This window comes from Dipteris shenzhenensis, chromosome 7 (assembly GCF_047967505.1).
Source record: "Dipteris shenzhenensis isolate YYH24624 ecotype China chromosome 7, Dip_SZ_1.0, whole genome shotgun sequence".
Taxonomy (NCBI): domain Eukaryota; kingdom Viridiplantae; phylum Streptophyta; class Polypodiopsida; order Gleicheniales; family Dipteridaceae; genus Dipteris; species Dipteris shenzhenensis.
This window is the reverse complement of record NC_141602.1, coordinates 6,015,759-6,087,847: the sequence shown is the minus strand read 5'-3', so window position 1 is coordinate 6,087,847 and position 72,089 is coordinate 6,015,759. Positions and strand designations below refer to the sequence as shown.

Here is a 72,089-nt window from a genome sequence, read left to right as displayed (position 1 = left end):
TTCAAATTTGCCACCTGCAGGTACACATTCTCCGGCTCCTCTTCTTTGCCGAAATACTCAATCATTGCTGCTGTCAACCTTGGCCAGCTTTGGCGAACAGCTTCGGTTTGCTTCTCATACCAAACTTGTGCCAAACCTTCTAGAAATGTGGGGAGAACCAATAGCCATCTGTCTTCAGTAAGAAAGTTGAGAGAAACACAACGGGGCTTGAAAGCCACAAGATACTCATTTGGATTTTCTTCTACCCGTCCACAAAACACGGGAATGTCAGCCATGCTTGGAAGATGGAAAAGAGTGGCTTATCTATGGACGAACAATAGTAAGAGGAAGCTTGAACTGAAAATCGGGTGAAGATACATCCAAAAAGCATACATAGGCAGGGTAGGGTGTGACTGGAGTAGTGTGAAATATTACACGAGAAGAATCTTCAGCATAGAATAGCACATAGACAATCTTAAAAGGACCAATCCTCATGATATCACTTTGATCATTACACGCGAGGGTTAGAGGTGCGGCGTCGCATGAGGTTGTTCATCAAGGCAAACAAGAATGCCATGACAAATGTCAACAGTTGGAGAGCTTGCACATCACCTTCAGCTTCTTCCAGTTCTTGTAGTCGCCATTCTATTTCTTCAAGGGGTGTGCGGTCTGGCATCCTTCTTTTGAGCAATGTCCTTGAGAACCCTCCTGATGGTCTGCCGAAGTCGGTGAACTCGTATCAAGTAGGCCCAACACTTAGTTTCATGATGACCACAACCTTTGCATTCCTTACAAACGATCACCCTCCTTCGTGGCTTGCGGCTTTGTTGGGGAGGCGCTTCCACTCGCGTCATGCGTGATTGAAATACAAGCTTCACGTGCCAAGAAATCAGCAACAAGATTTCGAGCTCGAGGGATATGCTGAATTTTTACCTCTTCAAACTGGTTGCAGAGTTCCAAGGCCTGTTGATGTCGTGGAACCAATCCGTTGCTCCGCACCTTCCACCTTCCACTAACTTGTTCACACACTAGTTGAGAATCTCCTTGCACCTCCAAATGCTTGGGCTGATGTTCTTGTGCCTTTTGTAGCCCAAAAATGAGCGCTGAGTACTCAGCTTGATTGCAAGTACTTGCGGGCGAAGACTTGCTGTAACAAAACTCCTCACCACCCGATGAAGTGAGCTTCACACCCACGCCAGCCGCCTTGGTCGAAGGTTTGTAAGCTCCATCAAATTGAAGAATCCAAGATGTCATCACACCAAGACGAGAATTCGGACATCCCAAGTTTCTCGGTAGTCCAAAATAGGTAGGAGGAGAGGGTGGGGAGAATTCAACACTTGAGCCAAACGTTCAGCACCAAATAAACTTGCAATTCTTTGTTGATAGTTTATCCTTAGCCCAAAAAGAATTACAATTTGAAGCTCGAAATGAGGCACAAAAGGCTGATTAGGTACAAATGGATTCCTTGGTCGAAACATTACCAACCATAGCCAAGGCCTAGAAACCTTTGTAATGAGATTGTGAATAAACCATTCAGGACGAGCTTTTCCACAGGAATCAACAAGCAGATGCGCTAAATCTCCCCCCAAGCTTGGGGAGCATCCCACCCTTCGAAGAAGGAAACCGTTTTGATTACCTCTGAAGCAGCAAGTAGTTCGATCACCGCACAATGAGTAGAAGTAAAGTCAAAATCCTCCCAGCGTATCAGTAGTTCGTCACCCTGAATTATCCACGGTGTGTCATTCCACCCATCATCACCATCAATAATGCACTGGACAATCAGCCATTGAAGGTCGACATGAAGATCAAGGAATACATCTCGTGCATTGGTAGCCGTAAGGTGCGGAGGAACAGGCACCAATTCCTTAAACGCGTCGAGAAGTGACATAAATGTCCACCCTTCTCGTGAGGCGTGCGTCCGTGAAGTGGCCTTGGAGAAGTTCTGAATTGGCGATCTAGCAAGAGAAGTGGATAGAGAACATAAAATGAAATATTTTTGCTTTTTACAACAAGAGCAAACTCCTTATGGTTAGAGAGTTAGAGCTCCCGCAATTTCAATATATGAACAAAAATCATTACATTTTTACCACTTCCAACTTGTTGGCCCAATGATAAGACTTTCTTTTGTGAAGGGGGAGGTCTTGGGTTCCAATCCTACTCTTTAATAAAAAGAGAGGAGAGGAGAGGAGAAGAGGAAGAGAAAGAGAAGAGATAGGGGGGCGTGGGATCTGCTGTTACTCTTTTGCAGGGGCTTAGGAAACAGTCCGCGACCAGAGCAGTCCAGAGAACTGTCGCGCGGGAAAACTGTCCGCGACCACCGCAACCAGAAGTCGCAGCAGTCCAGAGAACTGTCGCGCAGAAAACTGTCCGCAACCAGAAATCACAGCAGTCTAGAGAACTGAAGCGCAGAAAACTGTCCCCAACCAGAAATCGCAGTAGTCTAGAGAACTGAAGCGTCTAGAGAACTGAAGCGCAGAAAACTGTCCGCAACCAGAAATCGCAGCAGTCTAGAGAACTGAAGCGCAAAAAACTGTCCGCAACCAGAAGTCGTAGCAGTCCAGAGAAATAAAGCGCAGGAGACGCACGAAGCGAATGCACGCGCAGTAGCTTAGAAAGAGCACAGATGGTATAGTTTTGTTGATGTAACCCGTACGAATAGAAGATTCGCCACCAGCCATAGAGATTCGTATCCCAGCAGCCACACCAAATCTTTTAGTCAGAAAAGAAACCGAGACCAAAGGCTAGAGACTAAGTATGGCGACGCTCAAAGGCCATAGAGAAAAGGAGATCACGAGGGCGAAGGGATGTCATAGGTGTGAATAAGGAATTAGAAGTGGAGGGAAGGAAAAGGGAGACAATGACACAAGGGAAAAGGGAGAGTGGGAAGAGAAGCAAGTACATGATAGGAAGAGGAATGTTGAGATGTAGACATCAAGGGAAGTGAACCATACTTTATTGGAAAGGAGGGATGAGAGGGAAATATCAAAATACTAGCTAGGTGGCTTTACAAGAATGAGCGTGTCCCATCAAGGAATTGCCCCTTCCTTTTATAGCCAAAAGAGGGGGTCTCTCCATATTAATGTATCCTCCCACATGCATGGCATGTGTGGAAAAGTCTCCCATGTGGGCTAGGTGGGTATGCACTCTCAATTGTATGCGACAACCCTTTGCCTCAATTTTCCGCATAAATCAAGCCCCCTATCTCAAGTCTATGATACTCCCTTGGTCTCTTTCCAATTTTATAATAGGTTCAAACCTCTAGGAGGACAAGTGGAGGGTTGGCACAAGGAATCTTGCCACCTCATCCTACTTTCCCCATTATTTAACTAGCTCTCTTTGTCCTTCTATACCTCCCCCACATGGGCCTATCCCATATGGAGGGAATAACTCAATATAATAGCCATCTCCACCCATTTTATATTGCTTCTCCCATGGACTTTGAGCCATATCTCAATTATTGCATCCTAGGTGGAGGGGTGGCACATGGAGGAGCCATGCCACCTTGCATTTTATAATATTACTATTATGGATTATGTACAACACACCTTATGGGTCCTCTTACATGGAAGGGTGGCACATGGTCATGCCTTGCCACCTCAACCTTGGGCCCTATGCACACCATATTTGATTATACTATTGCCACATATACAAACACACATACATATTAATGCCTTTTTCCTTAGACAATTTTATCCATAACAGTTCCCCCCCCCAGGCAGGGAATGCACCGCATTTCCATGCCTGGGACCATCACGCACAAAGAAAGGCTTGAGGTAGCGCTTGTTGATCACCTTCTTGCCATATGGTTCATGCAGCTCCTGAACTTGTACAGACCCATTGCTACGTTCTTTGATGACTTTGTATGGACCAGCCCACAGTGGCAGAAACTTCTTATCCATTTGGTGGTCCAATCTGTTATCAAAGCATAACACAACATCCCCCTCAGCAAAGTGTCTTACCCATCCCTTGCGAATCTTAGCATCCAATCGGGCCTTTTGTCGATTCTTTTGGATCTCTGTTTGATGTAGTGCAAGGCATCGGGTCTCATCTAACTTCTCAAGTTGTACCAATCTGGCCTCTACATGTTCATCTTCTGTCATCCTCTGTTCTTGCGCCAATCTCAAGGCTGGAATCTCTATCTCAAGTGGTAAAACTGCCTCAGTACCATACACCAACTCAAAAGGGGTGTGACCTGTAGATGTTTTATGAGTGATGTTGTAAGCCCACACACTGCTTCAGTGACCTTCTGATCCCATTGGCTCCTATTCCCTGCGGCCATTTTTCCTATGGTTTTACAGAGGAGGCCATTGGTCCGCTCTGTTTGACCCATGGATGCTGGATAATAGATGCTAGAAGTGTGATGATCAATGCCCATGCGATCCATGAGTAACTCCATTGCTTCATTTAAGAATGGACTCCCATGGTCAGAGACTATCTCCATGGCTGTCCCAAACCTTGCGCAGATACGTTCAAATATGAAACTTGAAACTGCCTTGCCATTTGCAGCAGAGAGAGCGATAGCTTCAGCCCACTTAGTGACATATTGAGTGGCTACCAAAAGATACTTCTTTTTGCGGGCAGTCATGGGCAAGGGCCCGACAAAATCTATTCCCCACTTCTGAAACGGATGGATGGACATCACTGGGTGATGTTGCCCGGGACGCAAATCCTTCCTACCGAAGAATTGACATGGTTCACAGGTTTTGCAATACAAAGTGACATCCTTGAACAATGTCGGCCAATAGTATCCAGCATGTAAAATCTTCTTAGCTGTATAGTCACTGGCATAGTGGCCTCCACAAAACCCATCATGATAATGCTTCAATACCTTAGGCACTTCATCTGCATCAATGGCCCGTCTGAGTACCCCATCCATGCCTTGACGGTATAACACCCCATCAAGGAGGGTGTAGCGCCTACTATCTCTGTGGATCTTCTTTCTCTCATAGCTTGTACTTTTTGAAGGAAAGGAGAAAGCGGTCAAAAACTTATATATACCACCATACCAAGGATCCCCAACTTCTATGGCTGCTACCAGGGTTACATCAAGGCACTCCTCTAAATCAATCAAAGCATTCTTCAAGTTGGAACAACCCCCTTTTACAATTTTGAAAGAAAAATCATATTCTTGTAGAACTGCCAACCATTTGGCCAATCAGCCCATGGGATTTGGTGATTGAAGAACCTGCTTTGCAAGACCAGTGTCAGTGAGTATAAAGAAGGACCTTCCAGCCACATAATGCTTAAATTTCTCAATGCAAAACACCAAAGACAAGGCATGCTTGTCGACCTCTGAATAGCGTCGCTCAGTGTCGAGCAATTGTCGAGAAGCAAATTGAACGGGATACATGAACCGATCCTCCCCTTGCTGGAGAAGAATACCTGCTAGAGTGTGCTCTCCAAACCCAGGATTGATATAGAAGGTCTTTGACCAGTCTGGATTGCATAGAATGGGTTCTGAAGCCAGAGCATTCTTGATTTGTGCAAACCCATGATCACAATCCTCATTCCAAGAGAAATCAACCCCATCTTTTAATAGCATAGTCATGGGCCGTGTCAAAGCAGCATACTGATCAATGAAGCGGCGATAGTATCCTGCTAGATTGACAAATGAGCGTACCTGACGTTTGGTTGTAGGTGGGGAGAGCTTGAGGATGGCTTCTACCTTCTCGGGGTCAGGCTTGATGCCCTCGGATGAGACAACATGTCCCAATAACCTCCCTTGAGTGGCTCCAATGGTGCATTTCTCAGGGTTGAGACTGCCATTTGCATCATTGACCCTTTGGAAGGCCAATCTAACCTTCATGATGTGCTCCTTACGTGATGAGAATATACAGAAATCATCTAAAAACACCCCCAAGAAATCCCCCAAATAAGGAGCAAACACCATCTGCATGAATCTTTGAAAGGTGGCAGGAGCATTGGTGAGGCCAAATGGCATTACTTTGAATGCAAATGTCCCCCAGGGTGTGGCAAATGTGGTTTTAAGCACATCTTCCTTGGCAATTCTGATTTGATAAAACCCAGAGTAACCATCACAGAAAGTATACATCTCATGTCCACTTACCTTCTCAAGAATGAGGTCTTGAAAGGGTAGAGGATGATGATCCCTCTTGGTGGCAGCATTGAGCTTCTTATAGTCGATGCAGACCCGCCACTTGTTGTTTTTCTTTGGGATGACTACCACTGGTGAAACCCATTCAGTATTGTGAACCGGAACAATAAACCCAGCCTCTACAAGCTTCTGCAACTCTGAGCGCAAAGGGTCGGTCTGTAGGGGCCCTAATCTCCGATACTTCTGAGCCACAGGCTTTGCATCAAGCTTCAGCTCTATCTTGTGTTCTATGGCAGTCACATGGCGAAGGTGGTGGTAGCTAGTTGCAAAGAGGTCAGGAAAATCTTTGAACATTTCAAGAAACTCATCTTTCTCACCTGGAGTGAGGTCTGGAGAAAGCATTGATTCGAGCTGTTGAGGACTAGCTGTTATCTTTTCTGCAGGTGGCAGGGTCGGAGACACCCTCATCATGTAAACTTCCTCCTCTGAGAATTCCTCCCCCCCGTCTGATTCTTCCATGGACTCAGACATGGACTCAGACACTGAAGATGAGAGAGTATCACGTTCATGCTCCTCTTCTTCTTTCGGTTCCATGGCACCAGGTTGCACAGGGATTTTCTCCTTGGAAGCACCAAAAGACATGTGTCCTGTCTTCCAATAGCTGACTGCATCACTTTTTCTCAACCATGGTCTCCCGAGTATGGCAGGGTAACTTCTGCCTGTATCTTCAATGTCCACTACATAGAAATTGACAGTGGTGGTCAGCCCGTTGACAGTGATGGGCAAATCCTCAATGACTCCCATGGTGGCGAGTCGTCGACCATCTGCTACCTTGATTCGAGTGGAGGAACGCCTTGTACATTTCAAATTCAATTTCTTCATGATGCGGGGCACCATGATATTACATGCAGCTCCCCCATCAACACACACATTTTTGACACGGCAATTATCTATGATGACATCTACTGTGTGTGGGTGCCGATCAATTTCTTCAGAGATAGAAGATACCTCTCGTACCTTTCCCTTTTTCTTGCTCTTCCTTGTTGAGAGACCTTGCTGCAGCTCACGTCTCACCTTAGGACTTAATGCTATTAGTTGCGGGAGTGTGATGCTCAAAGAACGATGAGCAAGGTCTTGAACGACCGAATAGTCCTCTTGCCCTGAGCCGATGGGAAAATCCGAGGGTGACCACTTACTCCTGCGAGATCTTTTAGTCTTCTCTGTTGGTGGGTCTGCCATCTCAGCATCTGAGGGCTCTGAGAAGGACACCTTCTTCTTGGGCGGCCCGATCCATGGTTTGGAGAGGGGTCCGAGGTAGCACGAGTTATTTTCCCGAGATCAAGGATCTCCACATCAGAATCCTCAGTGCCCGACTCACTTAGAAGATTCACCCTTGGAATATTGGGGCATTCTGGGCGATAATGCAAACAGCAATGTTGAATGCTACTACTATGGTAAAATGGGTCATATGGCTAAAGACTGCTATAAAAATCAGAATGACATCATGAATGGAAAATTGCAACAAGGAAATTATGCATCCTCTAGTAGATAGGGTGATGACAGAAATGAGCATTTGTTTATGGTGTAGCACATGACCAATTCTGTGACAAGTGCAAAAGAAAGCAATGATGTGTGGTATGTTGACTCAGGTGCATCAAACCACATGCCAGGTCTTATAGAATGGATGTAGGATGCAAGGAAAATGAAAAGACCAGGATTTGAGGAGATTGGTGATGATACTGCACATCCTATTGTGCAGATTAGTAAAATTCCTTTATCTATGTAGGATGGGAAAAAGAAATACCTATCTAATGTATTTCATGTCCCGAATATCACCAAGAACTTGGTTTCTGTTGGTCAAATGGTTGAGCAGGGCTTGCAGGTCAGATTTAATCCTCATGGATGCTTTGTTGAAGATATGAAAAAATAAAGGTCGCTTGATAGCGAAAGGGAAGAAGAAGGGTAGGATGTTTACATTGGCACATTGGTCATGTTAATGTACAGTGACTTAAATTAATGCAGGCCCAAAATATTGTTGTAGGATTGCCTCAGTTCAAGGTTGCAGAAATGCATAAGGTATGTGAAGCCTGTCAATTTGGAAAACAGGCAAGGAAACCATTTCCTAGACATGTTTAAGAGAGTAAGAGGCCATTGGAATTAATCCATTCTTATGTGTGGACTACTAAAGCTGCATCTATTAGAGACTATCATTATTTTGTCACTTTTATTTATGACTATAGCAGAAAATTTTGGGTGTATTTTATGAAAAAGAAAAGTGAAGTGTTTGTGCATTTCAAAGCTTTTAAAGCTATGGTTAAAAAAAGAAACAGAAATGCAAATAAAATGCCTAAGGTCAGATGGAGGGGGAGAGTACCTCTCAAATGAGTTTGTAAGGTTCCTACAGGAGCATGGCATAAAGCAACAATATTCATGCAGTCATACCCCACAGCAAAATGGACTTGCAGAAAGGAAAAACAGGCATATTGGAGAGGTATCTCATGCCATCCTCAACGAAAAAGACTGCCATATTATTATTGGGCTGAAGCAGTTGCTACAGCAGTCTACATAATGAACAGGACTCCCACTGCAGTAATACATGGCATGATGCCAGAGGAGAGGTATACTGGTAGGAAACCATATATTTCTCATTTGAAAGTTTTTGGTTGCATTGCCTATGTTCATGTGCCAGATGAGTTGAGATCCAAGTTGGATCCAAAAGCTGAGAAGTGCATCTTTATTGGTTATTCTCTGCAACAAAAAGGGTATGATGCTATAACCCTTCTACTCATAAGTTTATAGTGAGCAAAGATGTTGTTTTTGATAAGATGAGCAGCTAGTATAAACTAGCCTTTGCCTAAAGACAAGAATACAATTGGCTGCAAGTGGGTTTATAAGGTGAAGCACAATGTAGATGTTCTATGAGCAGATATAAGGCAAGATTAGTTGTCAAGGGATATGGACAGACATATGGCATTGATTATGAAGAAACATTCAGTCCAGTTGCAAGGATGGCAACTGTAAGAGTAGTCATTGCTATGGCTACATCAAAGGGATGGTCTTTACATCAGATGGATGTAAAGAATGCCTTCTTGCATGGTGATTTGCAAGAAGAGGTCTGTATGGAGCAGCCACCAAGTTATTGCATGCTGTTCATCCTGAGTTTGTTTGCAAGTTGAAGAAAGCCTTGTATGGCTTGAAGCAAGCACCCAGAGCATTGTCTGACAAGATAGGATAGTATCTTGTCACTATTGGCTTTCAGATTTCCAAGGCAGATTTCTCACTTTATGTGAAAAACGGAGAAAGGCATTATGTTGCTTGTCATTTATGTTGATGATTTGATCATCACACGTGATAGTGATGAAGATATCCTTCATGTGAAAATGCTATTGAAGCAGAAGTTTGAGATGAATGATTTGGGAGAGCTATGTTACTTCTTGGGCATTGAGGTGATTAGATCCACAAGTGGGATATGGCACTTGCAGAGGCACTATGGATTGGATATGCTATCCAAATATGGGATGATAGGCTGTAAGCCTATTTCAGTTCCTTTGGAGTAGAATGTGAAGCTGAGCGCAGATGTAGGTGAGCTTCTACAAGACCCTACTATGTACAAATGCATAGTAGGAAGTTTAATTTATATGACTATTACTAGGCCAGACTTGAGCTATGCTGTTGGGTTGGTAAGTTAGTTTATGTAGGCTCGAAGGAAACCGCATTTAGATGTGGCTAGATGCATACTGAGGTATGTGAAGTCCACATTGTAGTGTGGACTATTTTATGAGACTAGGGTTCAGATACAATTGCATGGATACACTGATGCTGATTGGGCTGGTAGTATTTCTGATAAACGATCTACCAGTGCATATGTGTTCTCTTTTGGGAGTGCTGTAGTCACTTGGAGTAGCAAGAAATAGCCTGCAACTACCTTGTCGAGCACAGAGGCTCAATATAGGGGTGTAGCAATGGCTGCATGTGAGGTAGCTTGGTTGCATAAGCTACTTTATGATATGCATCAATCTAAAGATGGGCCAGTTGTCATTTGTTGTGACAACATGAGCAGTATACACGTGGCAAATAACCCAGTCTATCATGCTAGAACAAAGCACATTGAGGTGCATTATCACTATGTGCAAGAGAAGGTTCTAGTAGGTTTTATTGATCTAGTTTATGTCAGCACAAAGGATCAAGTAGCTAACATATTCATGAAGGCATTGGGCACAGAGAAGCTGTGCAAGTTCAGAGACCTACTTGGTGTGTAGGAATTGGGATTGAGCTTGAGGGGGAGTGTTGAGATATCGAGCTCTACTCATGATATGCCAAGGTGACCATTGTACATTTATGTCACCGACTTGTTAGGTGCAGATGCGGTTGGTACACCGCCCATGAATAATAGCTAGATGATAGCTATCTTTATGTACTCTAGTTAGTGGCTCAGTTAGTATGCCACCTAGGTTAGCTGAGTTTAGTTTGAGACCCACATATAGGGTTCACCTATTCCTTTTGTACTAAGAGAGACTTCTTTTGGATTTCACAACTAAGAAGAGGAAAACTGTTTTCAGCCTCCACCTTTGTGTGTATTCCCCCATTGTGTATGTGAGAAAGCTGCAAGTGAGATTCCTTACTTCTCTCCCACTCTCTTCATACCACTCTCGGGTTGTGGTTGTCTTTCCACCCATGAAGATACTTCACGATAGTTTTCTTGCCTTTAGCTCTGTCATTTTGCTCCTTGTAATTAGCATCTCATTCTATACCATTTCTAACAGTACTCTTTGGTCCATTGTCTCTCTTACTACTCACCTCTCTTACTGCTCATTGCTGTTCGAGATTACTCGCTCTTTTGTTTCTTACTCTCAAGTTCCACGAGTGTAAGCTGGCTAGTGTTGCGCCTTGGGCTTTCTTCAAGACCCTTTGTAGCTCTTGCTCCCTCCGTTACATGCTCTTTAAACTACTGGCTATTCGAGCAGCTTGCAAGGTGACATGTCTCTTTGATCTCATCCTTGCTCGCTCTGCTCTCTTACTTCTAAGAACTTGTGCCAGCTGTCTCTTTGCCTTGCCATAGGAGGTATCTCACAAGCTTTACGGTGCTTGGCATCTCTTCCATGAAGTCTCTGATGGCCTGTGTAAGCTTCCTTGTAAGCTCTCAGCCCTCTAAGCACTGTCTTGCTCGAAGTTCAGTTGGCTACCATTCTCCCCAAGCTTTGACACTACTTCTCATATTTCTCTGCCAATCGTAGCACCTACTTTTGGAGTTCTCTCTTTTTTTGGGTTGGTGGCCATCCTTAGTTGCATCACGTGCTTAAGTGCCCTTTGTTCTGAAGGCTTTTGTTCAATTTGTGACTCACTTCTCAGATTTTGACTTTGCCTTATGCCTTCCAATTAGTTTTATTGTCCTCATGTTGAAAGTGACTTTCTCTTCCTTTGTCTCCTATGAGCCTCAAACCTTCAATCCATTAATCTCTCAAATAGTAAGAATGGTATTGTATTAAGAGGTGATGATATCTAAAGTGTTCTACAAATAGTAAGAATGGTCTTGTATTGAGAGGTGATGATATCTCAAGTGTTCTACAAAACTATTAGGTATCTCTTAGTGGTTGAAGGAAAGGGGTGGTAAGTACATGCAAAATCTCTAGGAACTACATGATGGTTGTAAGAACAATTTTGAATGTCATAAATGACACAGGTTTTTCAACATATGGATGAACTTTTTTTAAACATTCACTTCTTTCATGGTTGATAACACTTTTAATAAGAAGAACCATTTTGAGTGTCATAAGGGTTGATGCAATCCCATGGTATGAAGTCTACAGACGGTGGTTTGTTCTTCCCGCATATGGGTGAAGTGATGTTTACATTACTAAGTCCAACATATCAACAAGCAATGCATTTGTTTTGATTATTGAAGTAGTTGTGATAATAAGACCCATTTCAGATGCGAAAGAATTTTGTATCAGTAATGGAATCCTATGCTTTGGAGTGGAAATTTGGTTTCTTTCAAACCCACATACTATTGTTGCATAATGTGAGTATGGCTCCAATTGAAAGTTAAGCTAGAGTATAATTCGCAATGTTGGTATAGTTACACATAGTAAGATAAGTTTTATTTTTGAGAATCTTCCCAGATAGTGGTTTCCACAAAGCTATGTTGAGTACCTATACAAGGAAATTGTGAAAAATCTCACTCGTTTTTTGGGGCCCACTCGCTTTTCCTCGCTCGCTCTATCAACTGCCTCAAACTGTAAATGTACCTAAACATTGCATAGAAGCATGTAACAATGCATATGTTTGAAATCCAAGCAACAAATCGATCAACATGAAATTCCTGTTTTGGCATCACCTACACATATGAAACTAAATGACCAAATCCAAGAAATGCAAATGCTTTCAGATCTTGAAGAAACATTAGTTGGACTGCGTGCGTATGTGCGATGTTCAGTCAATACGCCAATACTTACACTTCGGTCAATATTTTTTTAAGGGGAGCATTATAAATGTTTCCATTGACATAGACAGTGTTAAAATGGTGCTTCCATGATAGTTGGACAATAGCATGACGATTGGAATTGTGAAATAGAGAAAGCTGGAATACCAAACTTCATATATAAGCCGTAATGTCCACCCCAACGTAGTTATGAAAGCACTACTAAAACAACATTATATAAGCAAGAAGATGTGATAGCCTTTGGATTTCGCATTTTCAACTCAAAACAAAACCACAACAAAACAATGGCAACACATAGCAACAACTTATGAAGAACAAAACAGCTTTAAAACAAGGAGATGAAAATAATGCTGCATTTTCAGACACATTAGTCCATGGATACATAGACACAAATGAAATTTTTTATAGGACCCCAAGCATCACAACAATTTCTTCTAGTGAGAACCAAAACCCTTAGGTACATATAAAGACAAATATTGTGAGGAATTAAACTACCCAAAATTATTCTTTTGGTGGCTCGGCTACCAAAAAGCTACACAATGGGAGATAATGCACAAAGACCTGCACTTTGCAATGCACATTCAAAATCTTTTCTTCAAATCGATAAAAATATTAATACATTTCATTGCTAGTTCAGTATGTTAAACTAAAACCAAATCTAGATGCAAAAAGCACAGCTACATGGTAGAGCTATAACTGCCATGGATGTTAAACTAAACCCAACCTGAATTTGCTTTTACAATTCGTGAACTTGAAAGCATTAGAAACTTGCAATGTCAACATAAAAAGTTATTAGTGATGATTCGCCAACTAGAACCTCCAACATTCTTCATAACATTCACGTGGAGAAAGCTATTGGGTAGCATTAACAAATGCTTTAAAAAACCTGCATCCAACCCAACATGACAATAGTGACAACAAATATTCCAGCCCATCAATGTGTGCATGATGATCCAATGACATGTGCACATTATTATGACCGTCGTATCAGAGCATTAAGAAACTTCTAAAATCTAATGTACAATTTCTCGAACAAATACAAGATTTCTACTTCACAAACAACCAAATTTCAAAATCATAGGAGTGGGCACGACCATGGTTTGCTATGGATTAAAGATGCTCCTACTTATAATAAAGAACTAGATGAATTCATTATGAATTTCATTGACCAATACATGTCCAAACAATACAATTTTGAGTCCGTAAGACCAGAAACACTTGACTCAATATGCCTCATAGAATATATTTTAGAATACAATAAAAAACCTATTTAAAAAAAGACCACAAATAATTAGATTCACATATTATGACCAACATCGAGACCTTAACAATTACTATAGAGAATACATCATGCTTTATACTCCTTATCATAACTTAGAAGAAACTCTAAGATAATCAAATGAAACTTGGCAAGATGCTTAATGTAGGGCTGGAGAAAAAATTTCTAAGACTTAAGAAAATTTGAAATTCCATGTAAACTCAAAAAACCAAAATGCTAAGATATCACTAATTGGTTAGAGAATGTTTAACTTTTCCAATAGAAGACTACGTGTCATCAAACATGTTCATAATTTACCTTTCGGTGGCTTGGATGTCATAATAAGATGTGACTTATACCAATTGCCTCATATATGTGACAAATGGGTATTCCAAGTACAAAACCCTTTAAAGCAAAGTTTTTGGAAAGAAAACCTGAAATATTACCAACTCAACACCATCATGCATCAAGGCGATTTCTTCTTTGCTAGCATCCTAAACAAATTAAAAACAAACACAACAACCAAAAGACGTTAGCGCAATTAACTTTGTATGCTACTGCAAGGTACTACTAGACTTGACATTGCCTTGACAAATGTTTGTTACAATCACAACATTCCAGGGCATGGGTACAACGCTCCTAAACAACCTTGACAAATGTTTGTTACAATCACAACATTCCAGGGCATGGGTACAACGCTCGTATACAAACGTAGGATTTCCTTATCCTCACATAAAACATTCATAGTCCCTAGACTTGAAATGATAACAGCACATTTCCAACCAATCCAAAGCAATCAATGTCTATTGGACCAACCATAGTCCTATCGATTTGTAGTGTGCCTGCTAGTATTTACTGCACCTTAGAATACCAAGCTTAAGTGCCTGAACTTGAAATGATCACACCACACTTCCACTATAGAACAATCTACACCCCTAAAATCCACTGTGTTTAGACAAGTACACTGATTACCAACAATTACTTTGGAAGAATAGATGCCTGAGCAGTTTTTCCTAGAATTTCTAGGACCTTTTGCAGTGTGGCATTTCAATGACAACATACTCAAACATTTCCAACCACCAAAACTCAGACAAACGCATTGATTTAGCAATAGTTGCATTGAAACAACTCACGCATACTCCAGTGCACGTTCTATTATTTATGGCACCTTGCAATTCCATGCTTAAGTCCCCGAACTTGAAATGATCAGAGCACATTTCCAACTAACTTCAAATTTTGTGCTTAAACTCCCGATTTTAAAATGTCATTACTTAGTCAAGTCTAACTATGGCAAAGTATTCCATAAGAGCGCATCTAATGCAACAAGAGTCCTAATGAATGCTCTATGTGGTTTAGCTAAAGGCGCTTAATGTTCTTAGTGTTATTTGTCTTATGCTTGATTATTCTACTTTGTGATTCGTTCAATTGACCATTAAAAACTAACGTAATTGATGACTTAAGTACAAGCAATAGAACTAGTGCAAGGGATTGTAATTTATGCAAAGATACCAATTAAGATCTTGCAAAGTGCAAATGTCATTGCTTGGTCAAGTCTAACCATGGGAGCACATCAAATGCAACAACAATCTAACAACAATAATCCTAGTGAGTGGTTTGTGTGGTTTGGTTGAAGGCGCCTACATAGGATATGATTTGCCATACTGTTTGGCTAGTATTTTTAGTAATTTCATGTTGATATTGATGTGGTTAGTGTTATTGGTCTTAAAGGTTGATTATTGTGCTTTGTTATTTGTTTAGTTGACAGTTAACAACTAATGTAATTTGCAACTAAGGTGCAAGTGATGGAACTAGCGCAAATCTCAAATAATACTCAAGGGAAAAAACCATAAACTATTTCCTAATAAAGTAACTAGACGAGGAATTATCACAACTTATTATTAAAAGAAGCCAGTGCTTATGCACACTCATGATCTCTTGTTTTGTTTGAGAGCCTTTCTATGTATGCACAAACACCCACTAGCGATCTCATGGAGAACTATTCCCCCCATGTTATAGGCACCACCTCAAGTTTGGACCACCCTTTGCTAAAAAGTGTGGAGTAGAGAAAATATGAAGACCTTGACAGACCTAGGCATGCAAAACTTGCCTCAAACCCCCATCTCTTCAGCTCACCATGCGAAACTCCATTCACCAACAATGAGTGCTAAACAAAAAGAGTTGCCATACCGATACTAGGCATTGGCCCAACAACCATCAAGCAAATGCTTGCCAAACAAAGTGCACAACATGTGCATGTGAAGAAGCTCACTATTTCTTGAGAAAGAGGCTCAATAAAGAAGCTACAATAGTGTAATCATGTGACAATAAAGTTGCTCAATGTTCTTGTATGACATTGCCCTTATTTATTGGAAATGTGCTAGTTGCTTACTTTTGCTTGATTTTACAGACAACAATATCGAGAGTGTTATAAATTTTTATCTTTAAAAACATTTCAAATACATGATTTTTTCCTTTCTAATTGGAAGTCTAGCTACTTACTTTTTCTTACTTTTACGAACAACAATGTCAAGAGTGTTGAAAAGTTTTATCTTTAGAGACATTTCAAATACATACATTTGATGCAAATTTTGAATGAAAAATGAACGCATTTTAATTAGTCCTAATATCCTAGTTAGAGTACAACATACCCACCGAGAGAGAGAGAGAGAGAGAGAGAGAGAGAGAGAGAGAGAGAGAGAGAGAGAGAGAGAGAGAGAGAGAGAGAGAGAGAGAGAGAGAGAGAGAGAGAGAGAGAGGGAGGGAGAACATTGAGTGTGTTGAAAAGTTTTATCTTTAGAGACATTTCATGTAAATTTTGAAGGAAAAATGAACAAATTTCAGTTAGTTCTAATATTCCTTATTAGAGTATGGTATACCCACCCCATGAGAGAGAGAGAGAGAGAGAGAGAGAGAGAGAGAGAGAGAGAGAGAGAGAGAGAGAGAGAGAGAGGGAGGGAGGGAGGGAGGGAGGGAGGGAGCGAGAGAGAGAGAGAGAGAGAGAGAGAGAGAGAGAGAGTCATTGGTTGAATACCAGTGCGGAGGTTGTGGGTGGACTTGAGTGATGCGCAATCTAGTGAAGCTATTTTGCTTCAGTTGTGGGACTGTTCAGTAGATATCTCGAATACCTTCACTAAAGGGAAGGGTCCTTTATGAGATGGTTCTCAGGTGGATGTCCAAGTTTGCGAGAGCCATGTTGATGATTGTAGGTTCATTGATTACCGCACACGGAGTATCATAGCAACACGCAATTTATCGATGGAGACTAAGCCTACAAGAGAGTTTACCATTAGCAGTTCAGGATTTATAACTCGATTCAACAATAACTTAGATAGGGCACAAATCTTATCTGTGTTTCTCTTTTGGATAGTTAGTAGAGGTATGGCAGCAAAAGAAATCTTCCTTGACTATTATAGTCCTTTAAGTTGTCATTTGCAACCTCAATCTGTATATGTGACATCATATCTTTTGTTGTAGGGGCTTCTTCAAATCGAGCATCAATAGTGATCTTCTTTGTGCTCTGCTGCCCACACATATTGACTATATTAATGCGATATTTGAATTATCTCATGAATCACTATAATTTAGCCATTCTTGTCATTAATCCCATGTCACCTTCTTTTGTATTCTCTTTGAAATGCACCACGTTTGTTGGTAAATCTTCTTCTTGCTTCTTATTTGAATGACAATAACGACATCATTACTCCATGGAAACACAACATAGCCATGGAGGCAACACTACAAGGTTTCAATCTTCAAGTGAACATACATTTCAACAATCGATGGCCAAACAATGGTGATATAGTGAGATGTTTGACAAAGTTTTACCTAAGCCATGACTACAATTCATTGTTTAAAATATGTTGTTATGATATTCAACTGTCAATGCATAGGGAAATAACAACATGGCAGTTGTTGAGCAGCCCAAATAGAGAACTATAGAGCAGAGTATTGGACCAAACTAAAATACTTCTTCTCATCCAAAACTCAGCTAATTCAAAAGAATTAATTATTGATTGCTTGCAAATGTTATCAAATATGTTTAGAGAGTCTTTTGTTCTTAAAGTGAATGAAGGCTAGCACTTATAACAAGTCTGAATCATGGAACAATACAATGCATATAATACACATACCGTTGTGCTATTGCAGTCATCAAGTGACAGCACGATCACACCATTGCTTCCCTGGAAGCCGAAGTGTAAGTACCAAACATGGTCGATGGAAGAAGAAAGGTATCTCTGTGAAGTAATCAAATCCATAAACGATATCCCTACAAAAGGATTGTCTTCGATGTACTATGAATGATATCTAGAATTAAATCACTCTATACAAGCAATATGCAACAAAATATACAAAATTACAATGTATGCTTTGAGGAAAGAATTGCATGCAAGTCTCCCACTACCTTTCAAGGATAGACCATCAACATCTCAAAATACAGAACCAATTGAAGCGACAGATAACTGCAGCAATCATCTCATGAAGAGACGGAAGGAAAATCATAATAATAAGTCTCCACGAGATAGATATATGAAGGCGATAAGTGACAGCCCTAGGTTTGTATGTTCCTACTATCACATATTGACATTCAATGCAAGGATACATCAAGTAAATTAAGATATTGGCCTTTTCTTGCATGATCGAGACTGGTGCCCAACGATCTTCCATACCAGCAATGTATGCTATGCTGCATTTGCTCTACAATGCCACAACAGCGGAAGGAGCCCACTTTCTATTACAAGAGAGTGCGCATGGTAGCACAAACCAAGTACATGCTACATTGAACAAAGTCGAAGAATGCCTTATTTCAATTAGAATTCCATTTGCACAGATTAGAGAATTAAGCTATGAGGGTCAATATGGTCTTCAAGGTAGCATAGTAAATGTCGTTGCAGACGTTGAGAGAGCCCAATGTATATTACCACACTTCTTGAATGACAAATGGTAATGGTTGCTATCAAGAGGAAGTTGGAATACAACCACAACTACATCAGTGGCACGGTTCGACCCACACTCACCATGAACTCCTACAAACACCACTATATACAGAGAACAATGTCCAAATAAACCCTCTTTGGCTAGATCATATAACTGGATTGTCTCTCCATGTCAAGGATTTGCTCCAATGAGCTTATTTAAAGACAAATTCTGTGAAGAACTAGCATTCCCCACATTATTCTTTGGACAAAAAAGATATTACAACATACCATCCACAACAAGCTATCAAAACATAGCAAACTGGGAGCTAAAAAATGAAGACCGAAGATTTGCACTAAACATAGACAACATGTTTTTCAAAACAATGAAAGTCCTAGTGAAGCATGTTCTTTCATCAACATGGATTAGACTACGAAAAGGACAACTTAACAACAACTCCTTACAAGCAAAGGATGCCATGCAAGACACAAATATTGAAAGGTTACTATACAATCTACAATTGGATATTGAGACTTCATGTGCTTAGGACATCTGCAGATTACAAGCAATGGCTAAGGAAGAGGAGCCTTTGCTCACATGCTTGCAAGAGCTACATGCAAAAGACACATCACACAATGATAACACACCAAATACAAACAATCTTGATTTAATTCAATCAGATCTAGTCACAACAACTCAGTACTATGTCCATAGGTTCTAAGGAATGAAAACGATTCTCGGCCATCTACAAGACTTCTTCTTTGTCACAGAGTTCCAAAATAGAGGGAGTCAACATGACCATGGGTTGCTATGGATCCGGGAGGCCCCTATTTATGGTCAGTCACCAGAAGACGAAGTCATCTCATTCATAGACATGTACATCACATGCGATAGCACGAAACTACAAGCTGGCTGGCGTGACATGCAAAACCTCAACGAGCACTGAAAAACCTGCACAAAGAGAAGCAAAGCATGTAGATTTGGTTTTCCAAAACTGCCGATGAGATAAACTATGATATTAACACCTGTGACACTACTAGTCGAATCGGCAAATTACAAAGAAAAATATAAACATTACACGTCTCAATGGATGAATTCTTTGAGAAGTTAGGAACCAATGAGTAGGACTATATCCTCGCCATTTGGGCCAATTTCAAACAACCAACAATTTTCCTACACAGAAAGCCAGAAGACATAAACGCCAACAACTTCAATGCGATAATTTCGACATTATGGGATGCAAGTATTGATATAAAGTACATTCTCAACCCACATGGAGTTGCATCATACTACACACCATACATAACAAAAGTAGACAAAGAAATAAGCAACGCCATCCAAAACGCAATGAAAAAAAGCTTCGAAGCAAAAGCCCCCACAACAGAATGTGCAACGCTGGGAACACAATCCTCAACACATAACACATAAGCTCCCAACAAGCAATGTACCTGACACTTTCATTGCCACCACTGAATAGCACAAGTAGAGAATTTGTTTATGTGAACACAAGCATACCATATGAATGCACACTTCTTCTAAAAAGATGCCACCAATAGGAAAACATGGAGCCCACAGATGATAACATCGTCTTCAATGACATCATATGTAAATATGCCAAGTGGAAATTAGACCTAAAGGAAATTTCCTTCGTAGTATTTGCTAGCAGCTACACTATCGACAATATAAGTGTGAGGTAGAGGAAAAAACCAAAGATAGTATGCTTCAACAACTACAACATACACAAAGGCCCTAAAAACCACTACAAAGAACTAAGATTGCTATATCTACTGTTCACTATGAGTGAGCACACACTCACATAAACCTTTCCAACTTGGCATGACTTACACAAAGCAAACAAAATGCCATTTCATCAAATCGTGACACTTTCAATAAAATACTCTCGTACCCTCGTGTACAGAATAAATTCCAATCCACATCCTCAACAACATTGAGCAATCAACATCAACCAACAAGAAATGAGAGATATGACCTAGCACTCGACTGGAATGTTCAACAAAAACAAAACAGCAAACAAGCAAAGCTACAACAAACGAACTATTGAAGATAATTGAAAATGAAGTGTTCTATGAGAATTTAAGGGAGCTCAATAATGAGCACAGAATCATCTTCGATGATGTAATGCTAAAAAAAAGACTACAACCGGAAACAAAATTACATTTATTCATGTCAGGAAATGCAGGCATGGGAAAAACATTCACGCTATTACTCATTGTCCAAGCACTACTATGAGCATACTTGAATCGTGAAACAAGAGACATAGACATGCCCAAGGTACTCCTTTGAGTGTACACTGGAAAGGCAGCATACCAAATAGGAGGCATGACCATTCATGCGGCACTGCATCTACCAATGTTAACATCTGGTTACACATCCCTTTCCACAGAGAATCTGCAAGAACTATCAATGCTATATAAAGACATAGAACTTATAGTGCTAGATGAGGTTTCACTTATCGGTCTCAATACATTTATCTCAGCACAAACATGCAAATGCATGAGATTAAACACAATCATCTTGAACCATTGGAAGGCGTGGATGTCATTCTATGTGGTGATCTTTGCCAAGCAAGCCCAATAAAAGACTCATGGATATTTCAACAACAAACAACAACATTCGGGATGATGTCCTCATTTTGGAATGAGTATATTAAATATTATGAGCTACAACAACCTATGCGACATGAGAACAAAGAATTCCTGGAAGTGTTGAATAAGATAAGGATTGGCACACAATCATAGAGAGACATCGACACACTCAATCGTTTATATCTTTGAGAGCCCACAAACAAGATCACAATACCACACTTATTCTATATGAGTGCTGCAAAGGACACCCACAACAACTACGTTTTCAATGCACTAAAAACAACATAACATATTATCAAAGCCATTGACACAAAGCATAGAGGCTGCAACAAGAGTATACCAATACCCACAGACCCAAAAACCACATCAGGACTACGTGGTGATCTAAAATTGAAACCAGGTATGATAGTCGAAATTCGCTCAAGAAACTTGGACATTGCAGATGGTATTGTGAATGGGGTAAATTGCATATTCAGAGACTCCAACATGAAAAACAAACCATACGTTGCATGGATAGAATTTGATGACAACAAAATTGGAGCACACACACGATCACAACTACAACGACTATATACAAAAGAAACAAGACAACAATGGACACCAATTCTACAAATCACCAAGGAATTCCAAATCGAGAAAAACCACCTAAACAATGTATGTTGAAAACAATTCTCGATACAACCAGCAACAACATGAACAATACATCGAGCTCAAGGACTGACAATGGAATTAGTTGCTTTCACTCCAACAAGAATAAAAAACCATGGATGTGGTTTATATAGCCTTTTCATGCGGGTCTTCGTGATCAAACAAAAACACATCAAAGTGGACAAAGTGGTATTGCAAGAAATACGCCTAAAAAAGGAAGCGGCATGGAAGTTCAACCATACTCTATTCAACACACACGACTGAACAACATTCACCATACAAACATTGAACACAAGATCGTCAAGATATCATGCTAAAGATTTGCTAAATTCAAAAATTTACTAAATGCAACAATTATTTGTTTACAAGAAACACACCTTAAACATTCAGAACAAATACAAATCCCAAAATTTAATTTAGTATCATCTTCCACAGGAGTAGGAATATCTATGTACTTCAACTACCAAAAAAATACAACCAAAACTATGGAAATCTTTGATGATTTGCCAATGCCTTCTACTTACATTCACATTAAAAAAAATTCAACAACATCCGTGATAAACTATTACAAACACCCAACAAATGAAACCAAGAAATCCTTAAACATACTTGACAAAATATTGACCATGATACCAGAAGAAACAATCATGTATGTTGCAGGAGACTTCAACATTGACTACAACAAAACATAAAAAAAGAGAAACGAGCTAGAACAATATATGTCCTTGAAAACCCAACAACAAATAATAAACGAGCCAACAACAATATATGGATCTACTTTAGATCACATTTGGACAAACAACAAATCAAATAACACAAAAGTTGGCACTAACTATGCTTACAGGTTTGACCACTCAATTGTATATGTTACAACAAAAATAAGCACAAATACCATCCATTACAAATTCGTGGCTGACGGAATGAATTGTATTCATCTTGTTTTGTGATTGGTTGGGACCATGTGATCTCCACCATTTCTTCCCCGCTTTTCTCTTCTTTCTATTTGAGGCAAGACATTCACCAACTTTCACTTTTTATTTTCTACCCAAGAATATCTCTCGCTATCTCTCCCCGCCCCCCCACTCTCTCTCTCCCCCCCTCTCTCTCTCCAATTCATCTTCTCCCCCTTGCCCCCCCTCCTCTCTCTCTCTCTCTCTCTACGCTTTCAATCCTCAATTCCATTATATGCGTTCAATTCGTTTTCTTTTTCGACTTTGGGAAGGCCTTATGAATGATTCTCATTGTTCAACTTTTTTTCTTTGGTGAGTCTATTCTCATGGCAGCCAGCCAAAGCGCTTGCCCACGAGCTTCAAGCTCTATCTTTTTCATTTTATAATTAATTTACTTTTATTTTCGCAAAAAAATAAATAAAAAATATACGAGGCCTTTATTAGCCCAAGTATAAATTCGGAGAAGAGGGGAAAAACGCGAAAACGGGAAGAGGAGCGCAAAAGGCGGTTTTCTCTTCTACGTTGGATGTAGGCGGTCACCTCCATCCTTGATTTTCGACATCGCAAATCCATCCTCAGGTAGATCTGTTTCTGTCGTTGATCCTTGCTTTCTCGTGCTTTTCTGTGGCGTAATTGGAAGTATTTTATTCTGTTCATTTTGAAATTGTTGCCTTGTAAGCGATCTTGTTTGATGCTGTTCTCGGAGGAGATCGTAGACTCTTGCTGTACGCGTCCTTATCACGGCTTTGTAGGTTTTGATGCCTGATGAGCGGATACGTTGTTTCGTACATGCGCTGCTTGTGCCGTTAGATCGCCGTTCTCTGGTTGCGAGTTCAATATCTCTTTTTCAAATTTTGCGCCTGTGACCGTGCCGTGCGCATTGGTTTGGGAGAAGACAGATTCAAGTTCAAGATCTTTAAAGTTGTGCTTTGTTCGCTCAGATAGAAAAGAGCATGCCGACTGGAGAATTCCAAAATAGATAAATCTTTTCAACAGAAAGAGAAAAGACTGGGAGACGTCGATCATAGAAGCGGCGTGCTGTTCTTGATTGTAAAGGAGAGCGGGACATTGGCACTTACGAAAGGGAGGTGGTAGTTACGGGCTTGGACACAGAATATGGAAATTGATAGCGCTAGTCCACTCAACGAAGCATCCAATACTACTTGTATGTTTTTCCTTCTAAGCTTGGTCTTATTAAAGGCCTTGTTGCGTCTACCCTATCATTATTCTATATGCTTGTATTGCAGGAATGGTGTATAGCAGATGGATGATGAGTCAGTCAAGCGAGACTCCTTTTTCCTCATCGGAAGCGTTAGTGCAGGTATGTGCATGATCCTAGGGATGGATCACTATGATTGTTGTTTATGTGGTTTCTTTGGAACCAGGAGAACAATTATGAGTTCTGGTTTTCTTTGCAACATGCTGACAAATCTACTATGCTTTTTGTACCCAGGCTAAAGAGCTGGAAAATCAGTTTTTTGAATTGCTCTCTGCAAGGGGTCCTGTGGATGCACGTGTACGGAACCTGAGCAATAATATCCGAGATTGCTATGCAAGGATTATCTTGTCAGACCATGCTTTCGCAGAATCTCATGATGTGGAGCAGTCGCTTTGGAATGTGCACTACAAGCAGATCGAGGAGTTCAGATATCGGGTCAGCAATATCAAAAACATTTCTTCAGCTGCTGATACTCAAGTACTGTCAGGCACATCCAATTCCAGGAGTGGGCGGAAAATACTACTCCAGAGAGAGCCAGTGCAGGCAGTGTTCAAAAGCTTCCTTGCAGAATCATCTGGCTTCTATCATGAGCTGATCTCAAAGCTTAGGGCCAAGTATGGGCTTTCACTTGATTTAGCCGATGGGATTCCAATCACAAGCGATGATGAAAGCAGAACTTTAGATTTGAGGAGATGTCAGCTATGGTGCCATAAGTGCTTGGTTCACCTTGGGGATTTTGCTCGCTATAAAGAACATCTTCTTGGGAGCGATCCTTGCAATTTCGATGTTTCAATTGCAGCAGACTTTTATCGGAAGGCAATATCACACTGGCCATCGATTGGCCAACCTCACAATCAGGTCTATCTGCAGGATTTGCCATTATGCTTAGTAGAAGTCTGAGAAATGAGGCTCAACGGACTTTTAACCTTGGAAATGGATTGAGCTTTCTTGAAAAGTTTTCCCGTAATCTAGGATTATTAAAAGCTTTCATAGTCTGCTTCCTCTGATCTCTCAGATACTTGTTTCTGCATGTGCAGCTGGCGGTGTTGGCTGTATACAGTGGAGATGATCTGCTTGCAGTTTACCACTACTTCCGGAGTTTGGCAGTTGAGAACCCCTTCCCAACAGCAAAGGAAAATCTGACTATGATTTTTGAAAAGGTGCTCTGTACTCTTTGCCTTGGATTCCAGATTCTGATCATCATCTAAAATTATTTGCGTTCTCAAGCTTGAGGTATAAAATCTGGCTGAATTCCTTAGTTTGCACAGGTAACATTACCTTTAAAGTGGCTAACTTGTCCTTGCTTGTACAGAACCGGGTGAAGTATCTCCAGCTTCCTTCTGGGATTGAGGCAACATTGCAGTCATCAAAGTTAAAACCTCGCAAGGCTGCACAAGCGGCCAAAATTATGGGTACTAGAACTCCTAAACTTGCGAAGAGGAATGGTACTCAAGAGCTGCTGGATGAATTGATAAATACTTTTTTCATTCGTTTTGTACGACTGAATGGTCTACTGTTCACCAAGACAAGGTGCGATGCAATCACATAACAAAAATCTGAATTTGTACGATTGGATATGTTCTAGTCTTTTTAAGGTATATGTACTGATCTGAAAGTGAATGGCATGGTTGCAATTTAAAAAAAGAAAGAACTATCTTCAAAAGTTTTGGCATGACTGCTGAAATGAAAACTATTAGATTACATTCAGCAGTGAGCTGATTCTGTGAGTACTAGTTTTTGCTAGATTATTTGAAGGATTATAGAAAGTGAATTTCAGTGTCATGACATCTCATTTAACCTTTATTTCCATGAAAATTTAAAGGGAGTAAATAACTCAATGTGATGTCCATGCAATGCCTCTGACGTGTTTACTTGGATTCTGGCCATTGCCTTGGAATGCTACTTAAGTTAGGGTTCTTTGTGGACCTTTGGGAAGCTCAAGTAGGCATGAGCCACAAGTTTGCATGGACCAATGGAAGTTCTTCAGCCCATCCACTTCTTCCACTTCTCCTTCGCTCAGTCCCGTTCAGCCCCCTCTTTTAGTATTTTTCATTGATTTCAGATTTAGTGCTAGCTGACTCTTCAATCATTTTGAATTTGCCGTATGTACTATGCACTATGTTAAGTTACACGTAGGCTGGTCGTTGGATTCTAAATGTGTGTGCTCAGTGTGTTGTTGCTGAATGTAATCTCAAAACCCCCTTGTTGATGAGGCGCTTTTTTGTTTAAGCCCTCTTGGAAATCCCAAAATGTTTTCGTTTCTGTTTTCCCATTCCTCATTTCCGTTTCTCCCAACTAGGTTGAAACAAGCCTAGCAGAGTCTCCCTCTGATGCTGTCCAAGAAGGCACTACTGCTACGTGGGTCCTTGTCCCCAAGGGTTGACGATTCGATGCAGACCGGTACCCTAGTTGCATCTCGTAGTTGGCATGTTGGAACTTGAACTGATGGTGGCAGTAGAGGCTAGTCAAAAGACCCAACCAAACCAGGTTGGCCAGCCGACCAGCTTTGTCAACCAGTCTGGCTGACCAAGATAGCTAGATCAGCCCCTATAGAAGGGGCACTTAGAATTGCCCTTTAGTTTTTGGCCTCACTCCAGTCTTTTAGCTCGTTGCCATGCCTATTCCCCTCACAGTTCTGCCTCCGTACTTGTCTTGGTCAGCCCTATGGGCCAACCTTGGGCAGCCCAACTGACCTATACGAGGCCCTCAAATGGCGGCCTTAACCTAACTAAAGCGTAACTACTCAAGGTTGAACCTAGCTAACCTACATAGTTCTCCAACGGATATCAGAGTGCAAGGATTGATCTAAGGTTGAGATTTGACCTATGTAGCTCGTGCCAGACTCGCCCCCAGACCAGGGCTCACAATGGGGCAACGGCATACAACAAAGATAGCTGCATAATTAGACCCATTCTTCGTCTTTCAAAGTGACATCTCCATGCGCTTCTTGTGCCTTGGCCAGCTAGTTCTTAATTGACTGAATGATCTCCGCCATGGTCTTTGTAGTTTTGTTGGCTTCAAGGGACAGATGAAACCATGCGAGTTAGATGAAAACCACTTGCTCAATTTGGTTGCATAAGGGGTGCGACCAATACTTGATTAATGTGTATCATTAAGTATAGCCTACACAATGGAAGTTATTCTTCCCACTTGGATTGTGTATCATGTCAATATGCTTTGAGAAAATCGAACGCTGACTGGTTCTAATTTTGTATTTGCCCATCTAGTTGCGGGTGGAATGCACTGGATAACTGTAACTTCGAGCCAAAATTATCCAACAAGGCTCGCCAAAGATGGGCAGTAAACTCGGTGTCCCTATCTAATGTAATGGTTTGCGGTAGACCACCAATGGGGTACCAACATTGAATGAACATGTGCGGATGTCTTCTGCATTAGCCGTCTGTTTACAAGGTACAAACATATAAAACTTACTTAAATGATCAACAATAGTTAAGCATTACGCGTACCTACGCATGCTAAATGAGGTCCCACGAAGTCCATGGAAATGTCCTAAAAAGAATCTTTGAGGATAGGCAAGGGCTTGAGTAAACATGTTGCCTTCTTCTGAAGTTTTTTTACTTCCTGGCATATCTGACAGCTTTGAACGTGGTTGTATACGTCCTTCCACATCCTTGGCCAATAAATAGGCACTCTAACTTTTGCAAAGTGCTAAAGATGCCTCAATGGCCATGTGCAAGGGAGTCACGAGCATCATGAAGTGCATGCCCTTTATCTTTGGGCGCACATAGCCTATTCTCGTAAAAGAGCCACACATCCTGTACTGATGAGTAATAGTTGGGATCAAGACTTGTGGCCAAATGAAATTGGGTGCTGAACTCGCAGTGTTGTCAAGGTCCTTTCCTTGGATTTCAACCATAGTTGCCCCTTTAATTGCTTGGATGGAGGTCTTACAGTCTTACGACCAAGGGCATTAGTAACCGGGTTGATTTTCCCAAGGACATACTCAATCATGCCCCCAAACTACTAGAAGATCTAGCTCTAGTTGGCTTGCCGATCACTCCATTGAGAACTAGGCATTGTTTGAAGCCAGTTAAGGGCTTGATGATCTCTTTTAACTGTGAAAGCCCGACCATAAAGAAAGGGCTTCCAATGCTTTGATGCTTGAATCTCCCCGAGTAATTGCTTGTCATGTACGGAATAGTTCTTCTCGGCAGCATTCAACTTGCAATTGTAATAAGCTATCGGTTGTTCATCTTGCTACAGAATTGCACCAATAGCTACATTGCTTGCATCAGTGATGACCAAGAATAGATCATCCCAAGATGCTAACTCAAAACCGGGGCTATGGAGGCAGCTGTTGTAAATCATGGAAGGCCTATAAAGCTGCGACGGTAACTGATATCTTCTGCCAGTGTAACTTCACCCCTCTAAGTAAATCTGTGAGAGGTGCTGCAAATGTGGAGAACACGTCCATGTGTGCATTGTAGGCCCAACAGAGGCCAACAAAGGATCGGGTCTCTAGAGCCATCGTGGGGACATCCCAATCCATTATGGCTTGAACTTTTTTGGGGTCGAAGTGAATGCCTTCTGCACTCATGATGGATCCCAAATACTAGATTTCTAAAAGCCCAAATTCACTTCTTGACATTAAGATAGAGCTGATTATAGTGCAAAACCTGAAGAGCATTCCTTACATCCTTCAAATGCTGCTCGGCCGTTGCCGAAAAGATCAGACTATCATCTAGAAATATAAATAGATACACTCCGATATACTAAGTGAAGACCCTCGACATCATCTTGTTGGATGTTGGTAATGCATTCTTGAGTCTGAAAGGCATGACCACAAACTCATAGTGAGCATGTTTTGTTCAGAAGGCCATCTTCAGAATGTCAGCCTTGAAAATGCAGACCTGGTGGTAGCCAACATTTCTTTGAAAAAGACTTTGCACTGTTGAGCCTTTCTAGGATCTACTTGATCCTTGTTTTGAACGAAAAGGATTAGAGCTGCAAATGGTGAGGAAGGTCAAATAAACCTTGTGCGCAGTAATTGTAGGATCGATTGAGAGAAAGAGTGCAGGTAGCAAAGGGTCGCACAAGCCTTAGCTGTCAGGTCAAACTTGGATAATAGAAAAAGAGCGTACAAGGTACTTTTACCTAGACCTAGGACTAAGTGTCCTAGGTGTCACATAGGATTAAGTATCCTATGTGGCCTAAAAGGCACTAACACTACAAGTGCCTATATTTATGCCTACAAGGCACATACCATGGCCTATAGGGCATCACTAGAACCACCAGGAGATGGCCTACAAACCCCCATCCATGGGATGGGCTGAAGTACTCTGGAAACGTCTCAGAATACCTGGTATTTTTTGGTCATGGTGGCACATGTTCATCCAAAAGGATATAGCCACCTATGAATGTACAAGGGATGTCAGATCATGTAACAAAGGGAACCAAGTGTAAAGCCTGTCGGAAGACTTCGAACTTGGGACGAGGAAGTGCCTTTGTAAACATATCTGCTATGTTGTCCTCTATGGGAAGATAGGACAACTCTATGTCTCTTGTTGACAACCGCTCCCGAACATAATGATAGTTAACTTCAATATGCTTGGTACGCGCATGAAACACTGGGTTACGCGCAATGGCCAAAGCACTCTGGCTGTTAGTGTAGACAATAGTGGAGGATGTCTGGCGAATACCAAGATTTGTAAGTAACTGTCGAAGCCAAACACACTCTATTGTAGCGGTGAAAGCTGCCCTGTACTCAGCCTCACAGCTAGATGTGGCAACTGTTGGTTGCTTCTTGCTGACCCAAGAGATACATGAATTGCCAAGCAAAAAACAATTGCCAGTATGTGATACTCTAGTGTCGGAACATCCTGCCCATTCACTATCCGTGTAAGCATGCATGGTAAGTGAGCCCTGATCACCATAGAAGAGGGCTAAATCTTGAGTGCCTCTGAGATATCTGAAGACTCTCTTCACTGCCTGCCAATGCTGTGAACTGGGCATGTGCATGAATCTGCTGAGCTGAGATACTGCATACTTTAAGTCAGGTCTGGTGTGACATAAATAAATAAGGCATCCAACAGCCTGCTGATAAAGAGTGATATCACATGATAGGCTCCCATCATGAGCTGAGAATTTGAAGCCAGGGTCCGCTGGAGTAGAGATTGGCTTGCAATCCTCAAACTGAAAACGATCAAGGAGCTGTCCAATATACTTGGACTGAGACATCATGATACCCCCCTCAACATGAGCAAACTGAATGCCCAAATAATAGTGGAGCTGTCCCATGTCTGACATTTCAAAAACCTGCTGCAAATCAGCCTTGAAAGCTGCAATTTGCTGAGTATCTGGGCCCGTGATGAGGATATCATCCACATATAAAATCAGCACTAAAAAATCAGATCCACTCCCACGGACATAAAGAGTGGGTTCTGTGGGGCTATTCTGAAAACCAAGGGATAGTAAGTGTGCATGAATATTGGCATACCATGCCTTGGGTGCCTGCTTCAAACCATAAAGGGCTTTTCTAAGCCGGCATACCTTATTTTCAGAATTAACAACCTCAAAGCCAGGAGGTTGTGTGACATATACTTCTTCTTGCAGATCCCCATGAAGAAAAGCAGTCTTGATTCAAGTTGGTGCACTTGCCAATGATGATGGGCTGCAATGGCAATGACACATCTAATGGTAGTAATCCTGGATGTGGAAGCAAATGTCTCCTCAAAGTCAATGCCTTGTTGTTAGGCATACCCTTTTGCAACAAGACGGGCTTTGTATTGATCTATGCTGCCATCAGATTTTCTTTTTAATTTGTAGACCCACTGGGTTTGACACGTCCCAGCACTCCTGAAACCCTTGATCTGCAAAATAACCACACACAACATCAGAACTGAGCAGGCTGCTCACCACCCAACCGTGACATCTACGGGATGTGATCCCGAATCAGAAGATGTCCCCTCCGAGCCACGAGCTGAGCTACCGGCACGAACTCCCAATCAGATCCAAACCAGCCTGGTGTCCCATACCACCAGGTGGCGCTGTGAAGCCCTGGATCTGTCACTGGGCCTTGGGCTATGCTAAGATGCAGGCGCGCGTCCGCGACACAATCCAGGATCAGACCTGGCACCTGGGAACGAGACTTGCTCCCAACTGCACATTGAGAACTGAACCCTCTGGGCCTCTTTTATAGACTCGGGCCCCGGCGCCAAAAATAGCGAAGACCTATAAATAGTTCGTACCCTTGCCACTCAACCCGAGAATCAAGCCTGCCTAGCTCTAAGCCTCCCCAGGCTAACCTGAGCTAGTTCTGTGTACCTAGTACATGTCAGATACCAATCCGTGCACATGACATACTCCCCCTCCTCTAAGAACTCACTCCTGAGTTCGCTAAGAAATCTGGAAATGTTCGTTGGAGGTTTTGTAATGTCTCCCATGTTGCATCCTCCTCAACACGATCCTTCCACTTAATCTTGTATTCCGTGATAGTACGATTTCGAATCTGTCTTTCACGAAATTCAAGAATAGATTCAGGTTCGTGAGGAATAAAAGTCAAATCTGTAACTTCTATAATCTCATGAGGAGAAACAAGTTGATCATCTGCACCCAATACTTCTTTCAGTCTACTGACATGAAAGACTGGATGTACTTTGACATCAGGAGGCAATTCTAGTCGATATGCCACTGGTCCAATTCTTTTAATGACCTTGAATGGGCCACAGTATCTGGGGGATAATTTCGGAACCAAACCAGTACTTAGGCTCTTGGATTCCTTAGGAATTCTCAAATATACCATCGTTCCTTCAGAGAACTCTTCGGGTGAACGATGTCTATTAGCATAAAATCTGTCCCGATCTTGGGCACTTCTAATAGACTCCTTGGCAAACTGCAACATTTCCTGCATGTCTTGCAAGAAGTTCTTAGCAGCATCATTTTGAATCCCTTTTAATCCTACCATAACTGGTGACTTAGGTTGAAAGCCGTACATAAGCATAAAAGGACTATAACCTGTACTAGAATGCTTTGCACTGTTGTAAGCAAATTCAATCATGGGTAAATAATCTTCCCATGAAGATTGTCTCTTAGATACATATGCCCGAAGCATGTCTTCAACCAACTGGTTGACCTTTTCTGTACTGCCATCAGATTGTGCATGATCCGAGGAACTCATACTTAGAGTAGTTTCCAACTTCTCAAATACAAGTGTCCAGAAGTTACTTGTAAACTTTGAGTCCATGTCACTGACTATGTCAGATGGCAAACCATACAGCTTGAACAAGTGGTCCACAAACTCGTGAGCCAACTGAACAGCTGAAATAGTTGTTCTTGTAGGTAAGAATCTAGCCATTTTTGTCAAACGGTCGACTATGACCCAAATAGAGTCATGACCCTTGCGCGTTCGAGGTAAACCAGTAATAAAATCCATGGAAATACTTTCCCATTTATTACCTGGAATCTGTAATGGCTGTAATAAGCCCGCGCTTCTAAGGCGTTCAGCCTTAGTAACCTGACAAACTCGGCAACCTACTACATAGTTCTCTATAAATGCACGCATCTTAGGCCAATAAAAGGTATGCTTCACAAGAGACAGAGTCCTATGTATACCTGGATGTCCCGCACTAGGAGCATCATGACACTCCCAGAGAATCTTGGATTTAAGGTCCAGAACATCAGGCACACAAATCTTTTCATTTCGGAACAGCAAGCCGTTCCTAATCATCCACTGACCTCCCGCCGCCTGTAGCCTAGGTGGCACAATCCCTGAGTCCTGGTCAACCATGGAGCTCCCATCCTGGACTCTCTGCCAATAAGAACTGAAATGACTATCAGTTGCGTACAGCCCTCTCAAGGATTGAAATAGGTCTGAGGATATTTTCGTAAATGACAAAGCATTTACAAACTTAACTCGACTTAAGGCATCCGCCACACTATTCAACGAACCCTTACGATAACGTATTTTGAAATCAAAATCTTGCATTAGCTCTGCCCATCTAGCTTTCCTTCCTCTCAATTCTGATCCATCACACACATACTTAATTGACTGGTGATCAGTCAATACAAGGAACTTTGGTCCATACAAGTAGTGTCTCCAAACCTTGAGAGCATACACTACAGCATAAAGTTCCTTCTCAAGTGTGGGCCAACGATACTGGGTGTCGTCTAGCTTCTTACTTTCAAAAGCTACAGGTCTGCCCTCTTGGAATAGAGCTGCCCCAATCGCATAATCACTTGCATCGGCCTCCAAAACATAAGGCCGGGTAGGATCGGGTAATGCAAGAACGGGTGCTTCCTTGATAGAAAACTTCAAGGTTTCAAAAGCCTTGTTCATTGCATCATTCCAAGAGATCGGCTGAGTAGACCTGCGTCCACGACCTTTCAATATGTTGGTCAAAGGTGCCGTGATATGTGAATAATCACGCACTGACTTCCGAAGAAATACCGTAAATCCTAGGAAAGAACGAAGTTGTTTCACAGTCTGAGGGATAGGCCATTCTAAAACCTTCTGGATACGATCCAGATCAATGCTAATACCTTCAGAAGAAATCTTGTGTCCTAAGTAAATGATCTCCCTCATAAAGAAGTCACATTTACTCATCTTGGCATAAAGCTTATGCTGTCTTAGAACATTTAAGACAACCCGGAGGTGTCCTATATGATCCTCAAGCGTTTTACTATATACCAAGGTATCATCTAAGAACACTACAACAAATTTGCCCAGAAAATCCCTGAACAAATCGTTCATCATCTGCTGAAAAGTAGCAGGAGCATTGGTCAAACCAAAAGGTAATACGAGGAACTCGTAATGACCATACCTAGTCCGGAATGCGGTCCTATCTATGTGTTTAGCATAGATACGGATTTGGTGATAACCCGTACGCAAATCAATCTTAGTGAAATACTTCGCTCCGGCCAAACGGTCTATCAAATCATCAGAACGAGCTAAAGGATAGCGGTTCTTAATTGTAACCTTATTTAATCGTTTATAATCTATACACATTCTCCAGGAAGAATCTTTCTTCTTTCTTAAGAGGACAGGTGCACCCCAAGGTGATTTACTTGCGCGGATATAGCCCATATTCAGGTAATCCTGAAGCTGGATAGCTAACTCATCCTCCTCTACCTGGCTCATCCTATAAGGTGGTACACTGATAGGTTGAGCCCCTGGGACTAAGTCTATGCGATGATCTACTGCCCGTTCTGGAGGTAAACCTTCCGGCAGTTGAGCTGGGAATATGTCCTTAAAATTATCTAACAACATTCTCAATTCCCGGTGTTCAAACACACTTAATTCATTCTTGTTAATTACCGAAACAACAAATGAAGAAAGTGGAATCAAAACACACTGATAGACATCATAATGAGAATTGTTTAATATATTCCGAAGTTGCATCGCAGATACAATAGGCCCCTGAGAAGGGGGAATCTTATCACACTGAATACAAAATTGGGTGTCCTTGTCTACAAAAGAAAGCGTATGCTCCGTCCATCCGATCTGAATATTGTGGGTTTTAAACCACTCTATCCCGATCAGCACGTCTACATGCTCTAGATGCATAACATAACATGTGAGAGCTCCCGTGTAGGCGTGAATCCGGATAGGAAGCGCTTCAACCTTGCGATCCCAAAACTGCTTCCCAGCTGGAAGCTGCACCTCATAGGTGTGGTCGCTAGGTACTGTGGACAGCCCCATCTTCTGCACAAATTTGTAATTAACAAAATTGTGAGAGCTGCCCGGATCAAAGAGAATGTGAACCTGTTGGTCCCTAACTTCTCCATAAACTCGAAAAAGATCATGGGAACCAAACAACGAAGTATTAAAGGTACAATTACAAGAAAGGGGGCAGGTAATGACATTTACTGAAATACCTGTCATCGTGACTTGGTTGGCTCCCTTGGCTGCGGTACGTGGACCCGCCTGGAGCTTCGGTCCTAGCACCAATTTTTGGTTCTTCTGCTTAGGACACTCATTCTTTGTGTGGCCCCGCTCCTCGCAATAAAAACATCGGCCTTCTTTCTTGAGCCTGAGAGTGCGAAGGAAACGGGCCTTACCATTCTTCGCAGGAGTTAAGCTTTTCCTGGAGGCGTTGTCCGTAGACTTCGTTTCCCCAATACCAGTCGCATGCTGAAAGAACTTGCGTTTGTTCTTTCCACTCGTTTCGGTAACTGTGGTTGCCTTGGTACCGGCCATGGTATCATCATATATGCGCGCATATGTCATGGCCTCCTGCAATGTTGTGCACTTGTTATTCTTAATCTGTAACTTATAGGAGTCTGGCAAACCATCCACGAAAAAACCTAACAAGGTTACAGGATCCATTTTAGTGGCCCTGGTTTGCAGATCCCTAAATCTTTGAAGATAAACTTCAAAAGTTAAATTCAATTTTGACATATCGAGGGCCTTGAGTTTGCCGACGATATCGTAGTCATCTTCCTTCTTCAGGAACTCCTTCCTGAAGATGCCCTCAAAATCTGTCCAAGTATCAGGCTTAGGCTGGAGTTCTTTCCACCAAAGCAAGGCTTTACCTGACATAAACCCTGCTGCCAACTGAATCTTTTTCTCATCTGGATAGGGGTGAAATTGGAAGTGTACTTGCCACTTGTGCAACCAAGTGTCAACTACCTCCTTTGTTCTTGATTTTTGGTCACCTGGAAAAGGATCCGGAGTGATATTCGGGCCTAGCACGGAAGCCATGGCATCCACATGCGTGAGTGCCTGAACCGTGCTAGCCAGAAGAGTCAGAGTTGCTTGTATCCCCTGGAGTTGCTGTGTCAACCCCGATTGATTAGCATTGACCTGCTCGAATTTGCCATCAAGAGCAGTCGTAAACTCACTGAAGGCTTTCTTAGTTATCAGGTCGTCATAGAGACCCTGATCATCCTCTCCCACTGGAGTGTAATCTAAGTCCTGCTCTCCCATAGTGAACTCGGGATTTGGAGCATCAGACATGGCTGAAAGCTGATTTGCGGAGAGAAATAACTGACTGAAATGAAGCACAGAGGAGGATGGAGCAGAAGAAAACCGTCCCGAATAAAGCTGACGGAAGGAGATGCTGAAATCTGGCGAATCGGAAGACCCAGAGTCACGGAGCCTTCCCGAACCCGCAAACCGGATGCGCAGGCTGCAGTAGTAGCTGTACGGTCTGCTGACACAGGCCGTACTGTTGCGGGCGTGGCTGGTACGGCTGCTGACGTGGCCTGTACGGCTGCTGACGCAGGCCGTACGGTGGCTGCAGGTACTGGCGCAGCTATGTTCGGTGCAGCAGCAGGTACAAGAGCTGGCGGAACAGTCCGTACAGGTTGTACGGCTGTTGCAGAAGCTGTACGGACTGTTGCAGAGGCTTCGGGAACCGTGCAGGGCTGACGCAGGCAAGGGCAGATGCGAGAGGCTGATCGGAAGCAGGGCGATGCTGACGCAGGCCGTTCGGAAGGCCGTTCGGACGAGGCTGGCTGGGCATGGATATCGAGGTAAGGGCTCGAAACTCGAGGCTGCTTGTGGGTAGCCTAGCACCCAGCCCCCACCTATATAGGGTGCAGGGCTGCCTTATTTGGAAGCTGGGCTTCCAAAAAAGGCCGAGCCCCTCCAGCTTTGGAGGGGTGCTTTTTTGAAAAAAGCACCTTCCTCTTGCGCTTGCTGCACGCAGCCCTAGGCGCAGGCTGTTCGCAGCCTGTTGCGCAGGCTGTGGACAGCCTATTGCGCTGGCTGTGGACAGCCTATTACACAGGCTGTCCAGCCTCTACTGCCTCGTCTACTCCGCCCCTTCCTAGGCTCTGCATCCCTTCCTCCCTTGCTGTCTATTTCCTGCACATCCCTCCTACCTTTCTGCTCAATTTCTCCTCCCTCTAAACTTCTCTCCGAAGCCTTCAGAGATTTTGATTCTCTCTCACTCCTCTTCTTCTTTCTTTTCCAGATCTTTCTCCACCCCTTCTACCCCAGGTAGTCAGCAAAAACGCAGCAGGAAATTTCGAATTTTAGGGCATACCTGGAAGAGAAATCCGTCAAAATTCTCGCACCAGAAGTTCCTACCTCAGGAGTTGGCTCTGATACCGACACGTCCCAGCACTCCTGAAACCCCTGATCTGCAAAATAACCACACACAACATCAGAACTGAGCAGGCTGCTCACCACCCAACCGTGACATCTACGGGATGTGATCCCGAATCAGAAGATGTCCCCTCCGAGCCACGAGCTGAGCTACTGGCACGAACTCCCAATCAGATCCAAACCAGCCTGGTGTCCCATACCACCAGGTGGCGCTGTGAAGCCCTGGATCTGCCACTGGGCCTTGGGCTACGCTAAGATGCAGGCGCGCGTCCGCGACACAATCCAGGATCAGACCTGGCACCTGGGAACGAGACTTGCTCCCAATTGCACACTGAGAACTGAACCCCCTGGGCCTCTTTTATAGACTCGGGCCGCGGCGCCAAAAATAGCGAAGACTTATAAATAGTTCGTACCCTTGCCACTCAACCCGAGAATCAAGCCTGCCTAGCTCTAAGCCTCCCCAGGCTAACCTGAGCTAGTTTTGTGTACCTAGTACACGTCAGATACCAATCCGTGCACATGACAGGGTTCCAATGGCATGCTTGCCGGGAGGGAGATCTACTAATTCCCATGTGTCATTTTTAGCAATGGAATGTAACTCAGCTCTCATTGCATCCATCCACTCTTTGCTGTCAAAAGCATCTTCATGGCACAGAGGCTCTTCATTGCAAGCTGTAGCAAGGAGTGCAAACTCAAGAAAGTGACCATGCTGTCTATTCCCTGATCTTGTCCGGGCAGCAAAAGGCTGATCTTGTTTGTTGTCCCTCAATGTATCAAGAAGCCATCTGGGAACTTGCCTTTGCTGTCTATTGACAGCTCTTTCTTCAATGACTGCATCATGAATAGTGGGATCATTTTGTGCTGGAAGAGAAACTTGCAAATCAGCATGGGGTAGTGGCTGATTATTGCTTGGTGGAGGGCCTGCAGGAGGCGCATGTTGCTGGTCAAAGTCCTCTTTTGAGGAAGGCAGAGGTAACCAAGATTCAAAGGCATCAAACATGTCAACATCTGGCTTAGCTTTGCAGTCCACAAGAGGAGAAGCTGAATGTTCAGCAAAGATTACATCTCTATTGACAATAATCTTCCCAGTATTTGGTTTGTATAACCGATACCCTCTACTCTCTTGGCTGTAACCAATAAATATGCCCGGACAAGATCAGGGAATAGACAGCATCTGGCCGTCTCTATTGTGGACCTGTTTTTCCTTTCAGAAACAGAGGAGTGTAAGGAGTAGTGCATGAGTGAATAATTCCCCGTGAAGACAGAAATGCATCAAACTCCTTTGACATATACTCTCCCCCCCTATCTGTGTTGAGGGTGACAAGCTCGCATCCTGATTCATTCTCAACCATATTCAGCCACCTCTGAAAGCATCAGAAAACTTCAGATTTGGCTTTTAAAGGATATATCCAGCAAGAAACAAAAAGCGGGGAGCTGAATAGCCCGTTTTTCTTTTAGTTTGAAAAGAGAGTTTGCTTGAGTATACTTGTGCTTTCTAAGTTAGAAATGTATTTTTGTTTCTTTGCAGAAACGAGACATAAGTGTAAAGTGCCATTTAACTTTTTATGTTTTAAATAAGAGAGAGAGAGAGAAAGAGAGAGAGAGAGAGAGAGAGAGAGAGAGATTTGGAAGTTTTTGTTTCTTGACTTGCTTGTTTATTTTTGCTTAAGTCACTTGACTTGCTTCGTTTCTTCTTTATTTCTTGTTTTCATTCTCTTTTGTTTATTTGATGTATTTTAGTAAGCACTGGTTTTGCCCAAGAGACTCCGCGGGTCTTTAGAAACCCAGTATAGCTGCTTATGCTTGGGCACTGATGATGACATCAGTGTTGCGTTGCTTGCTAAGTATGTCTTCCTTTTCCTTTTCATAAAATTTTTTGTTTACCTCTTTTTTCTTCTCTTTCATTTTCTTATTTTCTTTGTAGATTTTTGATCTTTAGAACAACCAAAATTCTAAATTTGTATAGTTGGCCTTATTCTAGTCTTACAAAGATATATATCCAGCAATATCTTGGGAAATCATCAATGAGAGTCATGAAATATTTTTACCCTCCAATGGCATTTGTCCTCATTGGGCCATAGACATCACTGTGCACTAGCTGCAATTTCCTTTGTGAGAGTTTTGGACAATTCTTTTGAAAAGGAAACCGATGCATCTTATCCAAAAGACAACCCTCACACACATGTTTGGAAACTGTGTGAGTTTGAGGTACATTAATTTGCCATCTGTTGTGAATGTAGCTTTGCAAGAGCTCTATAATTGAGATGACCCATTCTCTCATGCCAAAGATGAGTTTCAGCAAACTGTGAATCTGAAATAGCAAATGCTTCAATAGAAAGTGCAGCTGAGTGATGATCGAGGTGATAAAGCCCCTTTTGCGAAGTGCCAGTGAGAACTATGGCATTGTCATCACGAAGATCATAAACTAGGCATCTGTAGCCATAAAAAATCACTCTGAAACCTGAAGTGGCAATTGCTGAAATTGAAATCAAGTTGACTTCAATTCCAGGCACAAAGAGAACATTTGTCAATGTGACAGGATGACTTGAAATAGATGTGAGCTGCACATCTCCAATTCCTTTTACAGCATATGAAGCATTATTAGCACATGTGATAGTCCCCCCTCGAGGTGCATCAGCTAAAGAGTGAAACAACTGTTTGCAAGATGTGACATGCTTGGAAGCACCACTATCAAAGTACTAGGACTGAGCATCATTAGCAGTAAAGAGTGCATCAGCTTTGGAGGGATCAAATGAGCAATGGACAGCCCATGCCCAATCATCCTGAAGAGCATGTGCAGAAGCATCTTCTGGCTCATGGGATTCAATAGCATGAGAGGCATTAACTGTCACTCCTACTTTCTTTTTCTCTGAAGCAATGCGCTTCTTGCATTCTGAAATGTCATGTCCAGGCTTGCGACAATAGTTGCATCTTTTCTTCTTTGACTTATTTGCTGTATTTTTAGATGCATGGGAGGAATTGCAGCTGCTATGCGCAGATTTTGGCTTGCCCATAGGCTTGGAAGCCTTGCCTCTTCTTGTCTGCTGTGAAGCAAATGCATGATCAGGAATAATGGCTTGTCTATTAGCTCTACTTTGCTCTTCCTGCAAAAGCAAAGTAACTAGCTGATCAAAAGAATAGTGGTTTGGATTACCCATGGCCACTAATCGAAGGGTTGTAGCAAACCCTTGATATGTATCTGGCAGTCAATTCAATGTGGTACTGACAAGCTGTGAATTTGGCACCACTTCATCAATGTTGGCAAGTTGTTTCATGAGGTCCTTGACCTTTGTCAAGTATGCATCCATAGAGTCACCTTCATTCATGCTGACTTCCTGTAATTGCCTTCTCAAATATGCAACACGTGCCTCATTGCGAATCGGATAGAGAGAAGCCAATTTATCCCAAGCATCCTTTGCTGTCATGCAAGATCGGATGTGTGGAATAATGATTCTCTTGCATGATAAAGCAATACATGAATGTGCATTTGCATCTCTTGCATCCCATCTTGACTGTTCCTGAGTTGGAAGAGCAGTAGTAGGAGTGCTAGAGGATGAGGCATCAGGAGTAGTACCCCTGCAGAGGGAGCAGTAGTAGAGGCAACCAGTGTGGCATTGGATGGCCTCAGATCAACTCCAGAAACAATATTCCACAAATGCTTTGCAACAAGAATATGTTTCATGAGATAAGACCACATCGGATAGTTGGTGCCATCCAACTTATCATCTTCATGAAGAACTACAAATAAATCTTGATTGTTCCTAGCCATAGCAAATGTGATACCCTGAAAGAGACCTGAAAACCCAAAAGCCTCAAGGCTATCACTGGATAGCTAAAAGGCTAAATACTACTAAGCATTTAGGACCATTTAGTTGTTTGTATAAAAATGACAGCAAATATTTGCAAATTTCCAACCCAAATTTAAGGGCAAATGTAGATCTGACCCAAATGTGACTGTGGCAGGCAATGTTCATTGCAAAGACAGCAAATCTGGCAAAAGCCCCAAATTTATTGAGGGCAAATAGGCCAAAAAGAGGGCAAATGCAGAAAAGCCCTAAATTTGCAATTTGACCCAATGTACTGCAAACAAACAAGAGATTGCAGACCAAACTCCAAACCCCCAATGTTCTTGCAAGAAATTGCAACCAAAGAAGGTAAAAAGAACTGGAAGCCCCAAATTTGCCAATGTCGTGCAACAGCCCCCAAATTGTAAATAACTTTGCACGTGTGAAACCTATACGGAACTCCCGGTACGAGCTGTACGGACAGCTGATCTGCAGTCACGTGTGTACGAAATGCAGGTACAAGTTGTTGACGTCTGATCTGCAAGTGAGACCGTACGGAAGAACGTACTAAACAAGTACGGAGCAGAGGAACGTGTATGGAGCAAGTACGATGCAAGTACCTCTGTACGGAAATCTGTACGGGAGACCTGTACGTCTGCACGCACTATTGTACAGAATTGTGTACTTATGCAAGTATACGTGTACGAAACAAGTACTGTGTGTAGGTACGATTGTACGGAACAGTTGTTGTGCAAGCACTGTTGTACAATGCAAGTACGACGCAAGTACTTTGTACGAGTGCAGGTACGGAAGGTGATGCGACGAGCAGAACAGCTAGGGATGCAGGTGGGCGAAAAGACTTGGGACAGGTACGGAAGGTGATGCGACGAGCAGAACAGCTAGGGATGCAGTTGGGCGAAAAGACTTGGGATCTGTACGTGATCCGTACGGAAGTCCGTATAGTCGTACGGACTGTACGGATGGAGCACAACTAAGGCTGTTGAAAGCTATGAGCGATGCAAATTCGGGGGCAGGAGCATAGGTCCAGTGAGTCTGTATGGTGAACAAGCTGAAGCAGTGACGACCATCATAGGAGCAGACTCCCAATGAGCAATGGAGGGCTTGAGAGGCTAAGGAGAGCTGGAAGACAAGTGTAGACCTCAGCTTTGATACCACTGTAGGATCGATTGAGAGAGAGAGAGAGTGCAGGTAGCAAAGCGTCGCACAAGCCTTAGCCGTCATGTCAAACTTGGATAATAGAAAAAGAGTGTACAAGGTACTTGTACCTAGACCTAGGACTAAGTGTCCTAGGTGTCACATAGGACTAAGTGTCCTATGTGGCCTAAAAGGCACTAACACTACAAGTGCCTATATTTATGCCTCAAGGCACATACCATGGCCTATAGGGCATCACTAGAACCACTAGGAGATGGCCTACAATAATTGAGACAAGTACTGCTCCCATACACGCTCCATGGATTTTGAAAGTCTGTAGTGAAATGTCGTGAAGGGGGGAAAACAGACTAATTTAGTAGTACTCTAGTGGAAGCCAGAGGAAAATGTGGAGGGACTATATGAGTCCACATCCATCACTCATTGTACTACTTTTGATAATCTTATCTACTCTCCTCCCTCCTCTTATGTGCCTTCTCTCTCTCTCTCTCTCTCTCTCTCTCTCTCTCTCTCTCTCCTCCCTCTCCGTCCCTCCCATCCCTCCCCTCTTCGTCTCTCCCTCTCTGCCTAGCCTCCCCCTCTGCCTAACAGCAGCGCCAACACCTCTTACAGCAAAGCCAGGAGCGCATGCGTCGCCAGTAGCAGAGCAAGCTGCCCTAGCTGCCCTAGTCCCGCCATCGTCAGCAACTGCACCCCCCCAGTCTTCCGTTGTCAGCAACTGCACCACCGCTAGGAGTTCTTGTCACATGCATCCCTGCACTTGGGTGCAATGTGATAACTGGCTACATCGACAAGTGCGTAATAGTTCCCTAATAGGAGTTTTTGTCGTATGCTGTGATCCCTTGTCTAGGGACAGCCAGGCACAAGCTACGTAAGTCAGTCTGTAGGCCTTAGGTCAAGTCAGACAGTGAGTCTTGTTCACTGGACCCACTGGAGAACAAAAGGTAGTGTTTCCATCTTAGGTTAGGTTAGGTCTAGGTCACAGCCTAGGATAGGAGCCCCCAAAGGCTACTAGTGGACCAGAGGGAAGCAAGCAAGATAGCCTGCAAAGGCTGCTCCCTGGCAAATGAGCCAGGGAAGGCCTTTTATAGGCCAAAGGGGTCAGCAACCAGTCGGCTACAGCTAGGCGTTCCCCAGCCCCTATAAATAGGCCCTTGCTGCCCTCTCTTTCCTCACTTAGTTGCCCTCCAGCCTTCACCACTACTTCAGCCTACCTTCAACCGTCGGAGCAGCCTCTGTACCTTCCCTTTTCTGGCCCTGATCAGCCTCAGTCCCTTAGCCATCAGTTCAGCCATCTGTGGGAGAAGTACGGGCAGCCCGTCAGAGGGTGTTGGACCAGCAAACGGAGCAAGGTTTGGGTACTGTTTCAGTCATCTCTCAGCTCTATATTTCAGTCATCTCTCAGCTCTCTTTTAGAACCTATTACTTCTAGCTTTAACTCTCTCACTCGTGCAGTAAACATGCATTCTGGTGGACAGCAAAAGCCTCTTCATTGCCTTGCAGAAGTGCCCTCCCTAATTGTCAGTGTGGACAGCATCAAGGTCTCGGTATTAGTCGGCGTTGCCTCTCAAGTATTTGGGTCTGCTATATGTGTGCACAGTGTACTCCTTAGAAGCGCGTTTCCGTGCTCTCTCTCAAAGTGTGTTATTTGTATCTCTCAGCTCTCCAAGTATAAAGCAAATTACCGTTCCCATGGTGGTCTTTTAAAGTAAGGAGGAGGGCAACTTCTCAGATCAAAAGAAGGTGCTCATTCAAGCGTACGGCATAGCTAATGGGCATCAGTTTATTGTCTTGTTCGATATGGGGAGTTCAGAAGATGCCATCTCCCCTCAGTTTGCCAAGACAGTGGGGTGCACTTTGGTGCCTCACGAGCTTATAGTGGATAGGTTCACGTCTCGGCTTGCGCATGCATAAGGCCATCCTCTTTACGTTCTTAGTTCGGAGGACCATTTTTATGCGGATTTCATTCTGACTCCTTTGATGGGGTGCGACATGATTCTTGGGATTCGGTGATCCTGGGAGCATGTACCGACGCCTGATTGGCGGCAAGATACCTTCACTATTGTGGAAGGTTTGCTGTGATACACGGTGATCGGAGCATATCAAGGATTTCCTTAGTCTCATACCCAAGCAAGTCGCGCTGTCGGCAAGGGTGCCATGTGTGCACTTGTTTACGTCTAGTGCCAAATCACTGTAGTTCAAGCCGCCCCTCTGATGGGGCAAGTTATGGTGGATCTACTCCAAGAGTTCCAAGACATTATGTTGCGGGATGATCTGCCACCCCAACTACCTACCAACCGATCAGAAGACCGTCGCATTGATCTGCTCCCGCACTCGTCACCTCCAAGTAAGTTTCCGTATTGACTTTCCAAGTCTATGGAGGGGGAGTTAGAGCAGTAGTTGTCTCAATTACTGCGCGCATGGTGTATGTAATGAAGGGGAAAAAGGGAGCTTTAGAGGACCTTTAGAGGCCTCTTAGGTGGGAAATGTGGAGGGACTATATAAGTCCCGATCCACCCCTATTTGTGTACTTTTTGATGTGACATCTAATACTATCTACTTCCACCTCCTTCCTCCTACATGTTGCCTATACTCTCTCTCCCAACCTCTCTCTATCTCTTTTCCCCTCACTCCCTTTCTCTCTCATCCTCTCCCTCTACCCCTTCCCCTTCTCTCTCTCTCTCTCTCTCTCTTCTTTCCTCTCCCCTCTCCTCTTCCCCTTTCTTGCCATCTCTAGCCTTTACCAATTCAGCTTCAGCCCCCTTCATTGCATTGGTATCAGAGCATGGTTCTGTCTCTTGCTATCCATCCTTATCTACATTAGTAGCTTCAAGAAGACATTTCCGGAGCTCATTGTTGTACATGGAAAATAGGCGTCAACATATTTGACACTTGAATAAGTTATGTGATGAAGGCGCCCGACGTTCTACTGTTCGATTAGTCACTCTACTATTTGTCTAACAATCGTCTACAATAGCCTTCAGAGTGTGAAAACAAGCATCGACATATTTGACGTGTGGAACAAGCCTTCCGTACTGCAATTGGGCAGTCCTTGGTGGTTGTCTCTCTTGATGTCATGTTGCCCAGGCACATGATTGCCAACGGAGTCGAGCCTCTCTAAGCACCGAGGCCATAGCCACGTCCACGATCATTGCTTCTCATGCCTTGCGCCACCCTGCGTCGCCTCTGCAGACGAACTCTGCCACGGCGCCGCTTGCTTGCAAAAAACAAAATCCCGGCTCACTTGCATCGCCTCTATAGATGACTCCCCTCGTTGCCTTTTGTCCCTCCACCGCCTGTCTCTTCGCCATCCACCGCTATTCTTTCCGCCGCCCTCGCCATTCTCTTTGTCACGTCACCGTCACCCTTCACGCTTGGAATAAAAAAACCTTAGTCTGCATTTCCTAGGTGCAGTTAGTCAGAGTTAGGGTGGTTGGTTAGTTTGGTTGATTAGAGTGTGGTTTAGGTTTGGTTAGGCTACTTAAGTTGGGTCAAGTTAGTTAGTTGGGGTTAGGTTAGATCAACTTAACTTCTAACTATCCTAGTGGACTAAGTGTCCTAGGTGATCTAGGACACAAACCCCCCTCCCCCCCCCCAAAAAAAAAAATAAAAAAAGAAAAGAAAAGAAAAGAAAAGAAATTTCTAGCCTCTTTAAGGGGCCTTTCACAGTCCTGCTGTTGGGAGCCATTTCGACTCCATTTTGAAGCCTCTTCATCGATTGTCCTCTTGAGCTTCTCCATCGGCCTTTTAGTGTTTCTACACGCTGTATCAGGTGCTCATTACAACAGGGTTTTGCTGTCTCGTGGTAGTCACCAAGCCGCCCAAGTGTGCCCCTTGGGATACATTGCATGATAGTGATGAGGCTGCTCAGCATAAGCAATTGTCTTGCACAGTTGGTGCATCCACTGGTGGTATAAAGATCCCTACAACTCAGCCTCTCATCTCGAGTCGCGCTGGCAGTGCAGACATAGTTTTTGGATACCCTTGCTTCTATGCTCCAAGGTGCTTTCCGCCAGATGGAACAAGAGTTCAGGGAGCAACTTACCATGGCCATGCCTATGCAGGATATGGCTCTTGCCCAGATGGGACAGCAGCTCGAGCAACAGATTGGCCATGCTATGTAGGACAAGGGCAAGCAGCCCGCACCCTAGCAAGGGGACCACTCAGATAGTCAGGGTCTTTTGTTTGCTCCACGTAGGGGTTTTATGGCAGATGCTCGTCGTGCCTATGAGCATTAGTCTTCTGGACCATTGCATGTATCCCAGTATGGGGATTATCTGGACTTAGATGATGCATTTTCTGTGCCACAGAGCACTTTCTTGTAGGATGTCAGGCTATCTTTTGGCTCATAGGTTTTTGCATCTATGCAGGCTGCGTCGTCTCTTTTGGGCCAACCCGTTGGTGTGCAACCGGTTAGTGCTCCTTTCACCGCACCAGTGAGTATGTCCGAAGCTGGCTTTGGTTTATATGGCAGCCCACACCCTTGGGAGAGAGGTCAGTCCTCTTCTTAGCCCTTTGGTATGCCATCATTTTGTAGAGATGCATTTGGCAGAGAGACCCAGCTAGGGGTTGATGCACCTATCGCTCTGCCAGTGAGCACATATAGCTAGATGCAGTCAGTACATCATAACTACGCAGCAGGGGGTTAGTGGCGGGCAACAAGCCACTTTTGATGACATGCTGGTAGATTCTTTGCGTTCATATAGGCCCTACCGAGGCTGGATGCTAAGGAATCAGGGTTGTTGTAGCCAGTGATGAATTTGGGCTTCACGGGCTTGCTCTTATATAGCCATCAGGCGTAGTCGGTTAGACCCAATTGGGTGACCGATCTAGTTCGTCCCAAACGGCCAACTGGAGGTCGGTCCCGAAATAGGCCATCGACCACACGATAGAACCGTGGCTCAGAATGGATCATCTGGGGCTCCAAACGGGCCCCACAATCCGAGAGAGTGTGAGTTTTGGGGAGAGAGAGAGCAAGAGAGTGAGCTGAGAGCTGAAAGCTTAGTTGCAATAGAAGAGTGTAAGAGTGAGAGATAAGGTTTTGTCCTAGTGACAAAACCTTAGTAGTCACTAACCATAGTTAGTGGACTAACTGCGGTTAGGGGAAAAAACCTCTTAAAGAGGGAAAGTGCCCCTAACTAGCTTATTAAATTACATTGGTTGGTCAGTGCTGAATTATATCTATAATTCTAACACCCCCCTGCAGTGCCAATGTCATGTACAAGTATGATTAATCACCAAACGGATATAAGTTCGGGGCACTGCGAAATGCCTCAAACTTTTCACGTGGTAGTGCTTTGGTGAAAATGTCTGCAACATTGTCATGTGTGGACACAGAGATCATACTGATCTCTCCTGCATGCAACTTCTCTTTGACGTAGTGATAGTCAACCTCAATGTGCTTCGTGCGAGCATGAAACGTTGGATTCTTTGCCACTGCAGTGGCACTCTGACTATCAGTGAGAATTGGAGAAGGACCCTCCAATGACAGATGAAGATCAGCAAATAGACGTTGCAGCCAGACACATTCAACTGTTGCTGTGAAAGCTGCCTTGTACTCAGCTTCACATGATGAGGTAGCCACTGTAGATTGTTTCTTGCTTAGCCAAGAAATGCAAGATTTACCCAAAAAGAAACAATTGCCACTAGTGGACTGCCTAGTGTCATAATCACCAGCCCAATCTGAATCACTGTAGGCATGCATCTGCAAGTCAACCCCCCTGGGAAATAACAAGCCAAAAGACTTCATGCCCTGCAAATAACGGAAGATGCGCTTAACTACCTGCCAATGCATAGTTTTTGGGCTGTGCATATACCTGCTCACCTGAGATACTGCAAACTGAATATCAGGTCTAGTGTTGCAGAGATATATGAGGCATCCAACAGTCTGACTGTAAGATGTGGCATCAACTGATTCTCCTGGATCATGCATTGTGGGTTTCAGCCCCGACTCCATGGGAGTGGCTATGGGCTTACAATCATGCATGTTAAATCTGTCCAAGAGTTTCTGCACATACTTGGACTGAGACATACTAGTGCCACGTCTCTCTTGAGAGAACTGGATCCCCAAATAAAAGTGAAGCAGTCCCAAATCTGACATGTCAAAGGTGGTCTGCAAATCAGCTTTGAAATCTGCAATATTATCTTCATTGGACCCTGTGAGCAGTAAGTCATCGACTTAAAGAAGGATGACTAAAATTTCCCCCCCATCCATCTTGATGTAGAGGGTGCTCTCAGCAGGACTATTGTGCAGCCCTTTGCTGGTCAGAAAGGCATGAATCTTGGCATACAATGCACGAGGGGCTTGTTTCAGCCCATACAAAGCTTTATTTAGCTTGCATACCTGAAGTGCATTTGCTGTAATTTCAAAGCCTGGAGGTTGTTTGACATAAACCTCTTCCAACAAGTCTCTGTTTAGGAAGGCTGTTTTAATGTCCAACTGATGAACATTCCACTCAAAATGTGCAGCCATTGCAATAACAGATCGGATGGTGGTCATCCGGGATGTAGGAGCAAAAGTCTCCTCATAATCTATGCCCTTTTTCTAAGCATAGCCTTTAGCAACCAACCTTGCCTTGTATCTGTCAATGGAGCCATCTGGCTTCCGTTTCACCTTGAAATTTTGACATCATGGAAGCAATATCAAAGGGAATATATTGCAACATGTGTTTGTTTTTGCACCAAAGAGCTCATTGTAGAACTAAACGGATCCTAAACCTAACCCAAAACTCTTTATTTAGAAAAGCATACAAACCATGCTAATCATAGCATTGATTAAAGACGATATTTACATTCCTAGAGCCTTGAGGCTATTGAACATACACCCTAGAAATCTTTACTAAATAGAGACTAAATAGGTAATAGATTTTCAAACGATGAAGATAAAAGCAAATTGTCTTTCTATCTTTGCAAAAGGAAATCCTATATTGATATGTTGAGCTTTGAATTAAGGAAATCGTCATCATGTTTTTTACAAAGTAAAGAGTGCACAAACAAGGAGGACATTTGTCATCTTTGAAGATCCAAGAAAGAGCATGTGAAACACCTGATGCACTTCTTTGATGAAAAAACTATCCTGATAATCAAAACCATGTACCTGTGCGAATCCTTTTGCCACGAGCCGAGCCTTATACTTATCCAACGTGCCGTTGGACTCGTACTTGGTCTTGTACACCCACTTGGTGCCGATTACCTTGCGTTTTGGTGGTCGATCCACAAGATCCAAGTGTTGTTCTTCATTATGGAGCCATACTCTGATTACATAGTCTCCATCCATCTATCATCACCTTGTGCTTCTTCAAGACACTTGGGTTCTTCAGCACGGATCACCTCTGTCATCAAAGCGTAGTTGACTAAGTGTTTCTGCGCCCTTCTTTGCTCCTCTAATCTCTTGGACCGGCGGTATTTGGATGGTTCCTTCTCAATGGTTGGAGGTTCTCTGCCGTCCAAAAGCTGCTTTACCCACTTCGAAAATGGCCGTTGCCGTTGTGGTTCTGTAGACTCTTCTTCCTCTTCTTTATCTTGAATCGTCCCAAGCATCGTTGGGGGAGTTCGGTCTGCTGTTGGTGGTTGTACTGGATGGATATCCTGGTCCTGGTTGTCTGGGAAGGAAGCATTCTCCTCCAATTGATGCGGCTGTTCTGAGAAGACCACATCGCGACTTACTATTACCTTATTGGTAACAGGATTATAGAGACGGTAACCCTTTGCCTCTTCATTGTAGCCCAAGAAAATACACTTTCGGCTCTTCGGTTCCCATTTGGTCCTGTTAGCATCAGGGACATGCACAAAACAGTCACATCCAAAAACTCTGAAATGTGCAGCTGAAGGTTTCTTACAAGAAAAGGCCTACAGTGGAGTCATTCCGCGTTCACAGTCTTCGTGTAGCTGCGATTTAGAATGTAAACTATCGTGTTACATGCTTCAGTTCAGAAATCTATGGCAAATCTTTTCCTTTCATCATACTCCTGCCCATTTCGTAGATGACGCGCATTTTGCGCTCTGCTACTCCATTTTGCTGTGATGTATGTGGCAGGGGTCTGCCTCTTGATCTCGTGACTTTTGCAGTAACTTTCGAATTCACTTGATGTGAACTTACCATCTCTGTCTGATCTCAACTTCTTCACCTTCCTCCCCGTTTCTTTCTCGACCATTATATGCCATTCTTTGAACTTACTAAAAGCCTCATCTTTAGTCTTCAAGAAGTATATCCATATCCTTCTACTGTAGTCGTCGATCAGCATCAGGAAGTAGTAGGAACCACCCAAAGCTTCCGTCTCCATCTTTCCATAGAGGTCCGTGTGAACGAGCTCTAGAGGAGCCTTTATCCTGCTGGCCTCTTTAGGAAAGGGTTGTCGATGCTGCTTGCCCATCATGCAAGCTTCACATACATCGGGCAGATCTGTAATCTCTGGTAGGTTTGCAATCATTTCACTTTTATGCATCTCCTTTAAAGAACTAAGGTTTAGATGACCAAACCTCTCATGCCACAGCTTAGTGTTGCTCACATCGGCTCGAGCACTGAAAGCTGAGAGTTTGTAGATGTTGTTGCACCGTGTACCTTTACCAACGACCTTCCCTTGAAGATCCAAAATCTGTGCGCCATTCTTATCGAATTGAACTTTGAGGTCCCGATCCGTGATCGCAGAAACGGACAAGAAGTTCCTCTTGATATCTGACACATAAAGAACATCGGTCAATTGTTTTACAACTCCATCTGACTTGAGAGCAATCGTACCTTTTCCTTTTGCTAGACATTTTGCATCATTGTCGACTGCTACCAGGATGTCATTCTCTACCAGATGTAGAGAGAGATATCAATCCTTCCGACTAGCATGTGGCGCGATGCACCACTGTCAATAATTCAAGGTTCATCCGTAAGTACATGAACTGCCTCTGCGCAAATCTCCTCAATTGCTAAGAATAGCTTTATTGGTATTGCCTGCGCGCTGTTGTTGGACTCTTTCTTTACTCCGTTCTTCTCATCTGTAATCTTCTTCCGGCACTCATTCTGCTTGTGCTCTGCCTTGTTGCAATAGAAGCACTTGATCTTCTTCTTTCTCTTTTGATCATCAGAAGAAGATGGGTTACCAGAGTCCTTATCCTTATCTTTCTTTGATCCAGTCGAGAAAGCCGAATCTTCTCCAGTCCTCGTCTTTTGACGCATCTCCTCCTCCAGAAGCATCGCGCTGAAATCCTTAAAGTTGAGGGGCAGATTTCTGTTCTGTGTATTCAGCGTCGTAACAAGACCGTCGTACTTTGATGAGAGAATCCGTATGCACCTTCGTGCTAGATTCTTGCTGGTGATGGTGATGCCAATCGCAGTCATCTGATCACGTAGATTCTTCACCCTGGTGATGAACTTCTCTGCTGTTTTAAACTCAGACAGTTTCTCGTTTGCGAGTTGAGTCTCCAGATTTTGAATCCGCGTCTGATTCGTGGTCTCGTATTGATTTTTCAAGACCGTCCATGCCTCCTTCGCTGTGGTGACATGTTGAATTAACGCCATGAGAGAATCACTTACACTGCAGACAATAGAACACAGTGCATCTGCATTTCTTCTTGTCCATGCGAGAATCTCATCCGCAGTTGGTACTATCTGTTGTCTTGCATTGGCTAGATTCGGTCTCGCAACCGGCTTCATGTCCACCACAGTAGCAGTATCCCAAAGCTCGTATGTGCTTAGGATGGTCTTTATCTTGAACTTCCAGAGTGGATAGTTAGTGCCGTCCACTTTTCGCTTTCGCTGAACGGTGGGATTAGCAGTCTTGCGGGCTAGGCCATCTCTCACAATCTGCTCGCAAACAGAAATACACTACCAAATCTTCTTGCTAGAGCCCAAGCTCTGATACCATGTAAGAAAACAATACAACGTCTGTGGTCAACAGATAACAGAATCTCGTATGTAAGAGAGAAAAGCAGATAGTATGGAGAATCAAAAATTTGATTACTGTAAAACTGATACAATAGATGACGCTGCCTCCCAGCCATGCGCTCATGTGTGAGAAGCTTCGATGGCCTGCTTGAAACAGTAGAGGACAGAGGCTGGATGCTAAGGAATCAGGGTTGCTGTAGCCAGTGATGAATTTGGGCTTCACGGGCTTGCTCTTATATAGCCACCAGTCGTAGTCGGTTAGACCCAATCGGATGACCGACCCAGGTCGCCCAAAACGGCCGACTCGAGGTCGGTCCCGAAATAGGCCACCGACCACACGATAGAACTGTGGCACAGAATAGAGCAACTAACCCACGCTTATTGTTCGGCCCAGAGCCATCCGGGATCATTTGGGGCTCCAAACGGGCCCCGCAACCCGAGAGTGGGCTGCCCCAGGAAATGCTCCGTCTACCCTCAGTGCGGTCAGTCATGGGATGCCTTCCCGCACTTGCATGTAGCCTAGTTGGCAGTGTGCCAACTCTATCTGAAGCCGTCCAACCATCAGGCCACACATGGCTTCCATCTGGTGTCCAAACCAGGACATACCGGATAACCTAGCTACTCAAATGCCTTCTCCTCATATGGGAGGGCTTACAAGTAGAGTTAGCTGGTTCTTGCGTAGTTACACGAGTGGAGCATTGATATTTGACAGCTTTCTCCATCCATATGGGTTCATACACTTGCTACTAAAATTTCTTGTTCTGAGCTTGCGCTTGCATTTTAAGCTTCGTGACAGGATAATCATGATCTGATTACCAAGCATAGAAAGTGATCAGCCTTCAAAAGGATGCATAAATGGAAGTCACAGAGAGTCTTAACAATAATGGAGATATCACACCCATGGGTCATCACCTCACATTGTGGATGGTCCAATTTGCAAATATGCAATGGAGCTAGGCTTTTATACGAGAAGCTTCAAAGGGATCTCATATAGTCTCCAAAACAGCCAGGTTGATTCAAAGATTTTGAAGCGATGACGAGACTGTGGAATGCATTAGGTTGATAAAACCCTTAATTGGATTCGCCATTTCGAGCTGTATTCTGCCCATCAAGACAAGACTGATCAAGAGAATCTTACTCTAGCCACATTGCATCTACAAAAGGATACTTTAATGTGGTGCATCTACAAAAGGATACTTTAATGTGGTGGTCTTTGATACAAATAGTGAATTCTCTGCCAACACACTACGTAGGAGCACTGTAGAATCCTGTTTGGAGTGCCAGCTGCAAGGGACAGAAGATTCACTGTCCACATGGCAAATGCAGATTGCACAGTTACCCTATTTCAAGATTTTGAGGCTAGGCTGGTACCCCAAGCCAAAGGTAGTCACGGTTAACAAATTCACGTATGCATGACACCAAGACTATAATATTGCCCACACCGCCAATATAAACCACTTTGCAAGGCTAAGCATAAGGCTTAGTGCTGTCCACGAGAATGTAAGGTGTCTGCGTGAGTGAGAGAGAAGAACTGAGATGTGAATGGACTGAGACTGAGAGAGCTGAAACTAAGAGAATTGAGAGATGATCTGAGAAAGGAATGCTGAGATAAGGCGCTGCTGAACCATAGTTACGATGAAATGCATTTCAAGGGCTATTTTACCCAGAGACAATTCAGCAAAAACATTTCTAGACAAAAACACCGTTTCTGTCTAAGAGCATTTCCCCCTTTAGTAATAGCAATGAAACGTTTCTTTTTTTTTCCAAGAAAATTACTTCATTAGGTATGAATGATAACCGCGAGAGCTAGCTCAAATGTGGGAGTACATCATGCAATGCACGAGGATAAAAAACAGCTCAAAATGAGCTAATACAAAACCAAAGCGACGGCTAAAAATGCCACCTCAACCCTGAGGGAGACTCAGAGAAGAAAGGAGATCCTCTCCAAACTTTGAAAAAAGTAACTCTCCTGGCAATAGCTGCTCTGGAGGATCCCTGCATGCTCACCCATATGGCCATCAGAGTATGTACTGTGTCAGTCCAAATACTAGCCATAACATGGGAAGGGTGAACCTGAATACCCTCCATCGGCTCTGTACACCTGGCTCTCCAACTATGCCAAGCTGCAATGCTAGCCAGAATCTCCCAAGATGTGTCTACTGAGGCATGAGTAGCTCTGAAAGGAGTGAAGGAAACATCTTGGAGGGAACAAGACTCCACTGAATGTCGCCGTACAATGAGAGCTGGATCTGTATCATGTCCCTTGAAAAACACTTGAGGGCCAATAAGAGATAACCAAGCCACTGAACCCCAGGTCATATAGAAAGGTGCTGTATGGAAAGGTGTTGCTAGGATTTTCAGTATCTAGCAATGAAACATTTCTAAGGAGCATCCATCATAAAATCCCTGCGTGGTGTGGAGAATGCATCCTGGCTATTTGGTAAATCCCCATGCTGGGTATAGGCTACTTGCCTTTGTCCGCTTGTCTGCTAATGTATTAGCGGCTCAATTCTAGACCACTTGCTGAGAGATCTATTGACCCAATTGGAGATATGTATCATGAAGCATGGAGGAGAACTCCTCAAGGGACTATGCCTGTGCATCCATAGACGTAGTTAACCTATTATAATTAACTAATAAATGTTTAAGCTTGACGACGAGGGCAATGGACGACCATGGCGAGTCAGGCGACGGAGTTTGCATCTCTGTTGTGGATGCAATTGAGGCTCATGCCTTCGTACCAGAGAACTACGCAAGCTCCAAGTGACGAGGTTGGCATAGATTCTTTGCTGTGGGATTTGCCTCAAAACGGGATGATACCATACGAAAATTTTGTTCTACGACACATTTTTATTGCAGGATTCGGATGCTCGATCGTGATTCGACTTACACCAGATGATACCAGACCAAAATGGGATTCTTTGCTATGGGATTCAGCTCAAGACGAGCTGATACCAGACAGACGGGTTGTCTTAGTTTTTGTTGCCCGTCACTTGTGCAGTAGCCAACAAAAAGAAGATTCGAGGTGATTCCTATCTTCTATGTGAGCCCCTCTACTGTGTCAAAACTACAAGCTGCAGGAATCAAGCATTGGCATCCTTTATTTTTAGTCGAGAGTTGTCATCTGCTTGTGCATCAGAAGTGCTTGCCTATGTTTACGCATAGTAGGCAAGAGTAGGGCGTTGCTCTCTTAAACCAATGTAGGAAAGGGGTAGTGGAAAATTAGAGAAAGGAATAGAATGAGTAGGAGAAAGGAAGGGCGAGAAGTAAGTAAATTCATTAATGTGTAGAAATGTTTAAATTGCAAGCTGTAGAAATTCTTGTGTATGGTTTTAAGTTTTAAAAATTTGGACAAGTAAGCACTGAAAAATAATTGATAAATTAAAGCAAAAGGTCCAAGGACTTTCCAGTTGAATAGAATAGTTACTTCTCCTTTGTAATTTGTCATGTTTTCCAAATTATAGGTTAAAATACTCTTTCCAATTCATAATATTGGAAGTTTCTAGGTTTTAGAGTAAGATGTAAGTAATGTTTTTTCCATAAAAGTAGCTATTTCTAAAAGATGTTTGGCATAAAATTGTGTATTTTGTCTCCATACTTTGGAAAAAGGCACTTTTTTTGTTTAGAGGCTCGAAAGAAAAGTTGATGAAGATGCTCGAGAGGAAGGTTGTTGAAGAGGCTTCTGAATGGGGTCCAAATGAGCCCAAATAGGGCTGTGGAAAGCCCCTAAAAGAGGTTGGAATTCTGGCTCTTTCTTTTTTTTGGGTTGGGGGGGGGGGCAGGGTACCTAAGTCACCTAGGACAGTTAGGAATCCTAACCTAAGACTGGGAAGACAATTAGGACATTGACCTAAGGTAACCTAACTAGACCATTTAACCCTAGTTAGCCCCAACCTAACCTAAGCAACTAATTGAACCTAAATCCAACCAAGCTAACTAAACCTAACCAAAGTAACTCACCCCACTAACTAGCTAGACCTAACGAGACCTAAACTAACCTAATCAACCAACTTACGCACTGTAGTTTCCAACAACCTTAGAGGCTAAGGTTTGCAGGATAGGTGATGGGCAAGGTGGAGGCAATGCGGCGTGGTGGCGACGGTGCGGCGTGGGTAGGCGATGCACTTGTTGGAAAGGTCACCTCCTCATCTGTAAGCCCCCATATGAGGAGAGCATGGGGGGGGTGAACCTAGGGTTTGAGTGTCTGTCACATGGGCATCTGATTGGATGCCATGTGGGCAAGAATCAAAGAGATGGAGGGTACCTGGAGCTAGGATGGATCTACAGCAGCAAAAGGCGAAGCAGTAGCCAGCACAAGGAACCCGGAATAAAAAGCAATCACATGGCGCTGACATCTACAGGGTGTACGGCTCTGTCCGGCACTGGGAGAGGGCCTGGCAGAGGCGCAGTTATGGCAGGATGTGCAGGCGCAGATGTGGAGCAGCAAATATGGCTGTCAGTGGGCAGAAGGCATGCCTTATATAGGCTGGACCCCTGCCTTGAATGGAGGGCCAAAGGCTCTGGAAGTTTGGGCCATAAAAGCCCCGGGTTGTGAGCCCTTATAGGGCTGGACCAAGGTCGGCCAGTCTGGTCGACCAGTCTGCTGCAGGCTGGTCGGTATTTTTACCAGCCCTTGGGGCCCTATAAAAGGAGGTCTTTGAGGCCTCACTTCATATCACCTGCAGCAGCAGGAACCAGCAGATTGGAGCAGCCAAGGAACCCTCTCTTGGGCCTATATATCAGGAGGTGAAGAAGGTGACATGGAGCTGCAGACTGAGAGCTGGAAGAGCTGCCCACCTAGGCTGGTGCAAAGACAGCAAGGTGGAAGGGATCTGGACGGAAAGTCTACAGAAGCTCGAGGTGGAGCATGCGGACTCGAGTCTAGAGATAGCCAGCGGATAGGAGAAGGACCTTGTGGTAAGATCAGAGGACCACATCATTGGTGGGACTCTGGATCTGTCTCTTTTGTATTGTGTCCATAGTTTTGGATGGAAATATATATATTTTGGTGGTTTCTCTATCTGGCCGGTTCATTGTCTATTAATGAGTTTGCACATCTATTGAATGCACATAAGTAAAGAAGTTTGTGATTCCACACCCACACCACACTGTGTGAACTCCTGGGCATTACTATAAGTCTTTCGCTGCATCCTTTGTTGGGTCATTTCTAACAGCACTCGAACGGCGTGAGCGAAGCAAGAGGCAACCATGGCCAAGGTAGACGACGGGATCAATGGATCAAGGCGACGGACAAGGCGAAGGTTCGACATTGACTGGCAAGACGGCTCACATACGGAGAGTGATGCTTCACGACGAGGCTGGCTCGACGGTGAACGATGCTCACGGCAGCAGGACGTTGCACCAGGACGGCTTACTGCATGAGGATGGGCTTATTGCATGAGGCTTGATTTGGACCGAAACTCTCGGCTCACGGGAACTCACGGATGCAAGGTTGGGCAGCGGAGAGGCCGAGAGGGTGTTGTGGGTATAGACCTTGATTTGGGTCTGAGGGGGGTAGTAGATTTGAGGTGAACAGCTTGAGATGAATCGTTGTCCTTCAAGGTCTAGCGTCCGTTTGCTTTGTGGAAACTGTGTTTGAGAAAGCTCTTCATTCCAAAAGCCCTCTATTCCTTGCCATCTACAACACGAGAAACGACCAGCCATTCCTTGCCAATCCCGTTGCACGTTTTGGCTTGGTTGTCTACCAACACCTTGCGTTGGCTATGTTCTTCACACAATTGGCGTAACAAGTAATGAGATTCGGAGTGAAGGGGTGAAGGGGAAGCAAAGGTGCTAGAGTTGGAGCTTTGATACCAATGTAATGAAGGGGGAAGGGGTAGATTTGGAGATGGGGAGAGAATAGCAAAAGGAAGGGAGGAGAAGAGAGGAGAAGGGGAAAGAGAGAGGAAGAGAGAGAAGGATGAGGGGATAGAGAGATAGAGAGGGAGGAGAGAGAGAGTGTGAGCATAGGTCGCAAGTAGCAAGAAGGAGAACGAAGAGTAGATAGGATTAGATGTCACATCAAAAGGTCCGTACAAAGGTGTGGAGGTAGACTTATGTAGTCTCCTTCTACTACATCTCCTTTTTGCCCCCCCTCTAGGCCTGAAAATCCCCCTAGACAAATCAGGCCTAACCCTCACTAACTTGGCCTGAGCTTGGCCTTCATTTCAAAGGCGAGTCCCTCACATAACACCACCAAGTATGTGTATAGTCCTGCATGTGCCTACCCGCAAAGATTATGCGGTCCTCACCTTGCTTTTGGTAGAAGCGGAGATAATCTTCTAGCTTTGTAAGCCACTCCATCTCATCAGGTGTGCGAGTGTCCCCTTTGAACTTAGGTACTGTGTCATGTGTGGAGCCTCCGAAAATGCGGGCATCATCACACTTGAGGTTCACAAAATCGAAAAAGGACATCTCAAGTTTGATGGCCTCACGTCCTCTATTGTTTTAGCATGCCATCGAAGCTTCTCACATAGGAGCGCATGGCTGGGAGGCAGCGCCATCTATTGTATCAGTTTTACAGTAATCAAATTTTTGATTCTCCATACTATCTGCTTTTCTCTCTTGCATACGAGATCTTGTTATCTGTTGAGCACAGACGTTGTATTGTTTTCTTACAAAAGCTGTGACAAAAAGGATGCAAACCAATTTGAGAGTTTGAAGTGGCAAGGCTGTTATAACGTCTTTTGCTTTTCTAGCCAAATATAGTGTGGCCTGCGTACGTCTTCTTTTGTCACTGCTATGGATTTACTTTTCCTAATGTAGCATGCTTGTTTGTTGTTTAGTTCAGAAATGTCTAGCCCTTTTTTTTGTGGTGATTTTGTTGCAAAGACAGCTTAACGTTTCCTTATTATGCCTGATGTGTTCACCACAGCTTGGAGACTTTCGAGGAGGTATTTTCAGCTGCAATATCTAATCTGGAACATCTACTTGCTCTTGAAGACGCAAATCTGAATGAAGTGCTTGGTTCTGTCCATGATGTTGGAATGGGAACTAAAAAACGTGGAGCTGCTGGAGCTCTTCAACTTGTTTCAATTCTTATATGTACAGTGCACAATGTGAAGTGGGGATCAAATGGAAACCGTGCAGATTTATTTCAATATGCAATCAGAGCCTCTTTGGAAATTGTACAGCGAATAATGTGTCGGTGTGCAGAGACAAATGATGCATCCAGCAGTCCTCTCCTTCCAGCCATGCTGGTTGTTTTGGAATGGCTAGCTTGTAGGCCTGAAATGGCACAGAGGGTTGAAGCAGATGAGAAACATTTGAATGGATGGTCAGCTTTCTGGAAGCAGGTTGTCGCTCTCTTGAACAAGTTTGTTCCTATCGAGAAGAAGAATGGTGATCTAGATGATGAGTTGGAAGCATCCTTTGGCCTCGATTCTCTTGAGGATTCTGAAATTGGTACTGCACTTTGGGAGGACTATGAGTTGCAAGGATTCTCTCCTTTGGCTCCTGCACATCTCGCTCTTGATTACTCCAGAAGGCATTTTGGTAATGGCAGGGCAGGCAAGAAGGAAAAAACCGTTCGCTTGCAGAGACTTCTGGCTGCTGGCAAAGCAATCGCAAATTCCCTTGATGGAAGTGGGACTGGTATCTTGTTTGATGAAGATCTTGGAAGTTTTTGTGTTGTTGGGGAGATTCTTCAGAAGGAATCCTGTCTTGGTGAGTCGAATGATAATCTAGATACTGAGCTTCACTTTCCAATGGATACAAGGTTGGAAACAGTGGGTGTAGGTGCCAAAGAGAGAGAGATTTCACCTAAGGCATTGCCCAATAAGCAGGCACATGGTGAGGAAGATGATGAAGAGCTGATAGTGTTCAAGCCTATTGTGAAAGATCAATTGTTAATGACACCTTGCAGTTCTAGCAACCAACTTGTTGAGCTTCCCCCCTGTAGTGCTGCTGCTCCAGAGCTCCACATAGTAAATTCAGCTCTAAGTCAGCATGGACCGGCCCCAACGGTTCCTGTACTGAAGAGCGCATTCTCATATCCACATGGGTTGACACATCTGGTCCATGAGTCAGCTTCTACTACCTCATCTCCTGCAAGTGTTGGCAATACTTTTTCAGACCCAGCAGCAGTGGCGGTAGCATGCCCACCAAGTGCTGTATCTATGTTTAGCAGTTCTTTACTAGGCATGGAATGTTGTTCTGCAAATAGCTCCAATGCACATACAATAAGCAAGTTGCTCAAGGAAGTGGATTTAACAAACGTTTCAGGAGCATATAAGTTTATGAATAGGCCACTATCTGCTCAGGATTGGTTGAACCAAACAGGTACTTCATCTATAGGTTGCATAAATTATAGTGGATCAAGCTCAGCAGGGAATCTGGATATCTTATCACACCGGTCGAAGAATGTATCAAATTGTGTAGGAGTTATTGGACAGCCTAAGCAGCATTGGAGCTACATGCCAAACAACAGTGACTTCTCTGCAGGTCAAGATTTAACTGACCCAAATAAGCTGACTTTTGAGGGTGCGATTGGTGCTGGTGAGTCTTATGCAGATTTAAGTCTTCCCTCAGGCGTCGGATCCTTCATGTCACCACATTTACTGTCTGAAAAGCCTTCTGAAAAAGTACATAACAATGGCTATATGTTTAGCTCCAAAATGTTGATGCCAGTTGATGGAATATTATCCCCTTGCAAAGAGCCGCGTTCTGTCGGTTCTGCCATTATACGGCCACCTCCAGGCTTTGGTCCTCGACCTACCAACCCTTCAACAAATGCCAGACGTACTCAAGGCCAATTAAAGGGACAGCTGGCAAGTTTTGAGCAGCAGAAGTTTGATGACTATCGCTGGTTAGATGATTATAAGCCTTCCAATTTGACACCAAACCATGAAGGAAAGCATGTGGCCTCAACTGGTTACGGTGCTGATTATAGTTTATGGTCTAGTGGTATCAGCAGAAGTGTTCAGCCAGGGATTGGAGCGTTTCCTTTCCCCATGATGCAGTCACCTCAATTCCATAATGGGAACATTGTTTGAGGGAACATTCGAGGAATGCAGTTGTCAACCACGAAATGCTCTGAGTTCATGCGTAGAGCCCAATCATATGCTACTGGGTTGAAGGGAATATAGCAGTCCCAGCAGTAAGCTGGATGGCAAATGCTTCCATTTAAATCATATGGCCATCAGTGAAGTGACCTTTTTTTGGATCTTTGCTTAAAACTCTGTGGCTGGGATAAATGCTTTATGTACTATTGCCCAGAAAGATGAGAGGTGTCTGTTATGTAGGCAAGTCTTCTTTCTCTTTAAGCAATCCTCTTTGATGTCAGGAGGAACTGCTAATTTCCAGGTCAGCAGGACTACGAAACAAAACCAGTTGTTCCACAATCTGCTGTTTTGAGGGATTGAGTTGGACTCGTGGAGCAGCTGGTTCAGATTTGCAATGTAGAGCGATGAACATGTCTATTTCTATGATCTCCACATGTGTTATCAAGCAGACCCAGCATATTGGTGCAGTAAGATCTACCCCCCTTCCTCTTCCTTCTCCTTTGCCTCTTTTTCTGCATCTCTCTCGCTCTATATCTCTATATATATATATATATATATATATACATATGTGTGTGTGTGTGTGTGCGTGTGCGCGCGCACACACACACACACACACACACACACACACATATTTTTTTTTGGTAAATCCATGATTATATTGTCTACACACCCACACACACACACACACATATGTATATTGCTCAAACGATGTTTTGTATATGTCCTGCTGACATGATTTATTTTTGCAGGCCTATCATTGTGGTTTATTAGAAGATTTGGATGAAGAAGTGACGAGTATCAATCTGATACTTACGGCTGCCGGAAACCCTTTCTTTTGAAGCAATTGGCTGTTATAGCCAGAAAGTTACTTTGTTGGATCAGTCAACTAGATCTTTTGGAGTCTCTGAGCTGGTGTTTCACACTATCTTTTTATTATCGGAACTCCTAGTGCTGAATCCTTTGAAGAGCGATAAATACATTGAACATTGATAGTGTTTACTTGTTTGTAACTTGTGTATTCCAGTCATTTGAAAATAAATGTGAGGTTTCCCAGGTGGTTTATAATGGAGTTGCTGTGGTTTTTATACCAAGAATTCTTCTTTCAATGGATTGTGCTGTTTCAATGATGCTGCATTTGTAAATTAAAAGGACTTGGTGCAAGTTCACCTTCTGGTCAATGCAGGTCCATTGAAAAAGGGCTGGAAACCTAACTCCAAATTCTACTCGGTTGGCCTAGGACATGGGTAAAGTCTCTTATGTTGTAAGTATTGAGTGCTACTCTTTTTTTAATAGTGACGTAGCATGGGCAGTGCAGATCCACTTAAGAGTCTAGTCTTCTTCATGGCTGAGTTTGGCCTTCACCTGCGGAGTGCCAACAGAAACTCAGTATGAAGACTTTGTATATGGATGCTCAAGTATGTGTGGGTGTGTGGATTTGTATGTGTGAGCATATTTTTATACAATGATCTACACCCGCTGTTGGGCGTTGATGACATTAGGGCATGTCATAGTAGCTAGTCCCTACTATCCGTGATTGAGTTTATGGTTTTCAACCTTATGAGTGACTATCATGAGATTGAAATTGCACTATGTTGTGTTTTTAGAGGATGAGTTTAGAAATGTTTCTGGATTCATCTAGGTATATGCTTCCACCGTATTAGCGGACATGTAAATTTCACCTTATGAAGTTTCGTCCATGTTGCGACTTGTTGGTATTGCGATAATTCTTTCCATCTTAAATGGTGCGTTGCCCTATTAGCTAGATTTAGATGCTCGTTTGGGAGAGACTCAAATGAAATTGTTTAGACCTCAGAAGCACTTGTAGCTTGAATGAAGAGATTTTGGACTACTTTTTGATTAGCCTTCTGCTTTAGTGCTAGCCTTTGTCATGGTTGAGTCTTCCCTTCATCTTAGGAGTGCCGACATAAACTCAGTACAAAGACTGTGTATAAATGGATGCTCAAGTATGTGGGGGTGTGTGGATTTGTATGTGTGAGCATAGTTTCATACAATGGTCTACACCCTCTGTTGGGCATTGATGACGTCTGGGGATGTCATAAGAGAGGAGAGAGGCGCACTGCCACGGTAGCTCGAGAGAGTGGGAGAGTGCGTGAGAGAGAAATGCGTTGCCAGAGAGAGAGAGAGAGAGAGAGAGAGAGAGAGAGAGAGAGAGAGAGCAGAGTGGGAGAGAGTGGGAGAGAGGCGCACCACCTGCAAAGGTGAACACATAACCAGAAGTGGATCTCCTATTCACATGTCCTGCATAGTCTGAATCTGTGTATCCAAGTACACGCATGTCTTCTCTACCAAAGGAGATGCACATCTCCTTGGTACCCTCTATGTATCTCATGATGTACTTAACTGTCTCCCAATGCCTCTTTCTTGAATTAGCCATATACCGGCTAACAACTCCCACTACAAATGTAATGTTTGGTCTAGTAGCTATCATAGCATACATAAGACTCCCAACCGTTGATGCATAAGGAACCTTAGCCATCATGGTCCTCTCCTCATATGATTTGGGACTATCTGTATGACTCAGTTTTACATCTGGGGGCAATGGAGTACTCACTGCTTTCCTCCCTTCCATATTGAAACGTTGCAATACTTTTGTAACATACTCTTCTTGTGAAAGCTAAAGCAGTTTCCTACCCCGATCACGCGTGATGCGCATACTAAGAATATGACCTGCAAGTTTCAAATCTTTCATATTAAAGGTCTCATGCAACTTGGCCTTTAATGCATCTATCTCATGAGTATTTTTACTAGTCAATAGCATATCATCCACATATAGTGTCAGGAGTATCAGGTTATTATCCGTAGTTCTTTTAGTGTAGAGGCAGTGATCAATTTCACTCCTAAAACCCTGGGATCGAATGAAAGCATTAAAATTTTGATACCATTCTCTAGGTGCTTAAGATCATAGAGACTCTTCTTCAGCTTACAAACTAAATGCTCTTTGTCCTTTTCTTCAAAGCCTTTCGGTTGTACTATGTAAATTTTCTCATGCAAGAAAGTTGCCTTGACATCCATCTGCATAAGCTCCATATCGTTCGCGCATCATAGTCTCTCTATAGCAAGAAGGCTCTCCGCAATCAGTAAGCATCACATAGTCTATTCTTGGAACAATCCTATCAGGCAGTCTAGATACTCTAGATCTTCTCAAGGGCATTTCAGCTTGCTGTCTCCCCTGCATATCAGCCACATTTGACTCATCATTTCCACCAATAGATCATCCATCATCTACCCTTGATTGTATACCTGTGGGAGTACTTGGTGGTACCATTTCTTGCATATTTGGTGCATGGACAGCTTGCTGTCTATCATCAATGAATCACATAGTATTCAGTCCCGCCTAATGATTGTGTAGGCATGGGACCACATACGTTTGAATACACCAAATCAAGCTTTTCAAACTCTTTCTTTCCCCTTCTTTTATGGGCCGATTTAGTCTGCTTCCCATAGAGACAGTGCTCACAAAATTCAAAATCAGAGAAACGCAAATGCGGTACATAATCTAAACGGCATAAGAGTTTCATCCCATTTTGGCTCATATGGCCCAACTGGCAATGCCATAAAGAAGTGGTTGGCTCTTCGGTTATTGCAACAACATGATCAAACACCCTTGATACATGGAAGGGATACAAAGTCCCACACTTGGCACCCCTGGCCAAAAGCATAGAGCTCTTCTGAATTTTCCAACTCCCAGAACCAAAGATGGTCTGAAAACTAGCATCATCTAGCTGACCCATTGAAATGAGACTCTTGGTCAGCTTAGGCACATCTCACATTTTTCAAAATAAATGCAGACGCATTTGCAAAAGAAAACTTTATGTCACCTACTTCCACTATGTCACATGCATAGTCATTTCCAAGATGCACACAATCTATCTTTCCACTGTCATAAGTGGAGAACCATTCCCTATGGGGAGTAACATGGAATGAAGCACCAGAATCCAAAATCCAATCTTGAGAATATGCATCATTTGAAGTGGTAAGTAACTCTGCAGATAAATTGGACATAAAGAGAATGTCATTATCACTATAATGTGTGACTGCATTGATCTCCTCGATCTTCACTTTTCCTTCGTCCTCCCTTGAGCTCTCTTCCTTGTGATTTGCATCCCAATTTGCATTCTTTTTCTTATCCTTTTTCTCTCTTTTTTTAAGCTTGTAGCAATTATTTTTCATGTGGCCCTTCTTACCACAATAGTGACACTCAATGTTCCATGCCCTGAACTTGCTACGGGACTTTTCTCTTTCTTGAAACTTCCCCCTGGACTGTGATCTGCCCCTTTGCACATTTAAGGCTGCATCCTGCTTGTTGCCTTCCATTAACTTTCATCTAATCTCCTCGACTAAAAAGCTACCAACCACATCATCAAAGTTCAATACTCCACCAGGTGTAGAGTTACTGATAGCAATACGGAAAGTATCCCATGAGGATGATAATGAGCATAAGAGAAATATTGCCCTCATTTTCGCATTGAAATTCAGCTTTTGAGCTTGAAGCTGATTGAAAATGATATTAAATTCATTCAAGTGCAAAGCTATGGATACTCCCTCCTCCATGTGTAGCTCAAACAATCTCTTCATGAGATAGACTTTGTTTGAGGCAGTCTCTTTCTCATATGTAGCATACAGCTTTTTCCATAAAGCTTCCGTAGTCTTTTCAGTGACTACTGTGAAATAAACTTTCCCCAAGATGAAGTCTAATGGTAGACTTTGCCAATGCATCCAACTCATTCCATTCATCTGTGGATATAGCTGCAATCCCTTGCAAGGGTTTTATCTGCTTCTTTTGAATAAGCACATCCCTTATCTGTTCTTTCCATAAAGAAAAGTTTGTCCCATAAAACTTTTTAATGCTAAAAAAGTCATTTTCAGACATGGAAGAGGATGCCATGATGCAAATAAAGCAAAATCCCAATGCTAGTGCCTGCAGGAGAGAATCACACCAAATACCAGGTGCACCTAAATGTGTATGCCACAATAGAGTGAAATATCACCAAAACTCAAAGCTCAAAGCATCAAAAGATACAGATGACTCGTGTACATGTACTATGCATCCATATGAGCAAATCTGGCCCAAAAGAAAATACCAACTGCAATGGCAATCCAAAATGCCAATAAGTGCCAAATGGCTTAAGCATAAATACCGTCCATGGGCATATGCATCAACAATATCTCATCCAAGAGAGCATAACACTATTAGTGCATCAACTGCAATGTGTCAAAGCTGCCCCTCAGCATAAAATAGTATACATGTGCAAAGCGTCCATAAAAAATAGCATTCCACAAAGCAATCTGAGCCTATCAGCGCATCCAATAAGGATCCCAATGCATCCAAATAGCATATAAATCATTCATTGCAACCCAATGCATACCATGAATGAGTGCACACGGCTCAAACTGCAACTAGAGTGATCTGCATAAGGTATGCTCAAGAAATCATGGTGCCACGGTAATGACTGCTACTGAAAATAGAACCTGAGATGCCTCAAAACATGGGCACCATTACATAATCGGACTTAGCAAGACAATTTGCAAATATCTCTCTTTTGTTGGAACTCCAAAATCCCGATTGATGAGTGAGAAATGAGAATCAACACTTATCCACTGCCATGTGGCATAAATCTAAGGTTTCAAAACCTTAGAACGAAAAATGCATAAACCAAATACACAGAGATCTATAACTTTGAAAATACTCCAACGAATGGTGCAAGAACTGACAAATAGGGGTTTTTAGGCATCCGAAACGCAATGGGATAGACGGTTTTAGAAACCGTGGCCCCAATCACGAGGTCCAACACGGACTGAAAAATGTTTTTAAAAACTGAACTGTTTGTAAACTTCACTAGAGTGCGAATGATGAGAAACATAGAAGTTTTAGGACCTCCTGACCGGAACTAACAAATCTGCAAATGGTTGCTCCAAACTTGAGTTCCAACACCTGGGGAAAAAAGTGTTAAAACTGACATAGTGAGTCACAAATCCAACGAAATGATCCCAAATTCAAGAATGAAGGTGGTTCCAAGCTTCTAAAGTGAAATGGATACCAAAAGCAGGCAATGGTTGCCTCTACAAGTCAATACGGAGTTTGTAACGTCGAACAGAATAGGGAAAAGCTTAAAAAATGACTTTTTCTTTGAAAACACTTAACAGGCTCTCAAAACCACTTTGCAAAACCAAAGTGACTTTTCCAAAGGTTCCTTCAAGGTCTCTGTGTACTCGGATGCAAGTAAAATCACCCACAAAGCTTCCCATAGAGCTCCTTCCTCTCACAGAGCTACTGAACTTCCAAGCATTCATACATGCTCAGCTAAATCACTCGAGCTCTGATACTAGTCGAGAGTGCTCTCAACGGAAGCAAAACGGAAGAAGGAGAGAGAGAAACAGAGAGCCATACAAGTTTTTAGTGGGTGCAGAACACCCTAATCTTCCTTTTCATTCATTTATATATGTGTTTGAGTATTATACATAATCGGAGTAAAGGCATAGTGACCTCTAACCCCCACAAGGACATCCACAGGGAGAGATGTGAATCAGAGGATCCCATAAGTGTTGACTATTCTAAAGGCTCTCTCTATAAGAAGCCTATCTCTTGTATGCATAGATTTGAAATAGATTGACTCATAGTTACTCATCATCTCTTCCATGGAGTTTCTTCTATGCTTTCAACCTCCGTAGTTCTTATGCTCATCTAGTTGCACTAGGTTTAGCACGATCTTACATTCTTTGATAGGCTATTCCCAGCATCATTTGCCACAAGCATTGTAATAAATTGGATATATATTGTAGTTCTATGTTCACTAACAATACAGATTACACTTGATACAGTCAGTGTATTGTAGCTGATTTAGACAGTTGTTTTCACAACACTTTGAGTATATTTCTTGCACCATGTCTACCACTAGCAACCTCAATTTGGAGGCACTTGATAAGCTAGAAAACTCTAATTATGGCACTTGGAAATACTCAATAGAGATCATTCTTGCACTGCAATACAAATGGGAGTATGTCGATGGGTCTACACCAAGACCATTGGATGATCCAACCATAGTAGTAGCTCCACTCCCACTGTTGCCATAGCACCAGCATCGGGATCTACAATAGCACCACCAGTGGGGTGATAGAACCCCCCCCCCTTCATTCTCAAATGAATGCCACCTCTCTGATATCATCGAAACCGTCTGGATGCATCCTTCTAGTAAGAAGATGGAATTGCTAAGTGGAGATCTGGTGGCATGCACGGTTGTGGTAGCACACCCAAAGAATTATTTAGTCTGCCCTCTAATTTCTATCCAAATCCCTATGGTGGGGGGCAGAGGAATGCCCAGCAAACTTAACATGATAATCTACTTGATTTTATGATGATTCAAAACCGAAACTATAATTTTCTTATATGTGTATCCTTTTTTAGGAAACCCTTTCACAAAGACACCCGAAACTCTCACGCTACACCTGCAATAGATCTTGCCTTTTCCTGAGCACAGGCAAAATGGGACAAGAAAAACTTATATGCATATCATTTGATCAAGCAATACGTGCAAGATGTCATGCTAGGATAGCTCAACAGATTGAAGACATGAAAAGAAGCATGGGTATTTTTGCAACTCTTTATGAGTCCAAGAACACATTCATGATTCTCACACTAAGAAACCAAACCAACTAGATTTTTTGCAACAGCAAATGAAATTGGTCATGCTTACGTACTCAGAATCAAGGATTACAATAATCAACTTTCGGCCAGTAGGAGAGACTATGAATCCCACAAAAATGGTTCAAGTCATCCTAAATGGACTAGGAGAGGGATACAGAATCTAGTCCAAAGCATTGCCATTCAATGGCAAATTCTGGCATTGGAAGAACTACAGTCAAATTTACTTGGTGAAGAACTCTGGGCTCAAGCCATTCATGCATGCAAAGTTCATTCCAATGATCAAGCATTTACAACTTTAGATAGAAGTAGAGGCAGATCATTTTGGCAAAGTGATCATCGTCAGCCAACAACAAGGTCATCAACAAAATCAACATCAGCATCATCCTCAGTAGCATCAACAACCAAGAAGAAATCATTCCAATAGAGGAAGATTACAAGGACGAGGGAATGCATCCACCAATGTATCAAACATTTAGTGCAACTACTATTTTAAGCCTAGATACTATGAAAGAGATTGCCACAAGAAGTAGTATGACCAAGGCGGTCAATCCAGCAACAATCAAGGGAATTTTCACAAAAGTGGGAATCATCACGGTGGACATTCAAGTCCAATCATTATGTCAAGACACATTGTACTTTAGCAGACATTGCTAGAGCAATGCTCAATGAGGGAAGCATCTTTCAAATGAGTATTGGGCAGAAGCAATTGCCAGTGCAAACTAATCTTGGATACATGAAATCTAATGTAGATCATACTCTCTACCATGGATGATTTTTTTGCATTAGTTTCGTTAAGAAGTGAAACTTCTGTATTGGTGTTGAAAGTTTCTATGACCTAATAAAAATAAATTCTTGAAAAATTCGCCAAGATCTAAAGTCTTTTATGTGAAAAACTTTAACGTTTCGCCAAGATTTACATGTTTTACTTCAAATATCAAAAGAAAATATACAAAAGTGTACTATATTATTTCAATATCATGAAACTAGAAAGAGTAGCTCAATAAACTTTTTCCAAGATTTTATATCAATATATAAGTATAGCTTCGATAAAGACATCCATGCTCTCTACTATAAAGTTCAAGGGGAAGACATTACTATTGCACTTTTAAATGTAGATGATCTGATTATGACTAGAAGCAATGATATCTTCATCAAAAATTTGAAACAAGACTTATCTGCTACTGCAAAGTTCAATATGAAAGATCTTAGACTTATGCACTATTGTCTTGGAATTGAGTTTTAGAGAGATTCGAATAGCACCTTCATGAGTTAGCTAAAATTTGTTGATGACAGTCTCCTGAAGAAGTTTCATATGGTAGATTGTAAGATTGTAGCTACTCCCATGGAATAGAGTTTTAAACTGACAAAAGATTAAAAAAATCCTACATTCAATGACAGATACTATTGGCAGCTCATCGGATCTCTTATAAATCTGACTATCACACGACTAGATATTTGTTATGCAGTAAGTTTACTTGCACAGTTTATGGAATATCCAAAATATGCTTATTGCTAGAATGCAGCCAAAAGAGTCTTAAGGTACATCAGAGGTACAAGATAGTTTGGAATAGAATACAAAGGAAGTCACCCAAGGTTGCATGGATACTGTGATAGTGACTATTGATAGCGGAAGTGAGAGAGGGAGAGAGAGAGGAGTGCACACGATATAGCTACCTATATGCCAAGTGTATCGACAATGAACATGAAGATATACATATGAACCCCTTAGGGTTAGGGTTAGCCCCTATGCCCTATGTGGATAGTGCAATTTACACTATCTTTAACACCCCTCTTAAATTGCACTGGGTAAGCAAAGGGTGCAATGTACAAGACATTTATGTGGATTTTATTTGGTGCATATGATAGCATCCAAAACTGAAAATAAATCATAGTATGTGCATATGTGAGCACAATGACTACGTAGCACAAGCATGTACAATGAGTACAACTTATGATCCTATACATATCGTGGGGATTTCCCCCTCTTAAGTTGTGGGTCATCCTTCTCCTTTGGGAATATAACCCAAAATATAGACCGAAAGGAAGAGGAAGAAATATGTAGAAAGTCAAGTCCACTTGAATCAAAGACTATTTGATCAAAAGATGACTGCGTGAATAATAGTATGTATGGCTGTGTACTGAACATGTCAAAGCTGAACATGTCATGAGTCACTGCTGTGGACTGTGAAGCTACTCTATGGAAGAGGCATCCGAATGTGAGGCTAGTCAATGTAGCGATGGAGATGTGATCCAGCAGGTTGTGACATACAAGAGTGTCATTAACCCAAAAGAACTGACAACAATGTGAGAGGTATGCTGCAGTAATGTAATCTCTGTCGAATGATGCAGGGTCGAAGAAGACCGCATAGTTGGTGTGTGTGGGGTTAAAGGTCATTGTGCCTTAACCCCAGTTATGTACAATACTCAAACACATATATAAATGAATGAAAAAGAAGATTAGGGTGGTTCTGCACCCACCAAAACTTGTGTGGCTCTCTGTCTCTCTCTCTCCTTCTTCCGTTCTTGCTTCCGTTGAGAGCACTCTCAACTGGTATCAGAGCCCGAGTGATCTAGCTGAGTGTGCGTGAATGCTTGGAAGCTCAGCAGCTCTGTGGGAGGAAGGAGAAGCTCTGTGGGAAGCTTTGTGGGTGACTTTACTTGCATTCGAGTGTGCAGAGACCTTGGAGGAACATTTGGAAAAGTCACTTTGGCTTTGCGAAGTGGTTTTGAGAGCCTGTTAAGAGTTTTCAAAGAAAAAGTCGTTTTTTGAGCTTTTCCCTGTTCCGTTCGATGACAGAGACTCCGTATTGACTTGTAGAGGCAACTATTGCTTGCTTTTGGTGTCCACATTACTTCAGGAGCCTGGAAACACCTTTATTCTTGAATCCGGGATCATTTCATTGGATTTCTGGCTCTCTGTGTCAGTTTCTGCGTTTTTTGCCTGGGTGTTGGAACTCAAGTTTGGAGCAACCATTTGCAGATCTGTCAGTTCCGGTGGACTCAGGAGGTCCTAAAACTTCTATGTTGCTCATCATTCGCACTCCGGTGGAGTTTACAGATAGCTCTGTTTCCAAAAACGTTTTTCAGTCCGTGTGTTGGACCCAGTGATTGAGACCACGGTTTCCAAAACCGTCTGTCCCATTGCATTTCGGACGCCCAAAAACCCCTATCTATCAGTTCTTGCGCGATTCGGTGAAGGATTTTCAGAGTTATAAATCTCTGTGTATTCGATTTCGTCTCTCTGTTATGCATTTTTCATACTAAGGTTTTGAAACCTTAGATTTATGTCACATGGCAGTGGATAAGTGTTGACTCCCATTTCTCACTCATCGGTTGGGATTTTGGAGTTCTGGCAAAAGAGAGATATTTGCAGATTTTCTTGCTGAGTCCGATTATGCAATGGCGCCCATGTTTTGAAGCATCTCAGGTTCTATTTTCAGTAGCGCTCATTACCGTGGGACTATGATTTCTTGAGCATACCTTATGCAGATCACTCTGGTTGCAGTTTGAGCAGT

At 43.0% G+C, this 72,089-nt stretch overlaps 1 protein-coding gene across 1 annotated transcript; it reads left to right on the top strand.

Moving 5' to 3' along the window:
* Window positions 1-23,337: 23,337 nt before the first annotated feature.
* On the top strand, window positions 23,338-61,975 carry LOC147899867 (nonsense-mediated mRNA decay factor SMG7-like). The gene is made up of 8 exons (XM_087376922.1): window positions 23,338-23,428; window positions 23,791-24,014; window positions 24,097-24,170; window positions 24,303-24,926; window positions 25,106-25,228; window positions 25,381-25,598; window positions 58,784-61,378; window positions 61,661-61,975. Exons 3-7 carry the CDS (start codon window positions 24,099-24,101, stop codon window positions 60,900-60,902), a joined length of 3,156 nt encoding a protein of 1,051 aa, XP_087233048.1. The 5' UTR covers window positions 23,338-23,428; window positions 23,791-24,014; window positions 24,097-24,098; the 3' UTR covers window positions 60,903-61,378; window positions 61,661-61,975.
* Window positions 61,976-72,089: the final 10,114 nt, after the last annotated feature.

What these genes read in the sequence shown, in the direction of transcription:
- LOC147899867 (XM_087376922.1), top strand. Translation starts at nt 24,099, where the DNA reads ATGGTGTATAGCAGATGGATGATGAGTCAGTCAAGCGAGACTCCTTTT. An exon ending in CATCGGAAGCGTTAGTGCAG is followed by an intron (nt 24,171 to 24,302) that starts GTATGTGCATGA and finishes TTTTGTACCCAG; the next exon opens with GCTAAAGAGCTGGAAAATCA. An exon ending in CTACTGTTCACCAAGACAAG is followed by an intron (nt 25,599 to 58,783) that starts GTGCGATGCAAT and finishes TGTTCACCACAG; the next exon opens with CTTGGAGACTTTCGAGGAGG.